The sequence below is a fragment of the Lepisma saccharinum genome, chromosome 2 (genome assembly GCF_977018435.1).
Source record: "Lepisma saccharinum chromosome 2, izLepSacc3.1, whole genome shotgun sequence".
In the NCBI taxonomy this organism is placed as follows: Eukaryota; Metazoa; Arthropoda; class Insecta; order Zygentoma; family Lepismatidae; genus Lepisma; species Lepisma saccharinum.
The window spans coordinates 41225940-41285406 of record NC_139230.1 but is presented as its reverse complement, the minus strand read 5'-3'; the positions used below and the strand labels follow the sequence as shown (position 1 = coordinate 41285406).

Here is a 59467-nt window from a genome sequence, read left to right as displayed (position 1 = left end):
CATGTATAAAATCGGGTTTATCTGAGCTCCAATACCTGGTATTCTGTGACGCAACATGGCCTCTTTAATGGAACCATGCTTCGTCAGAGAAGAATATTAAACGTGGATCAATTACCCCACCATTAACATTCCCAAAATTCCAGTTACAGAAATTTACCATACTCTTGTTATCGCGTAGTAGCAGTTCCTGGACAACAGTGACCTTCTACGGTTTCAGTTTTAAAAATTTGGTAGCTCGCCATGTTTTTTATGAAAATTTCTGTTACCTGTGCAAGTCGTCGGAGCGATTTTTTAAGATTATGTTCTAATCTTTCTCCGACTTCGTCCAATTTCTCCTCGGTAAGTACACGCCGTTTTACCGTTCGCTTCTTATCGAGAATAGATCCTCTTTCCCCTGAATTTGTTCACAAGGTTTCGCAAGGTATTTCTGTGTTGAACAGCCACACCTGGGACAAAATAATAATAAATATTCACGAATATTACTTCCCCCGCAAGAATTTGTAATCACTAAACCTCGGATTTTAGGTTTTTAACCTATTTTTTCCTTTGCAGGTAAATAAGAATTAAGCTATACCAGCGTTTCATTAAAAAACGAAACAACTGACGAAGTTTTATAGTGCCTAAAATAACCTATTTTGCTTATTAGAACTTATTTTAGGTTTACGTGCCAAAATTAAACCTTTTTTTTAGGTTTTTATATTTTTAAAGTTTTTTTTTTAGGTTTTACAGGATTTTTGTATGTCACAGAGGTATTTACTAGGTTTGGTGGTGAAATAATTCAATGACTGGCGTGTTTGAAACATGTTTTCTGTCGATTTCCCTCCCTCCAAGTATATGATCTTTATCAAAGCATTAAACAAAACAAAAAATATCTGACGTCACTGTTATCTGGAGGTAACAGTGACGTCAGAAAGAGGATAGTTCCCTTGCCCCCTTCCCTCCCCATTCTCAGTTTTGGCACCCAATCGTCTCTACTGCCTGCACAGTCCTAAGTGCAAACTTCTGATCTGTGCGGCCTTGCCCACTCACGTGTCAGTTTGGTTCTTCTTGGCATTCACGCTTTGCGAAGAACTGTTTCAGCATTCAAATTTGCACTACTGACTATGTTTCTGTTGAAAGATAATTTTCAGCACATGAAATGATCCTCACAGACAAAAGGCGGAGTTTGAGTGTGGATAACGCAAAAAGGATTCTTGGTGGTCACTAGTATAATTCCTGGTTTTCAAGGTGAACTTTCCAAAACTTCCAAACTTCCAACCTTACGTATTACCGACTCTCACCCTCCTTTCCACACGCAAAAATATTGACAATATAAAGGGTTTGCATGATTCCAATGTACCAAAAAATTTACCTAATCAACTTCAAGATATATTATTTTATAATAATCTTCCGTCTGTCAGATAGATTGTTCTGTAAAAGACACTAACAAAGTAAACGGATAGAGAAAATTTTGTTTTATTTTCTGTGTAGCTTTCTTCTTCATCCTCAAAAAAATGAATGAAATAAAAGCTAAACTGAGAGAAACTTGCCTCAGGGCATTTATAAACATGTATACATTTAATTGGATTTGGATTAATAAAATTTGCAATTTTTACGTCAACGGAGAAAAAATTGGAATAGAGAAAACATCCGCTTTTACCTTATTTCATGTCTTGCCAAAATTCATGAATAATTTCCAGAGCCAATAATTCACGTGTAATTCCCGGAATTCGAGGAATTCCAAGTGAGTAGCCACCATGATATTGTGCAGCAACTTATACATACGTAATTCATTTTTCATATCAACAAGTAACATTTTCTAACAGCACAACTGCAGTATTATAATAATTGTAGATCATTTTGAAAATGATATAAGGAATTGAAAATATGTTTAGAAAATTAATATTTGGTTATTACGGTTCTTGTGAAATTTTGTTTTTAACGATTGTATCTAATCAGTATTTTTCAGAAATTTTGTACCAAATTAAGTCCTTTTGCAACCTATTTCTAGATTTTTGGAACCTAATTTAAGGTTTTTATAACCTATTTTCGTATTTTTAGAGCCTATTTTACGAACCTAAAAGCACACTTTTTAGAACGTAAAAATCTGAGGTCTAGTAATCACATACGAATCGTACATAAAAACTTCTTGTTGTAATCTGTACGTATGTGCCATTATTTTGGATTGGATTAATGTTTTAAGTCCACTTTATGCACAGTAAGGCTAATCCGGACTGGACCTACAGTTTAAACCACTATGTGCCTCCAACGGGAATAGAACCCGGGACCCCTTGATTACAAGGCGACGACACTACCACTGCACCATTCGGGGAGGCCATATGTGCCATTATTAAATCTATTCGCGATTAAAATTAACCGATGTGCCATCTGGTGGGATTTTCAGGAAGTACTCCAAGTAGGATACGTTGTGTTGAAGTCGTTTAAAGCATTGGGAACGATTGGGAATATGCGAGAGAGTAAGGTCTACTGTTCAGGTTTTTTTTGCTCTAAATCGTTTTATGGGTCAGAACAAATTAAAAGTTCTCATGTGTTTCCACCCCGTGGAATCAACAAAATGAAATTTGTTAATAAATCAAGGAAAACGTAATTGACAGAAGATTGGTATGAGGGATATAACACTGTAATTCGGCAAGGAATTTACGAAGAATGCACGAGTCTGCTTACATTATTTTTTCTATATATATATATATTTTTTCATTAAAGTAAAGTTTTAAATTGTACTTTATAAATATAGCTTTTTTTCCCGAAAAATCATGAAGCGTCTTACCCAATGCGTCCATGTATTACCGGTATTACGTATGTGTGAAATTTGGAACAGGTGCAAGTCGATTAAGAGAGATGAAAATAGTTTGAGAATGTAACCAGAAAAAAAAGTGGACATGCTAATTTTCATGTTTCATTCAGTACGATGTCCTTTTTCAGTGAGTATAGCCTGGTCATGAAATCGTGAATATTATTATTAAACCAGCCTTTCTCTTTCGAGAAAGAACTGCAACGATATGTTCGCAATTTTCTCCTGTCCCAGCTTTTCAAGTACAGATCAATTTCAATTCCTTTATTTTCAAATAATTTCCGAGAACCCCAGTTACAACATGACATGCAGATGATACAGCACTGCTTTGGACAACCACCAGTGCGTATACATAGTTTCGTCTGCATTTTCCGTGTTATTTTTGCCTATCATAATTAAATCCTTCATTCTCAGTACAGCTTCACGTTTGTTAGAGTACCTGGAATTCACATCGCATTTGCAATATTTAAAAATAATGCGTAATTTAAACGTTTTCTACCATACCAGTCATAACAACACGCTGCTATTTTGTACTACTGCTGAATGTAAACAAAGATTTGTCCTACTTAGAGCGGCCATATTGGAAGCGACACTAGCGCTCAGGTGGTAATTTTAATCGCGAATAGCAAAACGGAAAGAAATAACACTTAACAAACACTTTACAAAACAATAGAAAATCGCAAGAACACTTGTACAGTAGAATAGGTAAGACAAGAAACTCCTCGCGGCCTCACGCCCAAGCCATACGTAGGGGAAGGACGCACAGAAGCAGGGTTGGCAGTGCATACGGGTCAAATGTCTACGCAGAACGAGAACACAAGAAAACTAAGCAAGACGATCTGAGCGGTATGGTGGTAAACATACAACTGAATGACCGCGTTCTGCTAAGATGGAATCAATTTTGAACATCTTCAAACAGGGTTTGTTAATTTTCACCAAGGAATACAATTCTGGTGTGCGTCAAAGGGGGTGTTGTTTTGAACGAGCCACTGAATGAATCATAATGTCTTTTCGGGAGGAGGAAGAAGTCGCAGGATTTATTTGTACGTTATGGCATGAGGCGTTGTCAACAACAACAACACTGTTTCGTGTCAAATTTGTGGTATTAATCGCCAAAAGATTTTCCAGATTTGAACATTAACCTCCAGCATGTACAACAATTACACGTTGCCCTTTAGACACCGGTGCTTTGACGGCAGCCGCGGTTCCATCCACCCAAGCTTCTTTCTTTGTTGTCGAGCTGTGAAAATAAGTCCGTCAACGTAAACAATGGGTCGTCCTTGTCGACGAAAGATTTTTATGGCTTTGAGGTACGATGAACGTAAACTTCTTATTTCGTCCTTTTCTATAAGCAACTGTCTATTATTTTCTGCTTTTCCCACTTAAACTCTAGGTCACGTATTATCTTCCGCACACACCAGACACTGCCTTGGAACTCTATTCTTTGTTTCAAAACCCTTCGGATACCTTCCCCGTCCGTAAGGTGAAATTCGTGCACAACACGCCTAACAACACACTTATCGAACTCGTCTATATGACTTTTGATTTTTCGGCGAGATCGTGTTCTATGGGGCGTATGAAAGTGTTTCTTCAACGTAGTGCATGCTTTAATTTCTATTAGTACAATTCTTCTCACACTGCTGAAGGAAACATCACATGCGCGAGCCACCCTCCTTTGCAATTGGTTTTCGGACATACGAACTCCCACCTGGTCTTTCATAAATGCATTGACATTATATACAATTTCTCGCCCTTGGCTGTGGATTACTTTCCGTCCACCGAGTTTACTTGCTTTCTCTGAACTGCAAGCTTCCATGCTAGCAAGTACACTGCACACAAAACAAACACACACTTTAAATGAAGACAGGCAAGTCGATCGCATTGTTTCTCGGTGCTCACACAACATTAAGACGTTCGGCAACCCTGCCTGTGTGCACGATAGGGGAAGTTCGCGCATGCGCTTGCCGCGTTTCCGATCCAGCACATCGGTGGGAGAGTTTCTTGTCTCACCTCTTCTACTGTAATACGTAACCACTTTAAAAATACGACTGAATTGAGATCGCGAAGTTACTGAAATGGAATGGGGTTAAGAAAGAAATTCACAAGTTATGCGCAAAGCCATGTGTTTCTGTTAGGAAATTTTCTTTTAGCGTGTATTGTTACTCCGGTCCTCATTTTGCCATCTTTTCCTTTTTTAGAAGATATATGTTCCCCACCAACCCTGCCTTGGGCACGCCACTGAAAGTAAGAACAAATAAAATATATACACTGCGAAAGCATGTAATACAATATACCAGTTTCTTATTACTGAATTACACAAGGTGAATTTATTCGTTGCAATAACATGAATATCTATATGTGATAAATCATCTGAATATTTTCGTCAAAGATACTGGTTTAATTTTTTAATGTGAATGGATATTATGGTAATCGTGTTGTATACAGGAGAAGCTCTACAGAAATGCGCGGCGAGGTTAGCCTACTTGACCATCTCTTGCTGCGTGTGATTTAGTTTTATTTTGATAATTTTTATAAGTGCAACATGTCAACAGCAAAAGATGAACGACCATCCAGTTCTTTTTGTTCAACAGAAGGTAAATATTGAAGGCGTTCATTAATTAATTAATATTACACAAACTATATGTTCAGCATTACACACTGAACACGTGAAGAAAGCATCTTTTTTGGTTTTTGTGAAACATTGACATTTGACGTTACAAAATTGAAAATATGAATTTCTTTGTAAATGTAATATTCTTTAAATAAACGTATTTTGACAAATTTGGTTATGTAGATTTGTTACGGCACGTTTGACCGACAACAGTTCCCTTTAAGAATTGCGCCGAATTTTCTTAATCGATAGATTTCGATGTTTTATGCAACATAAAATTTATTTCAGGTAACGGAAACCCAATGTAACACGAGATGTTTAATTTAAAAGTGTGGCTTGTGTAATTAAGAACCTATTCTGGACTACTTTCACCTTCTTTTACTCTTAATAACAGTTTCATGCACACACAAAAAGCGATGCCTCCCCTCAAAACACATACACTTGCAACTAACACTACCAAACCTAACATAAAGACACATGAAACTTAACAGTCCTTCCCTTGACATTACAGCCCTTGTAGTAGCCTTGTCAACCATACCAGTCGATTCCTCTCTGCATTGTGCATTTTGTCTCCATTATCTCGCCATGCATCTGATCTTGGGTCGATCTCTTCTTTGTCTGCCTTCAGGTTTTTTGGGGAACAAACCAAATGAAAACATAACATCACTATCAGCATTCAACCTAACACTCCTAACATGCATATATATGTATATATATATATATATATATATATCATAAGCATCAAATTGAACTCCTAAACTAAACTAACAAATCATACTATTGGTAATGGTTCTAAATGTTCAATGATTTTTCAAGTTTTATAGGAGTATTAGGGAGTGCTTTAGAATATTTGAAATCATTTTGGTAAAAATTTACTATTCCACAAACACCTGTAACTTCTTTGTTTTGTCACTTTTAACATTCGTACTTACCTATCTGCTTCGCGGAACATTCTTTAAGGTGTATTCAGGTTTTTTTTGATGAAAGTAATGTCAATTTTTCACATTACGAGTATTTCTTTATTTGCATTGTCTCGCTTGCGTATGACACAGTATGGCGCGTACACCTTCGTAGATAATTGCTTGTGTTTTGTCGATTTTCATTCGGTATCCAGTCTTTCCAACCTTCATAACCCAAAATACACTCGTGAAGAAATCTGATGTAATTTTTTTCACAATTTTTTAATTTTTTTTTTTACTTCTTCGCATTGTTTTACGAACAAAATTTTAACTATGCTTGTTTAACCTAACCTAACCTTGCCGGAAATGGTTCATGGGGCTATCCACCAATGGTTTGTGGGTCTCTTGGTATGAATTTCACCACGCATCCATGACACATCATGTTTGTATTTTTGGTTGAAAACACTGCATCCCAATGAACATCAACAAAACGTAAGCACAATGCGTGATGATCTACAAAGGTATACGCGCCAAAGGCTATTGTCCGTCGGAGAATTAATTTTCAATAAAAAACATGAATTTCCGCTATAATACATACCCACATGACAGAAAACACTTTCCAGATATTAGACAATGCTACAGGAACTTATTACCGTGTAGTTTTTTGTGTAAAAATGAAGAAATCTGTTTGCGGGTACTTATTTACTATCCGTTGGATAGATTTCTACAGAAGAAACTACTTACCGTAATAAGTTCCTGTAGTATTGTCTAACATCGGGAAGGTGTTGTGTGTGACATTCAGGTAATTTTTCCGTATCCTGGAAACGGATTTCTTCAAATTTAAAAGTTTGGGGCTTAGTTGGGGTCAGGTGACTCCGGCCAATTTCGAACATGCCTTTAACAGGGAGTCTATAGAAAAAGCCGGGGAGCCGGAGCAGAGGTGGGGCCGCATTAGCAGTTGGGGGTGGTAAGTCATTTACCCCAGGGGCGGAGCCCAGAATCGGTGGGAAATTTGAGTCAAAAATTTCAAACTAAAATAATTTTTTTGTTTAAATTTCGCACCAATTCCGGGATGGATAGCCCCAAAAACCATTCACGGAATGTTCCGCGAAGCAGATAGGTAAGTACGAATGTCAAAAATTGATGGAACTCGGAAGTTATAGGTGTCCGACGGATAGTAAACTTTTACCAAAAAACAAATTATTTATGTTGAAAAAAAATATTTAAAATTACCTTATGCAAGCATGCACACGTCTCATGGAAAGGTATTCTTCGTTGACAACCAGTAGAAGTAAATCGGAACCTTAGTAGAATGCATTTAGGGACTTTATTTTAATGCTAAGAGAACCAAACCTGACCTGCCTAACCTAACCACGAAAGCATATATTGAACAAAATCTTAGTAATCACTAAAACTCCGCAGTATGTGTTAAATCAAAATCGAACCATGTAAAAATTGCATTTGTAGAATGACGAAATTGCAATAAAACAAAAGGAACTTGGGCCAAAATGCATATGTACCATAATTAGTTCGGAATTAAACAATCCGAACTTGGTCCACATCATTATATGTACAGGGTTCTCACACACCTGGAAAACCTGGAAATCTCAGGGAATTTGAAAAAAATATAAACCTCAGGGAAATCTCAGGGAAAATCTTGTAATTGATTAATGGTTCCCAATGAAGCAAAACTGAGGGATTATAATATGCTCCTGTCTGTGGATAATCCAAGCTGTTGTAGCATTTCTCTTTCAGCAAGGAACTCATATCTATTTGTTTGTCTGTTTCTTGTTTTTAAATGTGATTCCAGGGCTGGTGACCAAGTGTATACATACCCTCATAAATTTTGCGCTTTTTAAAATTTAATTAACCGATTTCGATCTTTTACATGACGTAAAATATATTTCAAGATCTGGAAAACACATAATAAAGATAACTTGATGTTTAAAGTTAACCAGTGTTCATCTGATTTCCCTTATTAGGGAGTAGTTTTAAGTTTTTCTTCCTTCTTTTTTTTTTTTTTTACAAAAAGACATCTTGAACAATGCAAAAAATAGTTTTAAATTAATGCAAATTGATGTCAGCGATTCTGACAACTTGATTCCTTTGACAAATATTGATATTGGAATTAGTGCCAAAGCTGCTTTGGAAGCTAAAGAGGTGAATGAAAAGGAGAAGCTTATTTTTTTACTAGCTACAGAATTTTTTGCAACCAACAACAGAGAAGATTGTGGAACGTAGTCCCCTTAAGTTCAGGTTAGTGAGAGCCGCTAGTTGTTTAGTTCTGAAGCAAATGACTCGGTTTCCAAAGCGATGTGCTCAGCAGGTGCAGGTATTAGATACGAAGAAGCATTGCAGAAGATGAGAAAGAAATGTGATCACAAAGAAAACAAAAGGAAAGAAATGAAACTTAAAGCAAGTGAGATCCGTGCTTTACAAGCAAAACAACAAGAGATGCAACAAGAAGCAAAGGCTATTGCAGAACAATTAAAAAAAACTTGAAGCTTCTGAGAAGTAAATTTTCTTAATTTGTTTGTCTTAACTATTATTGTATGCATTACAGATTAATTGATATTGTATCCATTTATAAACATCCATGAAAAGTGTGAAAATATTTCAATGTTCTATATCAGATATGTTAGAAATTGTTTCAGAGTTGTTTAAAGTTCTAGAAAACTGGTCATCTTTGTTCTTAATTACATGCAAAGAAGAGTAATTTTATTTTATTATTGAACTAGTTTTGTTATTTGCATCAGAAAACAACAGTAATAAAGAAGGTGAGGATGGTATGGCTATGAGGGGAAATGGAGGAGGCCATTGTAAAATTATAGTAGTCATTTTCTGTGCATTCAATACTCTGGAAAGAAAATTGAGGATTCTGGAAAACTCAGGGAAATCTCAGGGAAAATGGATTTGGAGTTTGTGTGGGAACCCTGTATGTAACACTCTTAACCAAATAAAATCTAGTCAAGGAATATTCAAAAATATTTAGAAAATATATAGTTTCTACCCTGTGGTTGCCAGGTGAATTGATTTGCTTTATTTTATTTTGCTTTTTTGTGCCACTTTTTGCTAATCTGCGAAGATGGCGATGAATTATGATATGATGAAATTGATGAATGGACACTCACAAACATCCATGCCCAGGCCGGGATTCAAACCTGGGACCCCTGATGCCATTGTGTGCTGTGCTAACCACTCTACCATGGGGGCCGGTGGTTGCCAGGTGAAATGTGTAAAGTGGTACACAAATGATGTACTGCAAACAGTCACAATAATATCCCAGACCAGTTTCCTATTGTTTTTTTTAAAATGAAATATATTGGTAGTGCGCACACACATAACCTGACCTGGAAAGACACATGGAAATTCTAACAGCATTAACCCTAACACCCCTAACCTAAGAAAGAAATAATATCAGTACTGCAATCATGCTCACATACAAAATTCACCTCCACTAGTGACCCACCTTGCAGAACACAGCAAATTCTGGCCCATGTCCACTTTTGGGAAAGGTACCCACTTTAGGTTGGCATAGGGGTCATGCACCACGGGAGGTCCAAACTTGCCCAATTTCAAAACTGCATTTTTTCACATGAACGTCCAGGCCTCCAAAATGCGATATTGGCTGAACTAACATATCTACATAATTATTTCCTATTGAAGGACTTTGTAACATTTATCCTGTCTGCATGAGTGTTTACAAGAGTTCAGACATGGGGTTACTACTGCAGGGTTACTTCTGACTGGGAGATGGAAGGGGTCTTCTCCTTGGGACTGCTCTTTTCATATAATTTCTATGTTGTGGGCAAGCTGAATAACCACTCAAATGACCAAACTACCTCTCTCAATCTTTGGAAACCTCAGAACCATGTGGCAAGTTTCTCCAGAAAAACTGAGAGTTTTGTCACTTCCCCAATTGCCAAAAAGGTGACTTACATAATCTTATTATAATTGAACCTTTGTAACAGGTCTCTCTATGCTCTTGATCTTGATATACATAGCCGTTTGCATTTGGTGAACCTGCAGATTGCTGCCTTGAGATATTTACAAGGTGGCTACTCACCAGGAATTATGCATGAATTATATTGGCTTGCAACTTTTATTAATCCAAATCCCATTGAATTTATACATATTTATAAATGCCCTGACACAAGTTTTTCACAGTTTAACTTTTATATTTATCAAGGAAGGAAAAGAAAGCTGCGTGGAAAATAAAACTTAATTCCCTTAGTCTGTTTTATTTGTTAGTGTCCTTTGCAGAACAATCTACCTGACAGATGGAAGATTATTGCAATATATCTTGAAGTTTATTAGGTCAATTTTAGTTTGAAATTCTTGTACAATTAACAATTTTTCGTAGGTTAATATAGGGTGGGCCATTGGCTGGCTTCTTTTTAAAATTGCGATAAAATAAACACCGTGCAATGTTTTTCGAAGTTTGTTGCTTTATTGACAAGAGTACACCTTCCGATTAGTTATGGAATATAATTTCATTGAAATGGCTGCCTCAGCTCGCTTGGCAGTAGCCCATCCTGGCAACCCAATTTTGCAGGACATTATCGATGGTTTGTGGCTCTATTGCACGAATAGCATGATCAATATTGTGTTTAAGTGCCTGAATCGATTCTGGATTGTCAGCATAACATCGATCTTAAACTTCACCCCACACAAAAAAGTCCAATGGCATCAAATCGTAGCTTTGTGGAGGCCAAGCAACATCACCAAAAGGGCTGATTACACTCTCATTGAACTGTGCGCAAAAGAGCGATTGTTGGATGACTTGTGTGGCACGTAGCGCCATCCTGGTGGAACCAAAGCTTGCTCACGTCTAAGTCAGCAATTGCTGGAAAAAAGAAATCAGTTATGATTCCTCTGTAGCGCTCTCCGTTGACCGTAACGTTGTTGCCATCGTCATCCAACAATGGATGCAAACAATGAAGCAAAATGGACCAATAATGCCACCACTCCACAAACCATACCAAACAGTCGCACATGGAGGATGCAGTGGCCTCCCTACGATGACGTGTTGGTTTTCCGAGTCCCAAATATGGCAGTTTTGCTTGTTGACATAGCTGGCCAGATGGAAATGCGCCTTATCCGAAAAGATTATTTTTTTGAGCAAAATCGACGCCACGTTCGAGCTGCTCTAAAGCCCACACAGAGAAGCAATAACGAAGTGGCTGGTCATTTTGCTTCCATTCCCGAGTAAGTTGCACCTTTGTAAGCGAATAATCCAAGGTCATTTGCAGAAGTCTCCTGAGGCTAGTGCAGCTAATATTCAGTTGCTGAGATCTGTGGCGAGTTGAAGTTCTCGTGTTTCGGCGCACACTTTCGGTAACAGCAGCAATATTCTGAATTGAGCACACTGGATGAACACAAGGATAACTTGTGTTATCACTTAGCATGCCACTGTCACAAGCTTTCATATAGCTGGCACGGTTGGTGCATTATTTCGTCCGAAACTTCTTTTCAACATTCACACTGTTTCGGCAACACAGCACTCACTTTGGAAATAAGTTTTCAATATTTCCCACCGTTGTTCCAGCGTAAAACGATTCATTTCGTACCGCGGAGATATGTTACTGTGTTTCTGTCAAGGTTTTGAGCGCGAATGAACTGTCAGTGTCAAAATACATATACTTTAAAAAGAAACCACCAGATGACCCACCCTTTATGTACCGTAACACTTGTGACTTGTGTTTGTACCGTGCGTCCATTTCGATCTGCAGCCGAGAGATCGGGAGAAGCGTGGCGGGCAGCACTGATGGAGATGCCGACATTTGCGGCCTGAAATGCCCGCTTATTTTTATGGACATATGCAGACATTTATATAAATATTGCAAAACGAGCACTAACCTGTGTTATAAGAGTATGGTTTTAATTTTAGTAGCTTAGTGACTGTATGTGCCGATGATTTTGACACGCCCACCTCTTGTGAAACACGGCGTAGAGGTTTGTTTGGAGAACGTTCTAACGCTGCACCAATATCATCGAGTTTTGCTTCGGTTAGAATCCGTCGTTTTTGCTTAGGTGTTTTAAAATTTAACGATACAGTTTCTCGTAATTTAAGGACAAGATGTCTAACCGTATCTCTGTGTGGAGTTGAAACGCATGGGAATTTCTGTACAAATTACCTACACACGTCTCTACACGAGTTTGTTTTCACGTAGGTACGTGTCATACATAAAAAAATCTTTGTTCTAACGTGAATCTTGCGGCTGGCATTCCAATCGTCTCACTGACACGTCACACATACACACTACAATAACACAAACAAGTAACTGCAAGTAACCAAGAATAACACTTTTGCGCACAGTACGAAATTAGCACACTCTTGGTTTACATTGCTCGCCACTATATTTACAACTCTGTCTTCATCTAGTCGCGAAGGAACAAAAAACTCGAGCTCGGATATTTCGGATTGCGAGGAAGCTCACGAAAACCATTCAATTTTATCGGTTTTGTCTGCAGTGTAATACTGATACAGTGTTGCACATTCGAAACCTCCAAACGATTCCCATCGCCACAAAACTCTTTCAAGGATATAAACTTAAGCAGGACGTTACTGATCAAAACCATGATTAAAATGCTTTTTTATCTGTGGCTCTTAACATCGTTTCTATAGCGTATTTATTTGTGTATATAAGAGCAGAACTTGGATGAATTACAGAAGAACTTTTGCATGTTATAACACAGGTTAGTGATCGTTTTGCAATATTTATATAAATGTCTGCATATGTCTATAAAAATAAGCGGGCATTACAGGCCGCAAATTTCGGCATCTCCGTCAGCGCCGCCCGCCACGCTTCTCCCGATCTCTCGGCTGCAGATCGAAATGAACGCACGGTAGATGTATTTCGAGTTTGAATATGTGAAATGGTAAATGTAAACTCCGAACCATAAATTAAATATTTTAGATATATGCACCGTTTAATTGGATTTAATTAAAATCTTTGGATACATTGTAATCACAATGATTCTTTATATTGTTAGTTTTGAGTGTGTGTGTGTGTGTGTTTGGGGGTGAGAGGCGGTAATACATAAGGTTGAAATAGAGAGAACATCTACTTGTATCCTTAAATTTTTAAAAAATTCACCTTGAAAACTGGGAAGTAGACTTGAATTTTATCATGGTCCCAGAGTGGCTAACCTGATTTAACTTTAAATATATGTTTGTGAGCCCCTTTTTCTGTGTGTGCATGATTTTTGGGAGTGATTTTCTAACAACTGTTATAAGTTTCAGTATATCTAGTTTGAAGTAGAGATGTGACAAAGCTTGTTTCCAATGTATGAACATGTATTGCATTTTGATTAGTGATATTTCTGTTTCTGATTTTTCAGAAAAGGAGAAAATTGTTAAGAAAATGATGAAGAAGAGAAGGAATAGTAAAAACACAATGCCAAAAACTTACTATGTTCAGCCGAGTCCTCTGTTAGAGAGAGTTAAGGCATTCCTTCCACAGTTGGAAGCAGCCAACTCAAAAATGGTGTTGAATAGTGCAGATATAGTTATTGAAGATCTTGAAGATAGTGATGATGACAGTTTAGATGAAACTAATTATTCTGTGACAAAAGATAGTAGTAATGATAGTGTTTGTCCAATGGATGACATTGATAAAAAAGAAGATAGTGAAGTTCTTAATGTTGGTGGAGAAAAGTGTTCAGAAGAACTCAGAAGGAAAGATGATTCTCCAGGTAAAGCAGAAGAACATGTACAGTCTCTCAGTGAAACAGAGAAAACAGCAAGTCCAAAGGAAGATCTAAGTGGAAGCCCTTTAATAGAAATGGTAAGATTATTACAATGACCATGTATTTTTTCATATACTGCATTATGGGATATCTGACACTGTGGTTTAAGTATATATCACACTACATCTGGAAAACATGTCACTGTTTTAATACATGGTTTTCTGAAGGTGTGATATTTTTTCAACATACAGTGAGTGTAAAAAGTGTTTGGACACCATTGATGGTACGTAAACAAGGGGTCCGCTCAGGGTTGTGGGTACAGGTAGGCGAGTGGAATGAAAACCACATTATTCTACCTCATATACTTGTTTATCTGATACAACAGGAAAATACAAAATATAAAAAATAAACCATCTATAAACAATAATAACGAAAATATTACATATTTTGAACACAAAAAGTCTTTGGACACTTGCCATTCTTGACCATATTTTCTGCAAAAACAAAAGCATTTAATATTTTGTTGGATTTCCTTTGGCACGAATCACTGCCTGGAGCCTGTCTGGTACAGATTTAACCAGATCTGCAGTAATCTGAGGTGAAATGGCATTCCATTCTTCCTGCAATACTAATTTTAGGTCGGATTTGCTGGATATGTTTCTTTTTCTTATCTGTTTCTCTAATACACTCCATAAATTTGCTATGGAGTTCAGATCTGGGGATTGAGGGGGTGTGTGAAGTTGTTTTGGGGTGTTATATAACAGCCACAATTTTGTATTAAGGGCGGTATGCTTAGGATCGTTGTCCTGTTGAAACAAGTAATCATTACCCAAGTTCATTTGAGCCACACTAGCGCTCAAATTATTCTTCAATATATCAATGTAAATGTACTGATCCATCGTTCCCTCTATGAAATGCAACTTGTCGACCCCAGCAGCACTCATACAAGCCCATACTGTGTTTGACAGTTGGAAGTTTCGCAGCTCAAACTCTGCATTTCTTTGCCGTCATACCATATGACTACCATCCGACCCAAATAAGTTGAATTTGCTTTCGTCCGAAAAAATGACCTTGTTCCAGAAGTCTGCATCGTAATCGCGATGATATAGGGTAAATTTGAGGCATTTCTTTCTGCTTATTGCATTAACCCAAAATTTCTTCCTTGCCACTCGTCTATGGTAGGCATTTCGTCGGCATACATTACGAACTGTACTGGAGGAAACTTGCTCATCTCGGTCTTGAAGGCTTGCAGCCAACGTCGGAGCACTAGTTTTGGGGTATTTTTTTATAGTTCGCAAAATAAACCATTCGTCTTGCACAGAAAGCACTCTTGGTCGTCCACTCCTCGGCTTATTTTCTACTGTTTCTCTTTCGCCAAAGTGATCTTTGATTACGTGCACTGTTGATTTAGGAATTCCAGACAAGAGTGACTTTTCCCGTAATGATTTGCACTGATTGTGAAGCCGGATAACTTGCCGACGTTAAAAAATGGTAAACTCTCTCCTTCTGGGACCCATGTTGCACTATCGTGTTCAATGACGCAGAGCTCTTGCTGGTACTGAGACTTGCGAACTGACAGCCTCGAACCCAGAGGTTGAATGGGTCAGTAGTACGTATATGGCAGTCCAGGTTTATTGATCGTGTTTCACTGAGGTCCTTTTTAATGTTTTTTTACTAAGTGTCCAAAGATTTTCTGTGCCCATAATTTGTGGCATTTTTGTTATAATTGTTCATGGATTGTTTATGTTTTGATATTTTTATTTCGTTGTTTTGCCAAGAAAGAAATAATTTGAATTCAATTAATTATTAAATTAAATTTACACATTTATCCCGCTTACCTACCACCATCCAGAACGCCAAGAGAATCCATTATTAATGTAACTACTGCAGTGTCCAAACACTTTTTACACTCTTACACTCACTGTATTTCATAAAAGCAGCAGAGCATAATTCATTCTTTTACATTATTTTTTCATGTAGAAAGTAGCATTAACCCTTAGACACCGAGGCTGATTTTCCAGGTATTTGCACTAACGCCGAGCGTGTTTTCAGCAGGAAATTTGAAATTCTGCATGCTTCCAAATAAAATTTTATATTTCCATGACTAAGAACTTTAGAGGTACAAATGATCGTTTTGTTCAGTATACTTTGGGCTATAATCCTGATGGAAAAAAAATAATTCCGTAATCAGTTAGAAGAAGAAGAAAAAGGGAAAATAATTATTTTTTACACAAAATTTGTATTCAGTATACTTTGGGCTATAATCCTGATGGAAAAAAAAATTCCGTAATCAGTTAGAAGAAGAAGAAAAAAGGGAAAATAATTATTTTTTACACAAAATTTGAAATTCATCGAACCCCCACGCAGGTTACACCAGAATGTGAACTCCAAAAGGCACCCGCATAATGACTGGTATATTTGCAATTGATGTGGAAAAAAATATGCTGGTATATTTGCCATTGATGTGGAAAAAAAAGTATGTACTTATTGCTGATACTTTAGGAGAAAAAATAATTCAATACACTAACACCGAGCGTGTTTTCTGCAGGAAATTTGAAATTCTGCATGCTTCTAAATTAAATTTTATATTTCATATTTTATATTTAATTTTATATTTAGCTACTAATTGTTAATTACATACCTCTAGACTCATGCAGAACTCAAAACATGTATATCTGAATATTATCCGAGACACAGTATGTCCAAAAAGTCACACACTACAAGAAAAAGCTCCTTGTGATAATATGTCAAAAGCTGATATTGGTGCAAATACCTGCTGTGACAATATGTCACACCCCTGTATTTAAGGGTTAAAGGAATAGTTGCAATTTCCAGTTTCATTCTATGTGCCTAGTTATTTTAATATGTATTACATAAACACATCCCGTGTATACACTTTTTTATTTTACATGCCAGATCTACAGCACTTAACATACACAATATACAGTGAAACCTGCTTTAAAATGGAATCAGAAGGAACCAGAACATTGTCCCCCTAAAGCCAGCTTCTGTTAATGTAGCTGTAATGTATAAAAATTGAGATGGAATTACATAGGTACAGTATTTAATTTGAACACAACAAAACACTACTTTTTCCAGTAGTGTTCCATGTTTTTTTTGCACACAGTTTATGGTAAATTTCTGTATGTCCAGCATCGTGTCGGAAATGATTTAATATGAAGCTAGAAAACCTATGAAAATAACATTGACGATTTTCCATATTTTGCAAGAAATTCGGGTAATGGTTCAGTGTGTTTTATGATTATTTTTTTTCAAATTCTCTTAGCAGAAAGACTAATTATTGTAAAATTTTGGAAATCATTGTCACATGAAAGTTGAACCTTCCTTAAAGTAACGAGCGCTGTTTGGATTTGAAAAAAAAAGTAATTTATGTTAAAAAAGAAAACCTTATAAATTATCTTATGCAAGCATGCATGCTTCCCATAGACAAGGTATTCTCCATTGACAAGTGACAGTAAATATCGTAGGCTAGTAAGAATGAATGTAGAAGTAAATCGGAACCTTGGTAGAATGCATTTAGGGACTTTATTTTAATGCTAAGAGAACCAAACCTGACCTGCCTAACCTAACCATGAAAGCATATATTGAGCAAATTCTTGAGTAATCACTAGAGGCACATATTTTTGGTAAATAAAAAAGTAAAATTTCGGTACAAAAACAGTGTCAATTTCGGGTTCAAAAGTGGTAAATAAAATGAAATTTTGCTGTTATAGCAGTGAAAAAGTGGCATATAAAATGACATTTTGGTTTTAAAAATTTGAATATAATCCCAAATTTGATTTAAAATTTGAAGAACTTTAAAAAGATCTAAGATCAATTACTTACGTGTGTGAGTATGATTTGTCGATCAAAACAATGTTCCTGAGGTCAGGACTGCCTCCTTCTTCAGGTTAATGCGTATTCTTAGGCACCAAACATGGTGTCACGTTAAGAAAGTGTTAGTTGAAGATACAGGTTAAAGCTACAATGCGGGTTCTTCAGTAAGTGTTTTTTTTACCATAACCTTTAACCTGTATCCTCAACTAACACTTTCTTAACGTGACACCATGTTTGGTGCCTAAGAATACACATTAACCTGAAGGAGGCAGTCTTGACCTCTGAAACGTTGTTTTGATCGACAAATCATACTCACACACGTAAGTAATTGATCTTAGATCTTTTTAAAGTTCTTCATTATTTAGCTGTGAGTAATACGCACATCACAATATGTTATTTAAAAATTGCACTATTAAACAAAATAAACATATCCCTTCTAATAGCACATTAAATCATTACCAGAATATTAAGTTTATTCCTGTATAAAGGGGTCCATTTTTGCTTCTCAAATGTTTGAAGCAGAATTTTTCGTGAATTGCATAACTCTCAGGTTACTTCAGACTTCAGAAAGTGTCCCGTCGGTATATAAATGGTAAATTTCGTGTTTGAGTCTATTTCACATCTTGCAGTTCATTCCGCATTATTTCATGACAGAATAAGGTAGGAAAATGCACCTCACACCTTTCAGAAACATTTAAAATTAACATTAGTGTGTGTTATTTTACATTTCGTGTTCTCGTCAAAAACAAAATATGCATGCCTCTAGTAATCGCTAAAACTCTGCAGTATGTGTTAACATACATAAATCGAAATGGAACTACAAAAATTGCATTCGTTGCATGATGAAATCACAATAAAACAAAAGGAACTTGGGCCGAAATTTGATTTTGTCCTTGCATAAATGATTGGGTTTTTCTTGTTTGTGGAGAGAGGCAGGCGCCAGGACTCCACAGTCTGCAATATTTGGTAATTTTAGTTTTATAACCATTGATGCAAGTCTACAAGATGTCTCGATTTAGTTGGGACAGTCCACTCTTTTTAATCCCTGTCCTGAGTTTTTTTGAACTGCAGTCACAATGAAAAAATTTAATTTTTCTTGGTTAACTCACATTCAGACATGTTATTCATTGCTAATACATATCATTTAATTTAAAAATATGTTATATTCTATACATAAAGTTATAATGGTTGTTCAGTGGTATTGGTAAATAGATTGGGTGCCAAAAATGCTGGAGGAGGACAGGGGCAATGACAGTTTACTCTTTTCTTGGTAGACAAGGCTTGGCATTAAGAGAACATACTATATTTCATTGAATAATTATCACACCCTGGTTTTTCAGTCCAGAAATTGGTTTATAACCTTTCATCTCTTAATCGTTGCATTGGCTCACCAGATAATGAAACCAATTATGAGAGAATACAGAGAGGATTAATTTTTTTAAAGTACGTACTTTGCAACGCTGTAGTAAATTTTGACTACAATAGTGTAATATAGTGTAATAAGTGTAATATTGTAATGCACAAATTAATAACAACTATTTTTTTTCAGACTAGAAAAATCTTTGCTACAAATTGATATGTCGATTTGGACTATTCAATTTTAACATATTCACGGTATTCTGTGCATCCTAATCTTGCACCAATGTAGCTTACACAGTAATAAATAAAGTGCCGGTGATGCCTGAACGATTTTTTTTTTAAAACTTCACATAATGAAGCTCCCCAATATTTTGCGAAAAAATTAGCATAAAATCTGTGAGGGTTATGCAGTGAAATGTGGTAGTGCAGGAGCAAAATTAGGGCCCCACGTGCCCATAATTGCTGCCCATGTTAGTAAAATTGCATTTTGGCTCGGGGCGAGATAGCGTGTGACTGCAGACATCCTTCTTATTTTTATGCAGGATCATTCCATACGAAACCATCCAATAGTGGTAATCATGACCATTTTAGGAAAAAAATCATTTTTATTATGGTACATAGGTTTGTACATGTTTCTACATATCAAAACCAATGTTCAAAAAAAAATTCTGTCCACTCCTGGGGTCGCCATTTTTCCATTATGGTGCATGGCTGTTTTTGCTCATGTAGCAGTTTACAGAAACCTTAATATCTCAAAAACCCTTAGTCCTAGAGACCTGAAACAAAATTAATTTTGTAGCTAATGATGTGTACTTTCTGTGATATTCGAGTATGTTTTTGCTGAAGATTGCATCCTATGTACGAAAATTATGGTGGAAATTTGGGTAACAATAGTTAAATTGAATTTTTAAACCAGATTTATTCAATGAAGGCTTGAATTTTTTTTGTGTAGATCTACTTGCAGGGTGTCTGCATATAAAATATCAGTGGTGAAAAATGCAACCCTTTTTTTCAGCATGGGCTTAAACATGGCCGTTTATGGAATTTTGATGGTTTTTGGGGTTAAATATCTCAGATGAGTCTTCATGAAAAAATCTGAAATTTGTCATCAAGGAAGTCCTGCATGAACCTAACTCTCAGTAAAAATCTCAACTTTTAGACTCAACTTGTTTGGTCTATGTGAGGTAACGTATATGATCTAATTTGTGACGTTGCAGAGTAAGGTTAAGCTACATGCATACCTAGAATAATGAAGCCTTTTCATTTTCTTTTTTAAATTTGGGTTAGAAAAGCTTCAGAGAATGTAGTAACAGAATTTTAATACTTGACTTACCAAAAATTGAAATGACAATTGAAGATCAGTGAAATCTCATTGCAAACGGTTTGCTTTATTTTTACCCATGTCCAGTTCCTTGAACTACTAACTAACAATGACTAATTTGACTAATATTAGTCAAATGACTAATTCAATTTATATTAGTTGAAAAAGTAGTAGACTAATTTTTTCAACTAATTAGTCAATATTTTGTTTCAACTAATGACCAATTAGTTGATGGTTCTATCACTATCTAGTGCTAGGTCTGACTGATATTACCATCGATGTGAATTTTGATATTTTTGTATAGTTTTAACATGATGTAACTGTACATGTGTGTGTCAGTAGCATGTATGACTTAATGGTGACGTGGTCACCTTGTAATCTAAGGTCCCAGGTTTGATACTCAGCGGACGCACATAGTTGCTTTGATCCCAGTTCAGACTAAATCCAGTCACAATTAGCCTTTCTGTGCACAAAGTGGACTTAAATAAACTAAAAGAAACACAAACTCAAGAAACATGCTTTGCGTGAATGCATGAAATTATTGTATTTCTTTGGCGGTAATAAACTTGGTGCAGTTAAACATTACTGGGGCATCAGTACCATGATGACAGTTGCATATTGTCTGGGCCAGACACGGATAGAAAGACCCTCTCTTTTTGTTTACTGTTAGTGAACTGGAGGGTGGAGGAGGTAATGAGTATGGGACAGGTCGTGCACCTGAGTTTGTTGCACTTGTGGGATGGGAGCGGTGGGTGTATTATGGACCAAGATGTTCTTGAGGGTTGGGGGCATCGGAAAACGACCCTAGGTTTGTCCCAAAAGATGTCTCTGTTGTCGGGATCACTGTGAAGGATTGGAAGGAGGGAGTGGATGGTGTGTTTGATTTTCAGGAGGTGCGGGTGGTATTGGGTGATCAGAGCGGGAGGGTTGGTTTTGGGTTGTATAGCATGGATGTGGGAGGTGGCCCTGGTTATTTGTTTGTTGATGAGGGTGGAGGGATAGCCCCGGTTGATTAGGGCTTGGTGCAGGCATAGGTTGTAGTTTTGGTGGGATGAGAGGGATTCTGTGCTACAGAATCATTCCTCAACAGCCGACCCTAACCACACAGTCCCAGCACCCACTTCCTGATTCAACTAGCCAACCTTGTACTCACCTGCAACAACTTCTGCTTCGGAGACCAGCATTACCAGCAAGTACGTGGCGCAGCCATGAGAACCAAAATGGCCCCCTCCTATGCAAACCTGTTCATGGGCAGGCTGGAACAAGAGTTCCTAGACTCCCAACAACTGAAACCACTCCTATGGCTCAGATTCATTGATTATATTATTCTCCTCTGGACACATGGCAAACCCTCCCTCACCACCTTTTTAAACCAACTTAACAACTTCACCACCCTCAAATTCACCTGGTTCCACTCCAGTGACCAAGTGATCTTCCTAGATGTGGATATCCACGTTATGGGAGACCACTTTGAAACATCCATACATATCAAACCAACCAACCACCTCCACTATCTTCACTACTCCAGCTCTCACCCCCACCACACCAAAAAAGCCATACCATTCTCGTTTGCCCTAGAGGCCAATGCCTCAACTTATCCCTCTCATCCTGCCAAAACTACAACCTACGCCTGCACCAAGCCCTAATCAACCGGGACTACCTCTCCATCCTCACCAACAAACAAATAACTAGGGCCACTTCCCACACCCGTGCTATGCAACCCAAAACCAATCCTCCCGCTCTGATCACCCAATACCACCCACACCCAGGGTTGTCATTTTTTTCGAAAAACCCAACCCGTGTGGGTTTCTTTTGTTTTTTCAGATGAAACCCAGGCAAAACTGGGTTTTATTGGTTTTTTACAGGTTATGTTTATAAATGTATGTATTTTAAAAATGAAATACATTTTCCCTTGATAGTAATATATTGGAACATTCAGTGTGTATTGTTTTAGTTCACTGAATCAAAAGCTATTTAATATTTTCTGTTAGCATAGTTAAGAATTGACAATCAAGATCACACACCTTGAAATGATTAAACTAAAAACATACATAACGCGTTCCGCGGCAGACCATTGATGGCCCAGGTCTACCTACCAACTGGGCCTCCCCGATGGCACAGTGGTAGCATCATCACCTTGCAATCAAGGGGTCCTGGGTTCGATACCCGGTGAAGGCATATAGTGGTTCGGATCCCACTTTAAACTGTAGGTCCAGTCCCGATTAGCCTTACTATGCATAAAGTGGACTTAAAACACCAAATAAATCAATCAATCAAATCTACCTACCAACTGCTGGCTGCACTCCCACCTGATCCTACTCTAAGGTGGGAGATATCCACCCAGTTATGGGGTGACGTGTGGTCAGTACGACGAACCCCCAGTCATCGGGGTAGTTTTTCATGACCGGGTTACGTTACTCATTCGTAGCTCCCTGATTTAATCATGATGGTGAGTGTTCGTTCACCAGTCTCATACACAGGCCGAAATCTCAGGAGACTCAAACCTGCACACGTCCCATTGCCAGAGCAGGACAAATGATTAAATTATCTAAAATACCATGTTCTGAAAAATTTGACCTATAGTTTGATTCTGCTCTTGCTGGATGGCGTAACATTAATAGATCTATGAGCAGTTCCCAGTGTTGTGCATTTGCAATACTATATTAATACTTGATAGCTGTGGTGGTTTAGTCAACCTCCACAGCTATCACAAATTCCATTTTTTTTGCAAGTCATAAATGTAAAAATATGATATTTGTGTATGCTTTCATATTTATTCCTATATGCATTTTTTACAAATTCCAGACACTTGCAGTAGTTCCAGAAATGATGAACATTATGCAAGAGGAGGAAGTAGAAGTGGAAAATATTTGTGCAAATTGTGAAACAGTGGATCAAGGTTCAGATGGTGATGATTTTGGAACACAGGTAACAGAAGAAAATATTAGACTTCCCACTATGAAAAAAACAAGCAAAACTTTAATTACAGAAATTTGAGCTTAAATTGTTCTATCGTAATTTTTACAACAAAAAAGTGTTTCCTATATTGTCGATATTTAGAGCCATGTATTGGTGGTAAATGAAGTAAAAAACCACTGTCCAGATTTATTTTCAGTATGTATAATGAAATCTCATTGTTATGATAAATAAAATTTATTGTTTGATTATAAACAAATACATTTTTTACCAGTGCTTGAAAAATTTTCTTCAAAGCTAGGTGCCAGTTCTGAATATCAGGCACCAGGAAACCACCTATTAGCAATTGTGCATACTACAGTATGTTTCAAAAGTCGCACAATCCAAACTTTAAAAATGTATATCGGTTTCTGCACTAAGCTAATCCTGTAGGCTATCACTGGGTTCATAAAGTTATGTTAGCATTTATCTAAATAAAAGCAATTACATTATTTAAAAACATTGTTAATTTGCTGAAAACATCAGAGAACTGATTTTCAACAATAAATACCAACTCTTAAAAAATGTGTGGGATCATCTGTTGGTGTTTGACTGGTTGTAAAACAGTTGCTTTGTGAGGTACAGCAGAAGCAGGGCATTTTTATTGGAAAATCTCTTGCACATGAGTGTAAGAATGAGTAGTAAAATACTCTTCAGCTATGCACACGCACTGCTCCAATGAATACGCCATGCTGAATCAATTAAAAAAACAGGTACAGTGAGCAAAGAGAATTCAATGTAACCAGGGGCAGCCTAGGATTCTCTCAAAAGAGTCCAATTTCGGCACAAAATCTTGATTTTCGATTTTTCACGTAAATGTATAGCCAATACTTAGCCACATGTTGCATGCGACTGTTGGCAATATTTCGACCTGCTAGTGTTGCCATATACGGAGATATGTCCCAAAAATGGCACTTTTCACTCAACTCATAAAATCGCCGATCAAAAAGTCATCAAATGTTGCACATGACCAATATTGGTCGCAAATGACAGACTGACATGGCATCAGTCATCAAATGTCTAATTATGACCCTTCGGAAATTTCTTACAAATTATTCTTACTCAGAAGTTCATTTCTGGAAAAATTTGAATGCTGCTTTCAGTCAGTTATTAATTTATATAATTTTCTGTACGGGGTGAACTGGTAATTTTAAGCATTGAGAAATATCTCAATGGATGAGGCTCTATAATGCGGAAAACCCGGTGTAAATATCTCTTACGGTTTTCATGATATACATTTCCAAAGTTTGGGTTGTTCGACTTTTGAAACACTCTGTATAAGATGCTGAGCATCACGGTATTCAAAACATCGCTAAATCATTTGAGAAAGCAGGAAATGGGAGTCTTGGGGGACAAAGTGTAAGAAATTGTTACGGACTCTATGGAATGTTCACAACGTTGATAAAAAAAAAAAATCATTTACCTACTAACTTACGCTGTACTGCAATTTGAACTTAGAATCATCAAAATTTCGTACATATTATAGCAAGAGATCACAGTTGCCAGGCTGAAATTTTTAGTCACAAGGGCGACCTGGCGACAGAGATTTTTCGAGCCTTGTTTATTACATAAGATAATAACTTTCTTTCTAACAAGATTCATCTGTAACTTCACCCCTTATGACCTACATGGAATGCTGAAAGATCTTGAGACTGAACTAGTCATTTGTATTTTTTCCTATTTTACATTGCTCTTATTCCTGTGACAGTTACAATGATACATTCATTACTAGAAGGTAGCTTGAACCCGGAATCTTAATCTATATCTCAACCACTCAATATGTTCACCCACTAAGGGAGCTGAATTAGCTGTATGAAATTACTTATCCAGGGTGGCTACTCACTGCGAGTTCCGCGGCCTCCCCGAAGGTGCAGTGGTAACGTCGTCACCTTGTAATCAAGGGGTCCTGGGTTCGATACCCAGTGGAGACACATAGTGGTTTGGATCCCACTTTAAACTGTAGGTCCAGTCCTGATTAGCCTTACTGTGCATTAAGTGGACTTAAAACACCAAATCAACCAACCAATAACTGCGACTTCCTTGAATTCTGGGAATTCTGTGTGAATTATTGGCTCCAGGAATTCTGTGGGAATTTTTCTCTGTGCATGGAAAAAATTGCAACTTGTATTAACCCAAATCTCATTGAATTTATACAAAAAAAAGTAAAGTGTTCCCCTGTGCATAGCACCATGAAGGCGTATAGGGCGTGTGGGGGTAACGCCCCACACTTTCTTGATCCGGTCGTGAGTGGGGGTGATGTGATCAGCATCACGCCCCTGACCACCTTTACCCCCCAGGGTTTCCCCCAGGTACCCATATTATTCGACACTGGGTGGGCACCGAGGCCGCTTCCAACATTAGAAAAGTTCCCGGATTTGAACCGGCCGGGGATCGAACCCGGGACCTTGAGCATGGTAGTCAGACGCGTTACCGACTGAGCCACCGTGGCCACCCAGTGTGAGTAAATATATATTTATTAATGCCCTGAGACAAGTTTTTCGCAGGTTAGCTTTTATTTTTTGCGTGAAAAATAAAACCACTGTCTCAATGCATTAGTGTCCTTTGCTGAATAATCTATCTGACAGGTGGAAGATTATTGCAAGATAAGATATCTTGAAGTTGATTAGGGAAATTTGAGTTTGAGATTCTTATACAATTAACATTTTTTTGTAGATTAGTAACATTTGTAACCTGTGTTCATAGATATATTTTGAGTCTGAGTATGTGAAATTGCAAATGTAAACTCCGCACCTTAAATTAAAATTTTGGGAAAGTTCGCCTTGAAAACGGGAATTCTACATGAATTTTATCTTGGTCCTAGAGTGACCACCCTGTTATTACACATGAAGAGGACAAGCAGCATATATATATATGTATCCATCCGCATGAATTCCATTGAGGATGAGTGGGACATATACAGGGTGTTTCTGTGACAGTGTTACAGACTTGCAGGGATGATGGAAGGGAACAAACGCAACAAAATGAGATAGGGAACCCTGGTCCGAAAATGCCTCGGTTACAAGCCAAAACCTTCGAAGGGCAGGCAACTATGCACAACATGGAGGGGAACCATAAAAGATGTCTGGGGAATTGGAAAACAAACGCAGAAGAATCACTGTAGTGGCTTTAATGCATCCATCATTGCAGCAGTTGTTCAAAGTGATGCCCCCCTGCGTTGATACAGAAATGATAGCATCGCAATAAGCTCCGTCGCATCCGTTTTAATATCCCAGGAGTCGTTCAGACCAGATCACAGGCTGCAAGGATTCTTGCATAGAGTTCCTCTACATTACTCACAGATGTCTCCTAGACAACACTTTTGACATGATCCCCCACACAAAAAAAAATCAAGGGGGGTCAGATCAGGTGAATGGGCAGGCCAAGCAACAGGTCTGCCTCTCCCTATCCACCGATGTGGAAAGGTCTGCGTCAGAATATCACGAGCACCAGCTACGAAGTGGGCTGGGACCCCATCATGCTGAAACCACATGCGTTGATGAACAAGAAGTGGGACATGTTCCAATGACTCTGGGAGGATGTCTCTCAGAAACACAGTGTACACTGGTCCAGTTAATCGTGGCGGTAAAAGATACGGACGTATTAAATGTTCGCCGACAATGACCGCCTACATGTTTACAGCAAATCTGTCTTGATGGCTCTTCACGATTGTGGCATGGGGATTTTCATCGGCCCATACATGGCTATTCTACCACAGCCAGTGTACTAATGGATGGTTGTCCTTCCACCTGATCCAGCACTGCTTATTCAAGGTCGGGTATCCTTGCAGTTCTTTGACCTCCTTGGTTGTGGAATTGAGGTCACACTTGCCCCATTTCCCATAATCGTTGGAAAAGTCTAGGAAACATGGTGTGCGCTGGATGTCTGCACCGTGGATACGTGGTCTGATACAACCTTTCTGCTTCCCTACATTTCCCATTTGCTCGTCCATACACAAACACCATATCAGCTAGTTCCTCTAGCGCAGTGGTTTCCAACTTCAAAAGGTACGAGGGCCAAAATTATATCCAGCAGTTGATAGGCGGGCCGCATTTTTTTGGGGGGGGGATTAAAAATTACAAAAATTTGTAAGTACTGAACTGAAAATGTAGTACTTTCGCATGACCTAAATTTCTAAAATGAGGCAATAAAACAATGGAATTACAAATCAAAATTGTATAATTACAATTTATTTCACAGAAACCCGATACTTATTGATGAATTGAAAGAAATTAAAGACACACCATACAAATAAGAATCCTTCATAGTAAGTGTTCAATGTGAAAATTGAGCCCGATCTGCTTCTTTTATTAAAGTTGTATTTGAATTTCTGTATTTGAAAATCTCAGAAGGTGAAGCAGTGATGAATCTGTCAGTCTGCTTCTGAAGCGGTTCTTGATGAACTTCATTAAAGAAAAAACACTTTCACACGTGTATGTGCTGCGGAACATCGATGTCATCCTTTGCCCAAAACTACGAAGGTTTGGAAAGCATTCCTTTGAAAGGTATTTGAAAAACTCTGGCCCCTTTTCTTGCCTAGTTTGAAGGAACATATCGCCTTTCAAATCACACAATTCAAGTTGGAGAGAAGCTACTTTAGTTTTCAATCTTACGTTTTTTGGAGATATTGCTCATTTCGATATTTGCACAAACTTTAACAATCAGTCACAGTACAATCCGAGTTGGAACACTGGAAATCTCTTCGTACTTCGTGCGTAGTAAAACAGATCTCTATAGCGCCGCTCTGGAGCTGTTTCTAAACACAAAGAGTGAAGCCTTCGCGGAAGCGGCAGAGTTCATTCCGCATAGCGAAGGGGTGGAATCTGTAATGCATTGTGTGAAGAGAAACTTAAGTCACTTTAGATTCTTCTGATTATCATTATTCACTGCAAAATCAATTCTACCTGTGATATTGTCTTTCTTCACAGAGCATCCGTTCCTTCAGTAAAAAAGAACGTATTTTAATAAAAATAAATAAAATTAATGTATTTTGCAAACTGGCTTCGCGGGCCGCAGAAAAAGGCAACGGGGGCCGCATGCGGCCCGCAGGCCGCCAGTTGGAAACCCCTGCTCTAGCGTATACTCCATTGCACTGATTGCAGCTGCGACACTCGTGCTTCTAGACTACACACGTTGAGTTTAACGTTACATCTTTTCCAGGGCATGTGCGGTGGATTCTTTCCACTTCCTTTTTTGGTTCCCCTCCATGTTGTGCATGATTGCCAGCCCTTCAAAGGTTTTGGCTTGTAAGTTTTGACTGGGGCATTCCCGGACCAGTGTTCCCTATCTCATTTTGTTGCATTTGTTCCCTTCCATCATCCCTGCAAGTCTGTAGAAACACCCTGTATATCCCACTACCATGTTTTAGCAATTTATGTGCCATTTCTTGAAAAGTATACACAATATTTCAGTTCTATCTTTTCTTGTTCATTAGTATACATATGGTAGTAAGACATACTGGAATTACATAACAATATATATATTGTTTCTATTATAAACAAGTGGAATTTGAAAAAGCCCTTTGTTTCCCCATGAGTATTATGAGATACATCTTACAAAATCGGCTATATCTCATCAATCACAGCTTTTTCTGATATATTTAACATTTACATGTGATAATGAGAACAAAAGAACACTTTAACAATGTGCGACAATTAGAGGTCCAAGGGGGACCCAGAGACAAATGCTCAATTTTCAAAATTTGCTGTGCCTCCCCGATGGCGCAGTGGTAGCGTCCTCGCCTTGTAATCCAGGGGTCCCGGGTTCGATACCCGGTGGAGGCACATGGCACAGTAGTTCGGATTCCACTTTAAACTGTAGGTCCAGTCACGATTAGCTTTTCTGTGCATAAAGTGGACTTAAAACAACAATCATATTCAAAATTTGCTGATACTGCTTTCGGAAATATTGCGTAATTTCCATTTTTTTCAAACTTCTGTGTCTTTTGTTGTGCTTCCCTCCAAATATAGGTTGACTAGAAATTCCGGAAATAATTTTCGAAAGCTGGCAACACTGCCTCTCTTGTACATTGTTATTATTTCCCCCAACAAGTATCATTCCACTTTCAACAAAACTTTGCATGGTTTTAGGGATGTACCACTGCTACATACATTTTTTTCATTCACTTTGGTCTACTGTGGTGAGCACCATTAACAAATTCGATTTTCATCTTTTTCCATTAACTGTTATTATTGGGAGGTACAACATATAAATTTCACCTCCACTAAAAGCCCTGTTCGAAAGAAAACAAAAAACAATTTCATCTCTCTACAACAATTAGTTCTCGAGATAACATTTTTTTTACATCGTGGCAAGTTTGAAAAGTGGTCATTTGAAAATTTTCCACCCGGAAAGGCTGTCCATGTGCCAGAAGCACCATATGCTAAATGTTAAAACTTATTGAGAAACTATGGGAAAACTGAGGCAGGACCAGAGGTCAAACCTGGGTCTTTAGTGTTCTGTGCCAGTACTATTTTGCGGAACTACTAAATCAAACTCTAGCCTCCCCACACTTTTTTACAATTTAGATCTCTGCATAAAAAATGTCCATTCCATGCAACTTCTTGTTATTGGACACCCTTTGATTTGAAGTAATGGCATCTACATGCAACTGAGGGAACTAATTCCACTAAACTAGCTATATGAAATTGTTTATGTACACAGAAGATATATTTATAATTAGGGTTGAGGTGATACCACTTTGAACTGATACTAACAGCAGTAACGATATTCTTACTGATTCCCAGTGCTACAGTTTATGAAAACTATAACAAATTAAAGTTCAGAATATTCATATAAATACAGGACTACTGTAAATGATTCATTGGATTTCAAAACACCTTATATTAGAAAGTATTACAAATTCAATAATGATTGATACATTAAAAAAACTGGAAACTTGCCAAGTTTTCCTGACACACTACGAATCTAGACTATTCAGGGATAAAGCACACCAAAAAATGTAATTTTGCATCAGACAGTTAGTTATTTCTGTTTATTCTTCTAATAGCAAACATTACAGACATGATATACATGTCCGATCATCACTTTTTAGAATTCTTACACATCCTCAATATAAAATTATAGTTCTAATATTTTATATAATTGATTCAGTGTGACTTAAAGGAAAACAACAGAAAGTCACAACTTATGACTTAACGTGCCTTTTCCCGAGAACCCTAGAACTCTTCTGTGTGTGCCATGTTGGTCACAGGACACACATCCAAGCGGTAGTCAAGTTCTGTCCATACCTTTTGTAGCATTCCCCTGTCAATGGTCATCACAGCAGCACTGATGTGTTCCTTGAGCTCTACCAGTGTTGTTGCCAGTAGACGTAAACATGGTCCTTAACGTACCTCCAAAGGAAGAAGTCACATAGCATTAGATCAGGTCTCCTGATGGCTGTAAACACACCAACACAACCATCGAGATAAACACAAGAACTCATTTCCTGCATTGTCGCCATTTTGTAACGGCCCTTCTGTCACCCGATGCATGTCTCATGAAAACTTGGTGACTTTCTGGTCATTTTCATGTATCAGTCATTATTGTATGTGTAATACTGTACTTTGGAAAATACAGTGTTTTGAAATCCAATGAATCATATCATGTACAGTGTGTCCGAGAAAAAATATACCAATAAAGAATTTAAATAACTCAACAATCGTTAATGACAGAAATGTCAAATAATGTTTATTTGGAAGAGAAAATCATAGATTTTTTTTTAACCAAAGAACAAGAAAAAAATTTCACCTTAGTAGATCTCAATGTGTGCTCCTTTGGTGGCGCGACAAACGTCAAGGTGGTACTCAACCTCCATCCAAGTGTTCTTCAACATTTGATGAGTGATGGAGCCACATGCATAGATAATTCTTTCACGGAGATCATTGAGGTCTTGCACAGGTGTTTGGTAAACCATAGTCTTCACATAACCCCAAAGGAAAAAGTCCAAAGGAGGCACCATGGTGACCATGGTGGCCATTTAATGGGTCCACCCCTCCCAATCCAATTACCAGCAAAATTGTTATTAAGGAAGTTATAACACAACGGGCATAATGTGGGGGGCCCCATCCTGCTGAAACATGTACCCATGAGGTATACGAGGTACAGCATACTGTTGCAACATTTGCAGGTAACCTGTAACTGTAGCTTCCTCAAAGAAAAAGGGCCCAATTACAGAATCTCGTGTCAAACCACACCACACATTCAACTTTGGACTGTCGCGTTCATTGTTCAATAACTGCATGGGGATTCTGCTCACCCCATATTCTACAGTTATGCCAATACACTTTTCCGGAAATTTGGAAGGTAGCCTCATCTGAAAATGTTACGCATGTCAGGAATTCATTGTCATCATCAATGCGTGATAGCACTTCACTAGCATAATCAAACCTACCGGGTTTATCACTGCACTTTAGTTTCTGAACAAGCTGTAACTTGTAGGCTCTAAGCCTTAACCTTTTATGTATGATATCATGCACAGTAGAACATGGAATTTGAAGTTGAGAACTAGCACGTCTCACAGATTCACTCGGGCTTCTCTGGAAAGCTTCCTGAACTGCAACCACTTTATCCTCGCTCACACGCTTCCAACCACTATCTTTCTTCCTCAACAAAGACCCTGTTTCCAGCAATCGTTTATACCATTTAACAATGTAATGATTGTTATCATGTAATGTCTGGTGCTTCCTGTCCATATTGTTGCCGGAATCTTCTTTGTACCATTACAGCAGATTTCAATTCTGCAAACCAAAAGCAGCACTCAACTTTCTGACGAACAGTAAACGGCGCCATTGTACAGACTACTCACGAACAAAGCCGCGCATGTGCTTAATTATGTTACGATTTTTTCCCTTCTGGTGGTAAAAAAAAATCCTTTCTTCCATCTTCCAAATAAACGTTATTTTACATTTCTATCGTTAATGATTGTTGAGTTATTTAAATTCTTTATTGGTATATTTTTTCTCGGACACACTGTATTGTAGCCCTGTATTTAATCACAATTATATCTTATCTACCCAAGGAAGTTTTGCCTAAAATGTTTATATATATTGTCATGATAAGTGTTATGCAGCATTTTGCAGACTGCAGTATCTGCCGCTACCGGTGATTGAAACAGATACCAGTAGCATTAGCCAATACTGATGTGTGTGTATTGGCTCAGCCCTTATGGAAAATTGTAACATGACTATGAATCAGACTTAGTCAGGCAGACCTGAACTTTTTATTGAATGGAGCTGTTCAAGAATTCACCAGCTGATTGTTGCAATCAGATATATATCTTACACATTCCAGGTGTTTCACTTAGGACTACAATAAAATAAATTTAAATTACATGTAAACTCAAAGTTTTATTACGTGCCTAGTATACTTCCAACATATGCACCATTGGTGGCATGGCTAATGTGTAAACAGTATTCCAGCTTAGCACATATGTTCTCTAGCATTTGTGGTGTCACATTGTTGATTGCAGCATTAATTCTTTTGTAAGTTGGGCAGATTTCGAACATTTGTAACATACACTTGGTCTTTAAAACCCTACAAGAAAAAGTCTAGCACAGTAAGGTCCTGTGACCGTGGTGGCCATGTGATGATCTGAGATCCTAACCCAGTTGAAGTGGGGGGCCTCCCAGATGGCACAGTGGTAGCGTCGTCGCCTTGTAATCAAGGGGTCCTGGGTTCGATTCCTGGTGGAGGCACATAGTGGTTTGGATCCCACTTAAAACTGTAGGTCCAGTCCCAATTAGCCTTACTGTGCATAAAGTGGACTTAAAACACCAAATCAATCAAACCAGTTGAAGTGGTTATTGAAGAAACATGGGACTTCTTTGGAAGTGGGCATGGGGCTCCATCTTGCTGGAAAATTGTTCCTTCTGGAAGTTGAGGCACAGAGTATTCCTGTAACATGCCCATGTACCGATTTCAGTTCTGCACCAACTGTTGCGATGTCCACATGGTGACTGACACTGTCTTAGCAGTTTGAACGGTTCTACAACTGCTGTGCATGCACAACCTGCCACAGCACACTGCCTTTAAAACTTTCTCAGATACTCTTCGTAGTGATATCAACTTTCTGTCATTCGAACTAGTTGTTTCAATGCTACCAATTTTTATTTTATTATAGTCCTAAGCAGAACACCCTGTATATTTGCATGTGTGCTGGTGAAGATGTATTTTATGCAAATGTGTCATGGACACTTCTGGGTTGTAGCGATTCCATTGAAAGTAAATGAGGTCATTACAGCCCAGAATATATGTGACTGTACATTTAATGAAAGGAAGAGCTCTTCCTTCTATTATTTGTCACTGCCCTTACTGATACCACCTCAACATCACCAAATAAGAAATGGAAGGTATCAACCTGTAGACTTTGTTAAATGAATACATCTCATCAGAGCATTCATTTGTAGTAATTGTAACATTTTATAACATACTCATTACGGGTAATATAAAGTGTAAGGACCTGGTACTATTGTGTATTCGATTGTCCTTCGTTTTTGATCACGTGATTTACTCTGCTCAGGGAGAGAAGGCTCCGCTTGTTAAGGAGTTCTTCCTTCCTGAGCAGCCGCAGAGTGTACACATACTACGTTGGTAACACTGTTAAGCCTTGTTTCCATGTTAATAAAACATTTAAATGACGACCAAGGCAAACTTTTATAGTATAAAAAAATATACACATAAGAACGTAACGTTTCCACCCTCTAACAATGTCTTCTTCAGACGAAACTTCACAACAAATTAGCCTCCCCGATGGGACAGTGGTAGCGTCATCGCCGTGTAATCAAGGGGTCCCGGGTTCGATACCCGGTGGAGGCACATAGTGGTTCGGGTCCCACATTAAACTGTAGGTCCAGTCCCGATTAGCCTTACTGTGCATAAAGTGGACTTAAAGCACCAAATCAATCAATCAATCAATTCACAACAAATTAATGAAAGTTACAAAACATCATCTTATATATACACTCCCAGACAGGGTCCATACACAAAACAACAAGAAGGCACCAGTCCTTATCTTAGAACATTTCATTTCAGGAATTACTGAGTGAGGAATCTCCTGACAGGTAATTGACACTAACTGACAGGTGATTGACAGGTACTTGGTAAGAGTACCTGTCAATATCTCTAGTAATGGACTTAGACAGGTTCCTTATCTCCTGGACTCCTTCCTTCCCTACTCCTTTCTTCATCTTTTCTTTCTTTGTTTTTCTTCCTTCTTCTTTCCTCCTCCCTTTCTCTCATCCTTTCCACTCTTTGTTAATTTTCAGCCCAGTAGTATAAAAGTATATAGGATAAACCCAACTTACAAGTGTAGAAAAGGCGAGGCTATTTGATTGAACAATCAGATTTGCTTACACTTAAAACAATGCCGAGATGGGACCTGTACCCCAATTCTTCAGGTGTGATATGCTCTGATTTTTAAGAAATTCTGAATTTCTAGTGTAGAAAAGGCGAGGGCTCAACAGATAGATTTACCCATACTTAAGACAATGGCAAGAGGGGCTTATACCCTAATTTTTCAGGTGTGGAGGTTCGGGTTTAAGTCCTCATAAAATATGAAGCCTCCCCTGATGGCAAAATGATAATATTGTTGCCTTGTAAACAAAAGGCTCGGGGTTCGAGTCCTGATAAAATATTTAAGATTGAAATACATGTGGCAAAATAATATGTCCACAAGTGAGATTTTGAGAATAATTACTGCTAGTTGATAGCCCCCAAATCTGAAACCCTGGTAAAACAATGTTTTACAACAATATATTGTACAAAAACTGAATTTCTCAATTTTCTTATTTTCTCATGTTTTATAACCACTTGCTCAATACAATAGAAGAATAGTGGGTAGGCATAATTAATTGCCTCCATGTCCTGCCGGCACGCAAGAGATAAAATCTACACGCTAGAAGGGAGCATTAATGATTTTTCTGTACGATTCACTGAAGGGGGCATTAATCTTTCTGTGCGACAGGGGGAAAAAGTGTAACATGTTGCAGACATGTAAAAGTGTAACAAAGATTATTGAGATAAAAATACATATTTTCACACAGTGGCAATGAACTGCACCCCCTTCATGCTGAAAGCAATTCTATTCTGATAATATGAGCCTAGGCAAAGACTTAGAAAATATTATGGCAGTTCAAAATCCAATTTTGTCTGTATAAGGGTCTCAGAACCCAGTAAAATGTGGGCATATTCCATATTGAGAAGTGTTAATATTGTTGCATTGTAATCAGGGGCTTTGGGTTCGAGTCCTGATAAAAGATTGAAATATATACAACTGCCCACACATAAGATATTCACTGCTAGCTGATAATACAGTTGAGGTTTCAAAGCTGGTAGAGTGTCTGGGGCCTCTCTGACAGCAAAGTGTTGGTATTATTGCTTTGTAATCAAGGGGCTTCTGTGTTTGAATCGGACCTCTAGAATTGCTCCGTGACTCTCTCATTTCTTACATCATAAACATATGATTTTTCCCCTATGAGAATGACGCTACATATGGTGTCATCTGGTAAAGCCTCGTGGAATTCACAGATAATTTTAATGTTGGTCCTGTCATTCACCACAACTTGTTTCCTTTTTGAAGTGTTGATTACAAACATGGGTCTCTGTGTTTTGAATTCATCTGGTGAGTAATACATATCAGTACTGCCAGTAGTGACACGCTTGAAAGCCGAAAAAGCCTCATATAATTTAAGAAAATCATCCTTGGACATGTCTAAATTATAATTTTCTCTAGGAAATACCTCATTTCTGCCATTTTTAAGATATATATTCTTGATGTTGCAGTTATCAAATCTACTTGAATTTTTTTCCTGATTATTGTGTCTTCCAGTCTGAAACAATACCACCACAAAATCAGGCATGTCGTATTGTATGCTAGAGAATGAATTTGTAGCATCAAACTCATAATAAGAACCAGATGCGGGCTTCTGTACAGATTGATATGTGTAAAATTGCAGAGGAATCTGTGGATTTTTTACTATATCTGCTTTGTGTTTAAGAGCGTAACTGGCCTCATATTCAACAACAGGGATTCTTAGCTCCATAGTCTGAATAAGGCACTTGCCTGCATCAGGTAAGGTATTAGGCAGAGCTTCCCCTGTAGAGTTTAATGTGCTGTATCTCATCAAAGCATTATTATCATTGGCAGCTCTTCTAAATGTAATTCTTAACCCGCCTTTCCACATAATTTCTTTGTAATCCGAGAAGAATCCTGGCAACAGGCGCATGGGGAACAGCACAGTGTGGCTCTTGGTTAATATTTTATCACCAGCCTCAAATCCACCGATTCTGTAGTAAGAAGCCTCGGTTTTGGATAATTTTAGTGTGGCCAAAGCTGTGGAGGTAATGCCGGGATAATCCACTCTGTTTATAACAACGCCATGTTTTCTGATCTCAATTTCAGAGAACAGATGCGGCACAAAATTATCTACCAATCTTATATTTGAATTTGCCGGATAATCTGTTCCATCGAGCTTTACAACATCAAATTTGATGTATAGATCTGCTCTGTGAGGGTGTATAAAGCCATCCCCTACATCAAGATCAACCTCAATCTCTGTGTTGGGTTGATTTAAATTTGCAAATGTCCTCCTGTTTGGGGGGAATGATTGTAGCTCATAACTCTCAATATTTTCCATTGTATGTATTTTTATTTAAATGTTAATCTCTATGATAGCAGTTGTTGTGGCTCCAGCAAAATCAACTAATTCTTCTTTTTCATTAGTGACCATCAATTCAATATTATCTATTCTATTATGGCACACAGGAAAATATAATGTTGGGGATGGATTGTAGATGATGGGCTCCATGAATTCGGAATTAGGTTTAAATGTTGCAATGATGCCAGTTTGTTTGTGAGTGCCTATGCCATTTGATTTGGTGATCATACCCTCCGCCACATTACAGTGAATATTCAGAGTCTCTATGGCTAAGAATTTAGGTATATTCATAGCAGTGTGTTTGATGGCCGCTTCAAGTTTTGTGTTGTTCTCAAATCCCAACAGCTCTCCTATAGTACCCAGATCCACTGTTTCTGTAGCAGATACAATCTCTACTCTGTGAGTGACAGAATTTTGACTTAACACTACACCTCTGGGTAATTGAGCATTTAGAGTGGACAGATTATATTGCCCTGGAGTGATGACAATTTTTTGATCCCCTACTGCAATTGTGTTGTTGTGGTGTGTAATATTAGGGATCAGGTACATGCCGTAAAATGCTCTGAGAGCTATTGTTTTGGGATACACAATGTCATCATGCAATTTGAGTTTCAATATTGAATTTTGGCTGGTGAGATGGAATACCCCCATGATGTTTCAGATACCACAAGGCCTTTTGAAAATCTTCAATTGATGGTTTATTTATTTGAGACATATATCTGAGAACAGATAAACACAAATGTCCACAATTAACATCTTTGAAGTTTTGAACACGGGCATTATTGTAATAAAGATTAGCTGAATTTAGATATTTTATTAAATTTTCAGGTGGAACACCTCCAAATGAATCAAACACAAATGCCTCATTTTTAAAATATTTAAGATAACAGATCCAGTGAGTGCCCTGATTTTTGTACTCATCCAAATTAACAATGCCACACTCTTTGTTGAGTGGTTGCTCTGGCAAAGAATCAGACATGTACACACCTCTAAAATTTTTGATGCCCAGTGGCTTGATTAAAGCTTCAATATCTTGGTTTGTAAGCGGCTCTTGTTTTTTTTAAACTTATTCATGGCTCTCTTAACACCTTTGCCCTGTTTCTCCATGGCCAGGTTATGGCGCCTCTGCTCATCTAATTCTGCCTTATTCTTCTTGGCATCTATTACTGTTTTTGCTATGGCAGCTGATCCCCCAGCCAAGCTCCCAACAGCCCCGAGAGCTGCTAAGATGGCAGGGATAGTAAATATGAAACCCCCCACATGTGATTTTTTTTCTTGATTGCTGTAATTTTTTTAATTGGGGGGTACTAAGCAACAATTTCATACCATGGCCCTTTGCAATACAAGAGCTTTTTTTCTTGCGCTGCTTTTTGGTTAAAAGACTATCAATAGTTTTAAGAGATTTGAGACCTGCATAAGGTATTTGATACATAACACCCTTGGCCTTCATTGTAGGTTTATTATATACATATTCACAGCCCCCACCCCAGTTTTTGTTTGGTGCTCATAGCTATGGTGGTCCCCAATGCTGCTATTTTTTCACTCAAAGAAGCATCTTTGCTTACAAATCTACCAAATGCAGCCTCTTCTAATTTCTTGTCTGCAACATGTCTCTTGTCAAGATCAGAATGTGTGTTGTATGCTATGTCATGGTCTCTACAAGCAGCATCTAAAGGATTAACACCAGGATCCCCTCTGTTTAATCTATGCTCCAATTTTGTACCGGGACCACAATACTGATAGCCTGGAATGTGTAGTTCAAATGGCAACTTGTTTATAATGTCATTAACCAAGCCCCGACCCTCAGAAATATTCCAAAATTTGGGGGGTAGAGTATTAATAATTTTTATGAGATATCCAATCCCCTTAGGGTCATTCACTATAAAATTAGACAATTTTGTGCTTATCATGTCCATAATTCCAACCTTTTCATTGTAAAAATTGTGGTTCCCAGCATTTTCCTCCCCAGCTATCACCAATAACCTATCTACAAGTTTCCTGACATCATCAACCCACACAAATTCTTTGGGCAGGGTGTTGTATTGTTTGATTCCACTGCCAGTCTTGATCTGTGACCATATGGGCTTGATTAAGTTGTTGTATTTTGCCCCACTGCTCGACTTAACCCTTTTTTGTGTGGGATCATTGTTCTGGTATAGAGCATCTGATTTTATTAATATTTCTTTGTAATGTTCATAATCTTGATCTGTATAGCTGCCAGGCCTTTTCCTAGTCATCAATTCCCACAATCCAGGTGTGCCGGGATATTTAACAAAACCACCTTTTTCTCCGAGACGAGATTCTGAATAAACAATTATATCATCCCCCATAAATGTTACTCTGAAATTGCCAATTCTATGTATGATGCTACCATCAAGCTCTGTGTCAGCATATAAGCCAAAAACCTCATCTTTGTTGTCTTTAGGTGTGCTTAAATATTTTTGAGCAAGAAGACCCAATTCAATAGGATCCTGTGTAGCTTCAATTCTTCTAGGAGCAAGAGGACTAGGTGTATGAATACTGGAAAGTGGGGTGATTGGATAATCTAATATGTTCCTTGCAGCTACAGGTACAAGCTCTGTGATCAAATCTTGATTTTGCTCTGTAACAGTTTTGATATTCTTACCTAAATTATTAATAGCATCAATTACAGGCTGTTCTGTTTGTTTGTGTTTTTCATAAATTCCCCGGTTCTCTGATTTCCATCCCTTGAATCTTTTTACAAGATAATCTCTTAACTTAAGATCATCAATGATTGGCCTTTTCATGGTTATTTATATACGTCTCAACGTCTAGAAAATCGTTGATTTTATTTCTGTATTTGCCGCTACTGGGTGTTCTTGTCATATCAATTGTGACAAACCCATAACTGTCCTGGTTCCAGCACCTGCTGCAAAACTTGGAAAAATCATTGTAGCTCAAGTCCCCACCTACATATTCATCATGTACGTGTTTGAGGTTGGTATGATCTTGATAAAAAACACATATAAAATTGCTGTTGTCTCGGATCAGCTGCTTCGGTATTTTTGAAAAAGTCTGTGCCAGGTAGAAACAATCAATGTTTTTGTGCCGGCCCTGTGTAAAGAAATTTCTAACCTTGTTTTGATTATCCAGTATAATGTCATCAAACACAACAACAGAATTATCGAGACATTCATGAAGTGGCTTAACATCTGGTTCAAAAGTAGCAATATCTAATCCATCATATAGCTTCATCAGCTGCTGATATTTTAATTGTTCCAAGCTCTTAGAGAAGACATACAAGTGCCTGTTTTTCCAGTCTAACCAGTTGGGTGCCAATAAAAAATTATCAACCATTAGTGTAGTTTTACCACAAGCTGATGGCCCAACAATAAGACACCTAATATTATCAGGCAGCAAGTTGCCATTTCTCTTATTCTGTTGTTCAGGTTCTGGCAGCCTTTTTATAACATCCCAGGTGTTCATATTATCACTTTGTCTGCATCGATCCAGCTGTTTTCCGGATGACCCAGCCATTTGACAAATAACTTGTTGCCTTTTCTGCGGATGATTTTTTCTATGAGATAAGTGTCAGGCTGTTTAGTTTTGCTGAGCTCTTGTTCATAGAATCTGCCTTTGAGAATTTCTCCTCGATGATCTTTTATTATATATGTGTTAAGGGTCCCGGGTTTAACTTGAACCACTGTAAATAATTCAGTACTCCAGTTTCTTGTAAAGCCTCTTTTGAATAAGTGCTTATATTTGCTGATTCTTACTTGATCACCCACCCTGTATTTGGCCTTTCTTGTTGTTGGATGGTATCTAGGATAATAAACAGTGCTGATCAATTTTTTCTCATCAGATGAAGTTACTTCAGAGGGTTTCATGTTGATTGTGGAATGGACCGAGTTGTTATATTTATGTAGAAGTTCTGGAAGAATATTAATCCATTTATAATTACCTTGAAGTGTAAATTGTTTATACATAAGATTTTTTAAGGTTCTGTTGAATCTCTCTACAATTGAGGCCTTGAGATCACTGTAACTCGAGTAATGTTTTATTGCCTGGCTTTTAATAAATTGTTGAAACACTGAATTATAAAATTCTTTGCCATTATCTGTTTGCAAATAGCGTGGTGATCTTCCTGAATGATTGATGATTGTCCTGAGGGCTTCTGTAACACATTTTCCAGTCTTGGATTTGAGTGGCACAGCCCAGGCAAATTTTGAAAATGTATCTATTACAGTGAGTAGATACTTGTAGCCCTTGTTGATTTTGTCTAAGTTTTTCAACTGTCCACTTGACAACTCAATCAAGTCGCTTTGCCATAAATCATCTATGCCCTTTGTGACTACTGGGAGTCTCTTAAAATTATGCCTGGCTTGTCTGTGTAATTCATCAACTATAATTTCTCTAGACATAATATGTAAACAAGAATATTGCAACTATGGGGTATTCAGCAGCTGATACTGCAGGATTTTCTAAATATAATTTGTCTCCTATTTGTATATTAAATTCCAGAGAGCCATCATCTTCAGCATAGGCTGTTTCTAATGTATTGGGGTCTGTAAAATCCTCTAACTCTACACTGGTGACCTTTGCTTTGTTCTCAGCATTTGTTATTGATAAGGTAGGGTAGTGGTGTGCCTGTGGCTGATGCCAATATTTGATCTTGATTGGTCTCAATGTGCCCCCAACAAAAAACTGGTAATAAAATTGTGCAGGGGACAGCATATATATTTTGCCACCTGGTGTAAATGGAGAATCATATTCTTTGTTGGGGATGCTGTACAATTCAAGAATTACTGTATGTTTTGGATTCTCGATTATGCCTGTTATTTCCTTTTCTGCTGTAAGCAATCTGCTTGTTACAGATTCAAGATGCTCATTGATGGTCCTAACAACATCATCGTGGCCTGGCTTAATTTTTATGTCCACAACAAGTTTCTTGTATTGTTGCACAATCTCTTGAAGCTGGGTGGCAAAAACGGACAGAGCATTTGCTTGATTGGATTCCATGGTCCCTAGCTGTTGCTTGATATTAGCTACAATTTGCTGTAAATTTTCAACAACTGCCAATTTTGAATTTTGAGCAGTAAGATCATGGACCTGTCTTCTGATATCCTCAAACAGGGCATGCAGTTCATTAATATGTTGATTGGTTGGAAGAGTGGCCACTGTCTGAGTGAGTTGTTTGATCTCTGCTTGGATATTCTTGATATCTTCTGATTTCAATATGCGATTCACTGCTCTCTTAATATTTTTAAGTTCCTGTGATGTAGGAAGATTTGATACTGTATTTTGCAAAGATTCAAGTGCCAATTTCACATTATTTAATTCATAAGCATCAGCCACATTTTGCATAGCATTTTGGAGCAGGACTATATCTGCCTGAGAGGGTGTGGATTGTTGTAAAATTTCAAGCTTTGTTTGGATATCATCAATCAAGTGATGAAAATGAGATAGCTCAGATTCAGTGTTGAGGTTTTCAAGCTTTGTGATCTGTTGCTGGACACTGACAAGTGTATCTACAATCCCAGGCAGGCGAGTTTCTTGTACATTTGCCAAATCACTTTGCACTGCTGCTATTGTACCTTCAAGATGGGTTATGGTACTTTGAATTTTTCCAAAATCTTCATATGTTTCAAGTTGCAGCTTAATGTTGGCAACACTCCGAGTTATTGCACTCAAAGCATCAGAAGATGGCAAGTTGTTCATAAAATTTTCAAGTGTCTCAATTTTTTCTTTAACCTCGGCTATGGCATTGTGCAGAGGATCCAGATTAGGTATTTGGAGTGATTGAATCTGTTCTTTTAGAGTGGAAATGACTAGATCAAAATCTTCTTGTGATTTTATGCTTTTGACAATTGTTTGGAGCTGTGCCTGGACATTATTTATCTGCTCTTCCAATTGTTGTTTCAATTGCTCAGAATTGGTGGCCTGGGTCTTAAATTTGGCTTGAAGAGCTGCTACAGCTTCTTCTAAACTTTGAAAATTATCTAATGTTGCCAGATCAGTATATTTTTGAAGCAACAATTTGAGTTCGGAATCAATTTTAAGAAGAGGGTCCATGCATTGTGATTGTAAATTTGTAATTTCTAATTGAAGACTGGCATTGAGTGTGGTTTGTAAAGCTTGTAAATCACTTCTTAATTTCTTGACTCTGACATCAAGCATAAGAATCTCATCACTGTGATCTTCATGTCTTGTATGGCCAAATATATCATTAGGCATTTTTGTTTTAATGGTTATTTATTATAGAGTATCTGATTCTTAATTCTATAAAAAAGGGTATAAGCTTGTCATATGATCCAGGGACCTCAATATATAAGCAGTCACCAGCAGAAACAGTATATACAGTGCCAGAAATCATGTTTGAGTGCTTAATTCTATAAATATTTCTCCCTACTGAAATCTTGACATCACCCTCAGGGGTTGTAATAAATTGCAATTGCCCACCTACAGGTAATTGGTAATGATTTAAATTATTGTTAAATATGTACAATGTTTTACCTGTTTCTTCATCAACATCTGTAAGTATGCTGTTCAGATGAATAATTAACAAGCCACTCAGTTTAGACAGCATATCAGAAGAGGGTTGTGGTGTTGGCAGGTCCATAATAACCTGTTTTTTGAACCCAAATAAGTTCATGGGCATGTTTATTTATTTCAAATCATGCTCTGTCATTGGGCATTGTTTGCCACTTCTCAAATCACAATGACCCCATGGTAAAGTATGTATGCCACATGATAAAATGCATCTCTTATCATCATGTGGGTCCAGGGCCACTTTTCTTACAATATTTGAAGTCAACAAGTGATCCTCACTCTGAATTCTATTTTCTGATGTTTTGATTGAATTCTGGGATTTGATGCAATTTTCATAATCTTCAAATTCAAGATCTTTTTCAACAGTTACTCTGCCAATGCCCTTGGCCTTTTTGACAACAGCACTACATGTTTTAAAACTGTACATCTTGGCACTTAACCCAGCAAATTTCACAATAACATCACCAAGTGTCTCATCTTTTAACTTGCCAGGCACCTTTTTGTTGTGGGGTTGAATTTTTGTATGTTCACTGGTATCAAAATATTGAAACAATTCAGGCTGTGACATATCTTGATAAACATCTTCTGTTTGAATATCAAGAATAAAACTATCCGTGTCCATGTACAATAATTTTACACGATCACCATAAAAAGGTTTCAACACATCATAATAGAGCTCCAGCATGTGTAATTTGGCCAATTCCAATATCACAGCCCCTACATAAATAGGTTTATCAAACTTGATCTTTGTTTTCTTCATGTTGAAAAGTGCCATGTGCTCATCATAAATTTTTCTGTAATTGAAATTAGGCTTTGCAACCAATTTTTTGCTCCGGCTGGGGTCAGTAATTATTTTAACATCGGTATGTTTTCTGACATTTTCAATAGTTTTGCCATAGACAGAATTCACCATCAATTTAAACAAGGCCTTATCAAATTGGCTCTTTGCAGATGTTCGAAGCTCTGTGTTTGTATCAATGTATGGTTTCAACCATTCTGAGTGCCTGAACCTCAAAACTTTGCCAACTTTGGTCACTTGAACACCATGTTTCATCAGGAACTGGAGGTTTTTGTAATATATGACATAATCCTGTTTCGGCTCCAGGGTCATCATGAGCTTCTTCTGTTTAGAGCCAGGTGAGCACTGAACCTCGGGAATTGGGGGCAGATCAGAAAATATGTTGTGCAAATTATCTGGAATTGTCAGATCAACCTCTAAGAACAGGCCGTAGTTACTGTCATCAAAGTCCTGAAGATCTTCAATATTGTAATTTTCAACCCACTCAAGCCCTGCATATGGCAGTTTTTTCATCATGGCATAACCATAGAGGCTGTTTGCATCTACATACAGTATAAAATTTGATGGCCGTGCTGGATCATAATCAGGCAGCATAATATGCTTGTTATTTGCTCTGGCATATCTCTGGGAACATTGCACCATCCCTCCTCTTATACATTGCTCCATAAACAGATACATATCTTGATCGTGGATCAGATCCAATTGCTTTTTGGTATTCAAAAACGTTGCGGCCCATGCTAGGCCCGGGGCACTGTAAAAATACACTGGGTCCAGTCTATAATTTTGCATAGAAGATTTTCTGAATGCCTGCAGTATATCAGCTAAGAGGGTCACATCAAGTTTCAAATATGCCATGTGGTAATCACCAAATGTCTTGCAATTTAAATTGTTCCACATCAACTGGGCATGGTGATAATCATCATCAGTGATTCCAGATCCTCTGATTTTGCTGTAAAACTCTTCTTGTGGTGGCAGGGAACACTCATCAAATTTAGAAAAATCTGTGACATAGTCATATGGATATACACCCTTCCGCCTAATTAATTTCAGGTCCTGATTTGGAAACAAAGCACGTGTGATTTTGAATTGATCATCAGATAATTGAGAGGCCAGTGTAGCCAGGCTAGCAGATAAAAATCTGTAAGAATCAAGAAATCTTATGTGAATAGGAACACCATCAACTTTAATTATCTTGCTAATAGATATATATTTCTCATCATTTTCAGCTAAAATATTTAAATTCTGCTTGTCAAACCCCTTGTACCTGATCAGATGATGGAAATCATAATTGGATGCTCCATGGCAAAATATGGGGACAAATCTTGGTCTCTTGATCTGAATATTGCAGCTATTACACAGGGCCTGTTTATATCGACCATCTGTATGAGAATGGTGATGAACCTTGATATTTGTATCTGAAAATTCAGAATCACATACCGGGCATTTTTCTGCATTGTTGAAATCTTCAATCTCTTCCTCTGTTAAAGGCAACATGGGCTTTGATTTTAATAAGATGTTAGATGCTATGTCACGGCACTCATTTTCTATTCTAAGTGCAAATATTTTGATGGCATCTGGTCCCATGTATAAGCACGGCTCACTAGCTACACCATCCCGTATAACTGTATAACAAAAACTGGAAGGTTCATGTTGTTGGTATGGTGTACTTGAAGATTCTTCAGGATCTGGATTGCAGAATGCAATAGGTTTGACGTTCGATTCGAAATCACAGACAATATATGCTGGGTGTTCCAACGAGGCTTCATACTTTTTGAATTTGCAATTTTCACTTGGATTGGGCATCACCATATGAACAGGTTTATGGTTGCCACAGTATTTCAGATGCTCAATTAACTTGTTTTTAGCAATTTCTGCATTCACTTCCCGAACCCCATTTATTATTTTTTTACCATCAAATTCAGTTAAACATCTTCTGCACGACTTGAATATTGTATTGGATTTGCCTTGTTGTTTTCTCACTAAAGCTTCAAGACTGTGTATCAGAGTGTAATGATATGTATTATTCCCTTCAATTAAGAGCAGATCAATCGGAACAGCAGAATCATCATCAAGTGTACTGATTCTGAGAGGTGCTATCAAGCAATTGCCAGTGGAACAAATAAATACATTAATAGATAATTGTTTGCCATTGATGTGCCTGGCCTTTTTTTCAAATTTATCAATATTCTGAACAGACATTGGATATTCCAAACCCTCCATTGCATCGTCAAAAAGATGTTCATGTTGTTTGTAATAAGTTATTCTCTCAGGATGCCTTGAAACTGGATACAAAGCAGCTAAAATACACCACAAAAAGCATTTCTGGTCGGTATTTTCAATATTGACCACGGCTCTTTTGTTTTTGATATTGGCAGGTAATGGCAGATATGTAGAACCTTGTAATGGGTTGAATTCAGAAATATTAACATATAACTTGTGTGATGAACCGCATAGGCTCCATCCTGACTCTTTTGCCGCAAATTCAGAGTGTTTCATATTCAATTGATCTATCAACCTGCTTATTATTTTGTCCGAATTTGTATTTGAATAAACCGGTACAGTTTCTGTTATGTGGGGCTGTGTAAATTTTGTGCCATTTGGTTTCTTATATTGAGTATACAATTTGAGGGACAGCTTATAAGAGCCATTTTGTGCATTTAGAATTGCCTGTATATCAGGTTTTTTACTGTTCAAAAAATTCTCAATGCCACATCTTGGCTCTGATACAAACCGATAATCCCTAAGTTGGGCATTAAAACTGCTATGGATAGGTGCATGGCGTGGCTGCTTTGCAGGTGAAGCATTAACAGGTGTTTCATGCTTCCTTTTCAGACCAGATGTGGATGGTTGTGAGGGCAATGCTGATGACTGTACATAAGAATTACACTTATGCCATTTGTAATATGCCTTGCTTAATATTTTATGGCATCTTGGACACATTTTTGTGGCTTTTCTGCATTTCTTAGAGTTACAAATACGGCAATGCCTAGCCCAATGAGAACTAGATATATTTTTATTACACCGATTGCAATATTTTTGTTTTGGCATTTTTTCTTGTTGTTTATTATATAAGATTTTCTGGGCTTCAATTCAAAACTTTATACTTAATAAAAAATATCAGTTGGGTTCAGCAGTTAGTGGCTGAGCTGGTGCTTTTATACCCAAACAACAGCAGTAACTAGGTTTTGGTGATAGTTTTGCTGATGTACAACACACTTCACCAGGTTTAAAACCTCATCTCTATATCAACTAAATACAATTCAAAATTGGATTTTGAACTGTGCAATAAATATTCTGTAAGTCTCACTTGTGTTTATATTAACAGAACAATACAAAACCAGAATTGTATTCAGGATTGTATGTGTTCATACAAAAAAGCCATATTTTTGACAAGTTTATAAACAACAATCACACAGATATAGCTTTTACACACATGGCCGAATCTGTCTGAGCAGAGGAGGGAGGGGGGGGGTTTCAGATTTGGGGGCTATCAACTAGCAGTAATTATTCTCAAAATCTCACTTGTGGACATATTATTTTGCCACATGTATTTCAATCTTAAATATTTTATCAGGACTCGAACCCCGAGCCTTTTGTTTACAAGGCAACAATATTATCATTTTGCCATCAGGGGAGGCTTCATATTTTATGAGGACTTAAACTCGAACCTCCACACCTGAAAAATTAGGGTATAAGCCCCTCTTGCCATTGTCTTAAGTATGGGTAAATCTATCTGTTGAGCCCTCGCCTTTTCTACACTAGAAATTCAGAATTTCTTAAAAATCAGAGCATATCACACCTGAAGAATTGGGGTACAGGCCCCATCTCGGCATTGTTTTAAGTGTAAGCAAATCTGATTGTTCAATCAAATAGCCTCGCCTTTTCTACACTTGTAAGTGGTCCTCATCCTATATACTTTTATACTACTCAGCCCCCCCATTCCAGTTCATTATTTCTTCTTCTCCCTTTTCTCTATTTCCTTTTCATCTTTCCACTTCCTCACTATTCATCTCTTCTCCCTCCCTATCCTCCTAGCAAGGATTATAAAGAGAGGGGGAAGTCTGCTCAAATATCTGAGATATACATGCTCGCCATGTATCTTCTACTCTGGCAGACTAGTCATTAGGCAGGCACTATAAGTACAGAAAACAAAGTACAATTCAATTATGTCTTTTATTCTATTTCATTTTTAAATAAATTAATAAACATGGTTTTACATTAACAACCCATAAATTTAATAACCTAGAATATCACACTAAATAACTGTTGTAGACACTACACTTACATAAGATCTCAGGGCCATCCTCAATAAGCATAGGCGTACTGATAAAAAATATTTACTTATCGAAACCAATGTAGGTTAAATTCGAGTTTTGGATTGTTAAGGTAAGATTATGTGTATTGTTAATTTAGTACAACAAGCAATGGATATTCTGTAATAACTATCTGTTCTTAGGTCCATACAAAATGCACAGGGAAATAATTAGATAAAACAGTTTGTTACATATAGTATTTAATGCCCCAAATGCTAAAATTCATAAACATGTTACATTGTTAAGTGGAAATATTAAATGTTAGCATAACAGGTTACAAATATTTTACTTCAAATTACAAATGCAATTGTTAAAATAAAAAGTATCTCAAAAGTCTGAAAACTAATGAGTGAGACTTAAAACAATGATAAGTGCCTTTGTTTCTTTTTAGCGTACATTTGTACACATTCATCTAAGTTTATTTGTGTTTTGTCAATGGCTAGCAATGCCAGGTGTGTTAAATGTTCTTGTTTTATTGTGTTCCTTAAATAGTTTTTTACCGTTTTGAGGCCACTGAAAGATTGTTTTGCTGAAGTTGTAGTCACGAGAACTGTTAAAAACAATTTCAAAAGTTTCACAATATTTGGGTTTACAAGTATATTGTAATATTTTTCAGATTTAGACTCCAACACCAATCTGGAAATTGATTTGTTTCGATCAGAGTTTAGTCTTTCTTTCCTAGAAAATACATCAATTTCTGCAGATAAGCTGCCACATTCAATCTCGTAGACTTTCTCAATAACAGAACTTGCTTCTTTGAACTCTTCGTTGTTGATAGTCAGATTGAAATGAAGCAGACAGTGCAGTTTCCATGTGGCATAGCAGTGTTAGTTGATTTTTGTCAAAGTGCGACTTTATGTTTTCAACTATACTGTCAAGAAATGGGAAGTATGCTGTTTTTAAACACAGGTGACAAGGTGAATTAACATATCCTCCACCAATTTTCTGTGGAACTTTGCGCTTACGTGGAATGACTGGTTCATCAAATCCATGTTTTTCACAAAATATATTCGCCTGATACCAAATAATGTCAAATTTATTTTCATTACGAAGATCTGCAATACTTGTTACAATCTGCTTGGCAACATGAACAACTTCGAGGACTGAAATATCGTGATTTTGAATGTATGTTGAAAGAATGTTAGTCTTTTCAAATATTTGCTTCATCATTTTCAGTGCAAATACAAATTTCTTTATACACAAGATCACCCATGAGCATCACCACCAACCCTTGGATCATCCGCTTCAATTTCTTCCAGTGTCTGCATTATTTGTGGCAAATGCTGTTCAACAGCTCGCAAACTTTCATATCTACTGCTGAAAGAAATTCCAAATAAAGTGACATGAAATGAGGTACCGCAGAAAGCATTGCAAACCTCTGAATACGATAAGACTGTACGTTTGTGTTAAGATTTCCTTAGGAAAATACTGTAAACTCCCCCAACCCCTCCCTCCCTCTCCCTTTTTCCACGATCTTTTCGGTCCCGACCCGATAGTTAGCTAAAATAGTCAGTTTCTTTGGAGGGTGTAATGTCTTTGTTCTGTGTCAATTGTTGACGATCACGTTTACACTAGGAGCAGTGAAGCCTCCAAATGTTTTGCAGCCCTGGGAATGCCTCTTTCTTGACTCAAGTGTTATTGTGATTGTTGATATTGGAACAACACTGGCGGGCCAGCGGCATGTTTTGAAGCTTTTAAGTTAATTTCTACATGAAGCATTTGTACTTCCTTGCAGAAGAGTTTGGTAGAGTTGCTAGTTGGTGGCTTAGCTGTAACCCTGAGGAATCTTGGTTGTGGTCACACATGAATTTTTACCAAACAAATTCATAAGAATTTATGTTAAGAAATAATAATATTATTATTTTAATGAAATTTCCCATGAAATTGAATGAAAGATGTGTAAGAACAAGACTTAGCATAAAGAGTTATAGTGCGGTGCAAAAAAAGGGGGGGGGGGCAACTGCCCCCCTAATCACTGCCACTGCTAGTAAATATGGAGATGGAATCCTCTATTCTTGTCAGGTCCTCCTTTAATCTTTGTATCTCCATTCTTCTCACTCTTATTTCATTCCATATCAGTTCTTTTCCGATCTGATCTCACGAGGAGTCGATGCAAAAACGATCAGATCACTTCAGCTTTGGTGGCACGGACCCACCTGGCTCCAAGAAGACGAGACACAGTGGCCATCATCCAGTTTAGTAGCATTCAGTCCAGACGACAACATTATTCCAGAGCAATGAAAGGTAGCAGCTACCACATTGGTCACTCATGTAACAACTGAAGAAGAAATCATATCTAGATATTCAAGTTTATTGAAGCTACTGCGAGTAGTGTCACTCTGCAAAAAGTTCATCAACAATTGCAGAAATTCAAGGAACAAAAGGAGTGAAGACCTTACCACCTTTGAAATTCAAGGCGCTACACTTGCCTGCATCAAGATAACACAACATGCATTCTTCTCTCAGGAAATCAAAGATTTGGCTGACAAGCAGCAAGTACACAACAAAAGCATTTTGAGGAACCTTCATCCATTTCTCGACAATGAACAGGTCATTCGAGTTGGAGGAAGACTGGAAAACAGCGAACTGGAATTTCAAAGCAAGCATCAATTTATTCTTCATCCGAAGAGTCATTTCACGAAAATTCGGATAGCATCAGAGCACAAGTGACTTATGCACGCAGGCCCACAGCTTCTCATATCATCACTTCGTGAGAAATACTGGATACCTCACATACAACAGGTGGTCAAACAGATCATTCACCAGTGCAACATATGTTATCGTTTGAAGGCTTCAGCCACCCAGCAGCTGATGGGGTAGTTACCCCCAGTAAAGTGAGATGCAGCAAGGCATTCCATCACGTAGGCATTGAATGCCTCCCCGCTGGCACAGTGGTAGCATCGTCGCCTTATAATCAAGGGGTCCCGGGTTCGATACCCGGTGGAGGCACAAGTGGTTCGGATCCCACTTTAAACTGTAGGTCCAGTCCCGATTAGCCTTACTGTGCATAAAGTGGACTTAAAACACCAAATCAACCAACCAACCAACGTAGGCATTGATTACCACATCAAGACCGGAGGTGCAAGAAGCAGATCCACAAGAAAATGCTACATTGCAGTTTTCACTTGTCTTGCCACAAGGGCAATTCATCTAGAGATTGTTTCAGACTTGACATCACAAGCCTTCATCGCAGCTCTACTACGCTTCACAGTGAGAAGAAAAAAGTGTGCAAGTATTTTTAGCGACAATGCTATGACGTTCCATGGTGCTAAAAATGAATTGCAGGAATTGCGTAAACTCTTTCAATCACAAGAGTTCAACAAGGACATCAACAGATTTGCAGCAGAAGAGAATTTCCAATGGAAATATTCTCCACCATGCAGTCCTCATTCGGCGGGATTTTTGAAAGTGCAGTGAAGTCTATGAAATACCATCTTCGCAGAGTAGCAGGAAACGCCGTGATAACATACGAAGAACTACTAACTCTGGCTACTAACTCTGCTATGCCAAATAGAGGCCTGCCTCAACTCCCGTCCTCTTTCCACACTCCCTGATTCTCATGATGAATTCAGCTACATTACCCCTGGTCATTTTCTTATTGGAGGTCCTCTAACCTCATTTCCTGAACCAAACATTACAGATCTGGCTGCCAACAGATTATCCAGATGGCAGCGCATACAGCAGTTCCAGCAGCGAGTGTGGAGGAAGTGGTCTCAGGACTACCTACATAGTCTGCAGCAGTGGCAGAAATGGACAGCCGTTCAGTCTAATTTGAAGCCTGGCACACCAGTGCTATTGAAGGAAGACAATCTTCCACCACTCTCGTGGAGAGTCGGCGTCATCCAAGAAGTGTTTCCGGGAAGGGATAACCTAGCGCACGTAGTCACTGTGCGTACTAGAGACGGAGTCTACAAGAGAGCATTAAGCAAAATTGTGCCTTTACCACATTGGGAAGAAGATGCTCCATGAGCTAAAACATTGACAATATAGCCCATAGTGTTAGGTTGGATGTGAACATTCCAACGGTGGGGGGGGGGGGGGAGTATGTTGGAGATTTATCTCTAAAAAGTAACCACGATATATCTTTTTTATATATTCTTATATTCGCATATAACAGAACTTTTCTCTTGCTCATTTTGCTATGCATTTGTTTCTATATAACTTCAATTGTTTATTTTGTGTATATCCAGTGCTTTAAGAAACCTGCACTCCCATTGGTCAGTTCATATCGGGTGCGTTGCCTAGTTGCCGCCATCTTTGCATGGTAGTTTACTTCCGCCAGTGTTCGTGCAGAAGTCTCCGGCAGCAGCTGAAAGTCACCACGTTGCAGATATTCATCGAAAAACGTAAGCCTAATGTGGCTATGTTTCATTCGGCATATCAGTGAAGTGCAGTGATATGTAGTTCAGTATCACAGGAACATTTCAATGCTGATATCATTCAGTGAAGAACTAGTGACATGTTACTGTAACATCGGCTTCCAACTTCATATACACAGTTTACTGAGGCAGGAGTGCAGGACAGTGTAATTACATGTTATGTGTACATATTTATTATAATACAACGTTATAGTTTTTAGCAAGTGCCTGTATTTTCTTTACACCTCAAGAAGATCGCGGTGAACCCAGCTCTATGGTGATACAATCCATTCCAAGGAGACAATCAGGGTCCTACCGAGCAGCAAACGCATTCATGAACATTGAATATTATGATCGATCATAAAATAATAAATAATATTGTAATAAAAAGATTGAATTGAATTTTATTTAAATACTTTTAATACGTAAACAGAGTAAACAAAAATTGTAAACATTGTAGTTGTTTTCATATTTTTTTTATCAAGGTCAAAACTAACCCAGGACAACAAGCAGCGACTTAGCTTGCTTGTTGGCTTCCTTCCTGAGTCATGTACACCGAACCGGTCTCCGCAAGTTGGGAGGGTGGTGCAAAATACCTTTTAAGCTTAGTTATGTGGTCCCTGGTCCTCCAGGTTTGGGTTTTGCGTGAGGCCGGCTCCCTCACCAAACAAAAAATTACATATGCTAAAAATGCTCAACAAAGGAATGATGTACCTACGACAACCTAGGCGAGTTAAAAGTAATAAAAGAGATATCATTAAAATTGGAACTTGGAACATACTTACGATGCTGAAACCAGGAAAAATGCAAGAAATTGCTGAAGAAATAGTAGCCATTCAAGAAATTCGATGGAAAGGCTATGGGCACAAAGAAAAAGAACTATTCTTTATACTATAGTTGTAATGGCGAAAAAACAGGTCACCTAGGAACCGGATTTATTGTACGAAAGGAAATCAGGAAAAATGTATTAAGCTTCACACCTCACAACGACAGGATCTGTAAACTTAGAATGAAGGGCAAATTTCATAATCTTTCTTTAATATGTGTTCACGCCCCAATGGAAGACTCATCTGACGAAGATAAAAGTCATATCTATGAAAATTTACAGTTGATACCAAGATCAGACACCCAGACACGATATAACAATAATGCTAGGAGATATGAATGCAAAAGTAGGACGTAAAAATGCATACTTGTCAATAACAGGCAACCACTCTCTACACAATGAATGTAATAAGAATGGCGAGTTATTATGTGAATATTCAGCTAGTAATAACATGATGATAATGAGCACAAAATTTCAACATAAAAATATCCATAAAGGAACCTGGATCTCACCCCATACAAAGACTTTGAACCAGATAGATCATGTGCTTGTTAATTCAACTAAGAGTAGTACGTTCCAAGACGTTAAGACCAGACGTGGATTTAATTGTGATTCGGACCACTTCTTGGTCCAACTGGAAATAAAACAAAAACTAATAGCAATTCAACACCAACAGATTCATCTACAAAAATGGAACAAGAACAATCTAAGTGACTCTAAAATGCAAAACCTATATAGACAGTGTTTGCAAAGAAAGGCAAGGATGAGTCACAGGATACTAACATAGAATGGCAAAACATTAAGGAATCAATACTTGAAGCAGCTAATGAAATATTCCAACCCCAGAAAAAGAGAACATCCAATGAATGGTGGGACGAAGAATGTAGATTAGCTATAGATGAGAAGAATAAAGCAAGAATGAAATGCTTAAACAGAAGAACAAGAGCAAACCAAGAAGACTACATACAAAAAAGGAAAAATGCCACAAAGATCTGTAAAAGAAAAAAGAAAGAATGGATAAATAATAAAATCAAAGAAATCGAAGAATCAAGTAGGAAAAATGAAACTAGGAAATTCTATAAAGAAATGAAATTTTTTAACAAAGAAAAAATTTCAATGATTCCACTATGTAAAGATAAACAAGGAAAATTAATTTCAGAAAAGAAACTTGTATTGGAAAGATGGAAACAATATTTCAGCGATATTTTAAACAATGAAGAAACACATGACAATACCCACCTAAGAAATGTAAATCAGATAAGTTATGAAGAGATCGATGTCCCAACATATACTGAAATAAATACCATAATAAATAAGCTTAAGAATAACAAAGCTACAGGCCCAGACAATATCTCAGCAGAATCTTAAAGTATGGAATAGTGAGCAGATCCCAGATGACTGGTTGGAAGGAATAATTTGCCCTGTATTTAAGAAAGGTGATCGTAAAGACTGTAAGAATTATAGACCAATAACTTTGTTAAATGTAATCTATAAAATATATGCTATCTTATTGTACAACAGACTAAATGAGTTTGTAGAACATCAAATTGGTGAATACCAAATGGGCTTCAGATCTAACTGATCAACCATAGACAATATTTTTACATGATACAACAGATATATGAAAAATGTCATGAATATAATATTGAACTACATAATGTGTTCATAGATTATACCCATGCCTTTGATTCTATTAAAAGATCATTAGTCCCTGAATGCCTATTACACTTTAATGTTCCAGTAAAACTAGTAAACCTGTTCCAAATTACACTGCAGAATACTAGGGCCAAAGTGAAAATTAATAATGATCTTACTGATCAGTTTGAAGTAAAATCTGGAGTGAAACAAGGTGACCCTTTGTCAGCACTTCTATTCAGCATCGTAATGGATGTGATAATATCCAAACTTGAAATAAGAGGTAATATCTCTACCCAATTAAAACAGCTATCTGCCTATGCTGATGATATATTAATAATGGCAAGAACAAAGCAGGCCATGCTAGACACATTCATAATGTTGAAAAATGAGGCAATAAAATATGGTCTATTAGTAAATGAAAGTAAAACAAAATATATGAAATGTGGGAGGAAACCAAATAAAGAGAATAAACTAATAATAGACACAATGAGTATTGATAATGTTGAATCTTTTAAATACTTAGGTTCAATTGTGAATACCAATAATTCAATAGAAGAAGAAATAAAAGAAAGAATTATAGCAGGAAACAAAGCTTTTTATGCAAATAAAAAATTATTACAAAATAATCTACTCTCAAAAAAATCAAAACTTAAGTTATATTGGACAATCATTAGACCAGTGACAACATATGCCTGTGAAACATGGGTCCTGAAAGATGGCTTAATACAAAAATTACTTATATTTGAAAGGAGAATATTATAAAAAAAATATTTGGCCCCTTCAAAGTGAGCGATGGCTCTTGTAGAATAAAAACAAATGACGAGTTTGACCAGTTGATTAAGCATAAGAATATAATTTGATTCATAAAAGCCCAAGGATTAAGCTGGTTAGGTCATATCGAACAATTGTCTAATGAGAGAACAATCAAAAAGATATATAAATGGAAACCATTTGTCAAGAGACCAGTACGTAGACCTAAAGTTAGATGGGAAGATGATGTTAGAAACAATATTAGAATAATGAAAATCTCAAATTGGAAGAAGGATGCCCAGGATAGAATTAAATGGAAGAAAATTGTTGAGCAGGCCAAAACTCATAGAGAGTTGTAGCGCCAAATAAAAATAATAAAAAAAAAGCTTAGTTACGTGTGTTCATCTTTATTTGCATCAGAACAGTCTTGAACCATGACAGAAACATCTGTGAGAAATTTCTTGATAGCAAAGGGACCCAAATAATAGAATTATGATGGATAATACTAGTGCTATTACTCCTCCTAATTTATTTGGGATTGATCGTAGAATGGCACATGCAAATAGAAAATTTCATTCTGGTTGGATATGTACTGGAGATACTAGTGGGTTTGCTGGAGTGAAATTTTCTGGGTCTCCTAGGGTTGTAGGAAATATTAATGAGAGTTACTTTTTTTTACATCAAACCGGGTCTAATAATCCACTTTTTATTAACAGTAATATGGACAAAGTTCCATTCCATCCATATTACTCCATAAAAGACATATTAGGGTTTATAATTATAATTTTAATACTAATACAACTCTCGTTAATATTTCCTACAACCCTAGGAGACCCAGAAAATTTCACTCCAGCAAACCCACTAGTATCTCCAGTACATATCCAACCAGAATGAAATTTTCTATTTGCATGTGCCATTCTACGATCAATCCCAAATAAATTAGGAGGAGTAATAGCACTAGTATTATCCATCATAATTCTATTATTTGGGTCCCTTTGCTATCAAGAAATTTCTCACAGATGTTTCTGTCATGGTTCAAGACTGTTCTGATGCAAATAAAGATGAACACACGTAACTAAGCTTTTTTTTTATTATTTTTATTTGGCGCTACAACTCTCTATGAGTTTTGGCCTGCTCAACAATTTTCTTCCATTTAATTCTATCCTGGGCATCCTTCTTCCAATTTGAGATTTTCATTATTCTAATATTGTTTCTAACATCATCTTCCCATCTAACTTAGGTCTACGTACTGGTCTCTTGACAAATGGTTTCCATTTATATATCTTTTTGATTGTTCTCTCATTAGACAATTGTTCGATATGACCTAACCAGCTTAATCCTTGGGCTTTTATGAATCAAATTATATTCTTATGCTTAATCAACTGGTCAAACTCGTCATTTGTTTTTATTCTACAAGAGCCATCGCTCACTTTGAAGGGGCCAAATATTTTTTTTATAATATTCTCCTTTCAAATATAAGTAATTTTTTGTATTAAGCCATCTTTCAGGACCCATGTTTCACAGGCATATGTTGTCACTGGTCTAATGATTGTCCAATATAACTTAAGTTTTGATTTTTTTGAGAGTAGATTATTTTGTAATAATTTTTTATTTGCATAAAAAGCTTTGTTTCCTGCTATAATTCTTTCTTTTATTTCTTCTTCTATTGAATTATTGGTATTCACAATTGAACCTAAGTATTTAAAAGATTCAACATTATCAATACTCATTGTGTCTATTATTAGTTTATTCTCTTTATTTGGTTTCCTCCCACATTTCATATATTTTGTTTTACTTTCATTTACTAATAGACCATATTTTATTGCCTCATTTTTCAACATTATGAATGTGTCTAGCATGGCCTGCTTTGTTCTTGCCATTATTAATATATCATCAGCATAGGCAGATAGCTGTTTTAATTGGGTAGAGATATTACCTCTTATTTCAAGTTTGGATATTATCACATCCATTACGATGCTGAATAGAAGTGCTGACAAAGGGTCACCTTGTTTCACTCCAGATTTTACTTCAAACTGATCAGTAAGATCATTATTAATTTTCACTTTGGCCCTAGTATTCTGCAGTGTAATTTGGAACAGGTTTACTAGTTTACTGGAACATTAAAGTGTAATAGGCATTCAGGGACTAATGATCTTTTAATAGAATCAAAGGCATGGGTATAATCTATGAACACATTATGTAGTTCAATATTATATTCATGACATTTTTCATATATCTGTTGTATCATGTAAAAATATTGTCTATGGTTGATCAGTTAGATCTGAAGCCCATTTGGTATTCACCAATTTGATGTTCTACAAACTAATTTAGTTTGTTGTACAATAAGATAGCATATATTTTATAGATTACATTTAACAAAGTTATTGGTCTATAATTCTTACAGTCTTTACGATCACCTTTCTTAAATACAGGGCAAATTATTCCTTCCAACCAGTCATCTGGGATCTGCTCACTATTCCATACTTTAAGATTCTGCTGAGATATTGTCTGGGCCTGTAGCTTTGTTATTCTTAAGCTTATTTATTATGGTATTTATTTCAGTATATGTTGGGACATCGATCTCTTCATAACTTATCTGATTTACATTTCTTAGGTGGGTATTGTCATGTGTTTCTTCATTGTTTAAAATATCGCTGAAATATTGTTTCCATCTTTCCAATACAAGTTTCTTTTCTGAAATTAATTTTCCTTGTTTATCTTTACATAGTGGAATCATTGAAATTTTTTCTTTGTTAAAAAATTTCATTTCTTTATAGAATTTCCTAGTTTCATTTTTCCTACTTGATTCTTCGATTTCTTTGATTTTATTATTTATCCATTCTTTCTTTTTTCTTTTACAGATCTTTGTGGCATTTTTCCTTTTTTGTATGTAGTCTTCTTGGTTTGCTCTTGTTCTTCTGTTTAAGCATTTCATTCTTGCTTTATTCTTCTCATCTATAGCTAATCTACATTCTTCGTCCACCATTCATTGGATGTTCTCTTTTTCTGGGGTTGGAATATTTCATTAGCTGCTTCAAGTATTGATTCCTTAATGTTTTGCCATTCTATGTTAGTATCCTGTGACTCATCCTTGCCTTTCTTTGCAAACACTGTCTATATAGGTTTTGCATTTTAGAGTCACTTAGATTGTTC

The 59467-nt window shown here is 37.2% G+C and overlaps 1 protein-coding gene across 1 annotated transcript; it reads left to right on the top strand.

The window, feature by feature from the left end:
* Positions 1–5253: 5253 nt before the first annotated feature.
* On the top strand, positions 5254–23685 carry LOC145984414 (uncharacterized). The gene is made up of 3 exons (XM_083118078.1): positions 5254–5385; positions 13646–14091; positions 23316–23685. Exons 1-3 carry the CDS (start codon positions 5334–5336, stop codon positions 23505–23507), a joined length of 690 nt encoding a protein of 229 aa, XP_082974204.1. The 5' UTR covers positions 5254–5333; the 3' UTR covers positions 23508–23685.
* Positions 23686–59467: the final 35782 nt, after the last annotated feature.

What these genes read in the sequence shown, in the direction of transcription:
- LOC145984414 (XM_083118078.1), top strand. Translation starts at nt 5,334, where the DNA reads ATGTCAACAGCAAAAGATGAACGACCATCCAGTTCTTTTTGTTCAACA. An exon ending in TTCTTTTTGTTCAACAGAAG is followed by an intron (nt 5,386 to 13,645) that starts GTAAATATTGAA and finishes CTGATTTTTCAG; the next exon opens with AAAAGGAGAAAATTGTTAAG. An exon ending in GAAGCCCTTTAATAGAAATG is followed by an intron (nt 14,092 to 23,315) that starts GTAAGATTATTA and finishes TACAAATTCCAG; the next exon opens with ACACTTGCAGTAGTTCCAGA.